This window comes from Mustela putorius, unplaced genomic scaffold (assembly GCF_011764305.1).
Source record: "Mustela putorius furo isolate JIRA1106 unplaced genomic scaffold, ASM1176430v1.1 tig00003834_pilon_pilon_pilon, whole genome shotgun sequence".
NCBI lineage: Eukaryota > Metazoa > Chordata > Mammalia > Carnivora > Mustelidae > Mustela > Mustela putorius.
Genome location: NW_025421987.1, coordinates 28,963,699 through 29,035,787, shown reverse-complemented (window position 1 = coordinate 29,035,787; position 72,089 = coordinate 28,963,699). Strand labels below are relative to the sequence as shown.

The window sequence follows — 72,089 nt, the reverse complement described above, 5'->3', positions numbered from 1 at the left end:
CATTGACAAGTCCTTGAAATAGAGTGATATTCCTCCAGGAAGTCAGCTTCCTTGATGTTAATACTTTGCTTAGGACAAGAGGCAATCTCAGCCCAACCCTCAGGATCCTGTGAGTCTACTTTAACATATAAAAATTCCTTTGGAAACTTCCTTGATAATATGTTGGCAATCATCCCTCAAGCATATAACCTACTGATATACATCTGAAGACTCTCTTGACTGAGTTTTTACTAAACAGTAATAAATGATCTCTTCCTAACACTAGCTGTGCCCCCAAGGGTCCTGGAAACCTTGTTTCCAAAATACCTGGGGCTGACCCTAACCCTCTCCCAACTTGAAAATATATAATCAGCCTCATAACTTGAGTGCAGCTCCTTCTGCCCTCGGGCCCTGTCTCCATGCTTTAATAAACCATCTTTTTGCAACAAAGAGGTCTCAGGACTTCTTTCTTGGCCATGCATTCCAAACCCCAACATCTTTCCTACATCAAAATGACTAGAGACTTTTTCACAGAAAAAGGACTAAAAAAAATTTTAGTATTGTTAAAATGATAGTGGTTACTCTTGGTGTGAGGAATGTGTGAGGGCCAAAAGGGTTGGTTCCATATACTTTGCATATTTATCACAACTTTTCTATTCTCATATCTACATTGAAAATACAACCTTGTGTAACTTGTGTTTAAAAATTGGGGCACCTGGGTGGCTCAGTGGGTTAAAGCCTGCCTTTCTGATCAGGTCATAATCCCAGGGTCCTGGGATCAAGCCCAGCATTGCATCCCATCGGGGACTCTGGGGGGCTCTCCTCTCAGCAGGGAGCCTGCTTTCTCCTCTCTCTCTGCCTGCTTCTCTGCCTACTTGTGATCTCTGTCTGTCAAATAAATAAATAAAATCTTAAAAAAAAAAATAGAGTCTGCCCAGGTTTCTTTTTTCTTTTCTTTTCTTTTTCTTTTTTTTTTTTTTTTAACACACACATACATAAACACAAAGAAAGATAGTACCTGAAGAGGCATTGAAGACTGGCTTGTTAAGAAAAGATGAACAAGTGTCTTAGCTCAAGAGGCTATAACAAACTACTGCAGACTGGGATGGCTTTGACAGCAGACATTTGTTTCTCACAGTTCTGGAGGCTTGGAAGTCTGAATTCAGGATGTTACCATGTTGTGATTCTAAAGGGGGACTTCTTCCTGGCTTGCAGACAGCTGCCTTCTTGTATCTTCAAATGGTGGGGGAGGGGACAAGAGTAGAAGAGAAATCTGGTATTTTATTTATAAGGACATTAATTCCATCATGAGAACTCTACCCTCATGACTTCATCTCAACTTAGTTACCTCCTAAATGCCCCTTCTTCTAATATCGTCATACTGGGGCTTCAACATAAATCATGGGGCAACATTAAACATTCAGTCCACATCAGAGAGGGTCAATCCTGAAGGCAGGGATAGAATTTGCAAGGATATTAAGTGAAAGGTAAAGAGAATGTCGTAAGGTAATGCTGTTTTCATGCCTCCCTAGTTTCAAATCATAAAATGCTCCACATGGTATAATATAACCCCCATCCACAATCTCATCATGACATCCTTAGAAGAGAAGAAGTGGTAAATGCCCCAAATATCCTGGAATGTAAAATATAATATGATAATTAAATCAGCTCTATAAAATGGAAAACACAAGTCATTGGGCCATCAAACTAGAAACAAACAAACAAACAAAAAAAGGTAAACTATATACTCTTATACATATATTCTTCTCCAGTTTCTGTGCCAACCTGGACCCCTTTCATGTATTTTTATTCTTTTTTGGGGTGGGGGGGGCGGTGGGACATGAAGTAAAGAAATACAATGAAAGAGACTAGAAGTTCAAAATTTTATTAAATGGATATTTTGAATAAAAGGTATTGTAAAACTTTTCTCTTGGTATTTTTTGTTAAGTTTTCAGGATTCCTTATGTATACCATGGGAGTTCCTTATTTTTCTTTGGAGTTGTTTTATAACAAAAAAAACATTATAAACCAAAACTATATTCCATCTTCACAAGTCTTCTAGAGTTCCTGATGGAAAAGTCTAGCAAAGGATAGATCAGTAGGTCTTGGTAACCTTAGTTACAGTAGGAACTGCCTTTCTGAGTCTTGTAATTCAAGGTTTAATTCAACAACTTCAATTATTTTTTCTTGTGGAATACTGATAGTTCACAAGCAGGATCAAGATTTCAACTACTAAAAGTCATTCTACCAACATTTGTAAACACTTACTTTATGCAAGACACTCTCCTACAATAAGAATACAAAACAATAAAACATTGTCCCGTTCTCCAAAAAGTCATTCTTCACTAGGGAAGGAGACTAAATGGGTAATTGCGGGAGAGTGAGAAATTGTGTGATAGACATTAGCCTCTGTTTTCCTACAATAAGCTGTACTAGTGAGCTCCACAGGTCAATGAAATAAGTAAACCCAGGCAAAGAAATATTAGTAGTAAATTATAATTAAATCAAGATGTTGACCACCACATTTTTTCTTGAGTATTAATTTTGACAAACATAATTTTACATATTGATTGCAAATTTATATTTTTATAAGAAATTATTCCTAGTTCATAAATGGAATTATCTCGACAAATTTCAGTATTCATTAAAGAACGTGTTGTTCCACCAAGACCATTGACCATTCAAACTTCTCTCACAAAAAACAGAATTGTAAAATGCTTTTCCTGACTGACAGGTTTCCATAAAATTTATATGGAACCCAAATAGTATACCTTTTGGCTTCAGTCTCAGCCCCTGCCTCTTTTCTTGTTTTCTTTCATTTTTTAAGATGTTATTTACTTATTTGAAAAAGAGAGAACAAGAGAGAGCACAAGTGGCAGGGAGGAGCAGAGAGAGAGAAAGGAGAGGAAAAAGCAGGCTCCCCATTGAGTGGGGAGCCCAAACAGAACACCCAACAGTGGGCTTGATCCCTGGACCCTGGGATCATGGCCAGAGGGGAAGATAGATGCTTAAATGACTGACCCACTCAGGTACCCCTCCTTCCCCTTTTTCTATTAGAAATTCAGCTTTACCAAATAAATTGTAATTCTTGTCATTTTAGTGAAAACATTTGTGGTAAAGGAGAACCACCACATTTCATGGATCACAGTATTTCACTAAGAAAAAATATTATATTTAAATATGAATCTTTTCCCAAAATACTTGTCTTAGTTACCAATCACTGTGTCTCTCTGTTCATCTGATTTGCCATGTAGCGGAGCATAGCTCAATCTTACTCATCTCTTTTCTTCCTCCTTTTCCTTTTAAAATATCTCTTCATCCTGAAATACAGGACACAGAACATAGGATAGTCACTTATCAACCTTAGGGAAAGCTTATTAAATATCTTTTCAAATATCATCTATTAGGACGCTAACTTCTATTCATACCATTACACAAAGTTAAGGCCTAATTTAATCAAACTCTCTAAATACATATGTCTATATAGTCCCATAACTCTACATTATTAGAAGAAAGGAATAATAATAACAGCTAATGTTTAATGAATATTTACTATGTGCCAGGCACTGTTCTAATGGTTTTATATATAAATAATATCATTTAGCTCTCAAACTAATCTTGTGATCTATATAGTATCTCCACATTTAATGTTCACATGTAGTAAATCAGAAAGCTGAAGTATAGATGTTAAGTATTGTGCTGAGTTCACTCAACTAAAGTAGTGAAGCTGCGACTTTAACCAGAAGTTTGGGTTCCAAAGCCCAAGGAATCACTCTGTCATAGTGACTCTGCTAGGAGCTGAACCCTCAGCTCTATTCTAGTTTAGTAGGAGACACTAGAAAAAAATTACATAGACTCACAAGGAAAATGTTTACTTCTGTGTAAGAAAAAGGACTTCAAAGGGTGGCTCTGCATCTTTGCACGGAGAAAGTAGATGTTGAACTAGATGAGCAGTCTGGTTAAATAAGAACCGGGGAAAAAAAAATTCACAAGGTTTCTTATAATCTATAATATTTGACATAAAAAGATATGTTCTTTTTCATTATCTTTATGCCATTTAACTGTTATGGGCTAGCTTCCAATTAGGGCGAGGACAGTGTTTTTAAATTCTTTTCTGTGTTCCAAAATTTTAAACATAATTCTTCACAAATGAAAATGTAAGTATCAAGTAAGAAAAGACAGATTACAAAAATGGAGTAAGGAGAAAAGAAAGTAAACATCAGTATGACTGGTGTTTGTGCACTGTTGTGTTTAAACCATCCCTCCCAAAACCTTTATAATTTGTCCCAGTTTGGATAAAAATAATCTTTCAAAGTGCATCTTTCTCCTACTTTTTCTTTTCCAGATGCTCACTTCTGTACAATTCACCAACTACATTTTTTTTTTTTTTACTATGACATGAGCTGGAAAAATAAAATAGGATGAGATTAAGACTAAACAATCCTACTACTTAGACAGTTGATAGAAGATTCACTGAGGACAAAGGGAAATGTAACTAGACAAAATCAGATTTTGAGAATTTCCCTATTCATTGTAATTATACACAGTTCTTTTAAAACACAATGCTTACATATACATAACTTTTTTCATTTTACAACATGAATCCCCACATACATTTCTGATTTATTCTTCAGGAGAAACTTACAAAATGCTCTTCGAGGACATCAAGGAAAAACTGAATAAAAGGAGAGCTATTCAGCGGCAACCACAAAAATCATAAAAGGGTATATTTTCCTCAAATTAATATAAATATTAAATGCTACTTCAGACAACTATTCTAAGTATGTCTTCTCTTTTAGCCTTTGCTTGACCAGATATTGCTGCATAGCCATAACCTACCCAAAAGCAATTAGGAAAAGAGATTATTTATAATGAAATGCAATCTATCTTTACCTTAAAAAATTTCCCTGTTATTAATTTGTCTATGAACTCATGTAACAATATTTATTGAATAACTGTTTTCTATCAATCATTATATTTAGAAACTAGACATAGGTTGAGACTCTAGTGAACTATAAACTCATGACCCCTGGTTTAGAAAACCAGGGCTGACCACTATCAACAAAAGAAGGAGGTAAAGTTAAAAATTATTTATTGTTTGAACTTCTGGAAGAAAAAAAAATTTCTTTTAAGATTGTATTTATTTATTTGACAGAGAGAGACAGTGAAAGAGGGAACACAAGCAGGGAGAATGGGAGGGGAGAAGCAGGCTTCCTGCCCAGCCCGGAGCCCAATACTGGGCTGGATCGCAAGGCCCTGGGATCATGACCTGAGTTGAAGACAGACGCTTAAGGACTGAGTCCCGTGCCGGCGCCCCTGGAAGAAAATTTTTATAAATCTGAGACAAAGTTATCTTTACACACTTCATTCTTCATAATTGCATAAAAATAACTTCAAACATTATTATTGTTATTATTCTCTGTAATTATGTAATAATCATGATACCTCGTTTCTAACTCTCCAGAGAGATGAGGGGAAAAAAATCCAGTGGGAAGATGATGAGAGAGATTAGACCAAATGGTCTTGATAAATTTTCTATTGTAATTTTAAACAAAGCCCTAGACACCATCTGACTAATTGCAGATATTTCTGGAAAGCTTGAAGGTCTCCAAATAATTAGATTGGGAAGAGGGAGGAAATCAGTTAGGAAGCTGCTCTCTCTCTGGACACTGCTACCGACTTGCAAGTGCCCTGCAGACTGGAGTGATGCTGGGAGAGCAAGGACCAGGCAGCCATCTCAGAGGCTAATTGGGTCTCAGATGCAATGGTGTATCTGTCCAATTGGGGAAAACATTTTGGCCCTGTGAAGCATTTCAAGCTAAAGTTCATACAGAAAAGAAAGAGGAAGCTTGAAATTAAATTTAAAATGTATTTGTTATAAGCTGAGCAAACAACAGTGCTCTTACCAAAATGCTCTGTCATTCTTCATCAGTAACTGTTACATTCAAGTTCCTTCACTAAAGAACAAAACATGTCCAGGGGAATAGTAAATCCTTATTTGCTTCATTAAGTCTGCTGAAAACAAAACAAAACCAATGCTGATAAAGGGAGCCTATGAAGATAGGACTATCATCATTATTCTCATCCAACAAAACATTCTGATATAGTAAAAAGAAAGTTGATAGAAATGCTTTTTAAGTGTAAGTGAGAGATAATGATAAATATCCACATCGGCAGTAGGCAGGATATTCTAGCTACAAGATCTGAAGGGAAGAAAAAAGTTCTTCCTTCCCAACACTCTTCATTTCTTTATTTAAAATGCTGAAATTCTTGCATAGATCCATTTCTTCCTAATAAAAATATTGATACTGGCTTTTATAATACCATAGCAGAGTGATATAGAATTCTGGCTTTTATGCTCAATAGTTTCAGTACATACTCTTATAGCCTATATTCTAGAGTCTTTGCTTCCAAGAACTGACATAACAAACTACCACAGCTCAGAAATTTATTCTTTTATAGTACTGGAGGCTAGAAGTCCAAAATTAAGGCTGGAAAGGGACATTCCCTTTGTGGACTCTGGAGGAAATCCCTTCCTTACCTCCTCCTAGCTTCAGGTGGTGGCTAACAATCTTCGGCACCCTGTGGTTGGCAGGTGCATTGCCTCTGTGGTCTCATGGCCTTCTCCCTTCCACATGTATCTTTGTGCCTCCAAGTCTCCCTCTCTTATAAGTCATTGGGTTTTGGCCCACTCTCGCCCAGGATAACCCCATCTTAACTTGATTACATGTGCAGAGGCCCTAATACTAAATAAGGGCACATTCAAGTCACCTGGGGTTAGGATTTGGGCATATCTTTCAGGAGAACCAATTTGACCCTTAACAATATGTTAAATGCAACTCTGGAGTCTCTGAAACTAAAAGACAGGAACAGATGAGGGAAAGGGCTATCAGAGCAATTGCTATCTATTCAATTTTTTAAAAATGTAATCATGAGGTTATAAGGAAGGAAATATTTCCATACAGTCATGCAGAACAAGAACAGACATGCAACACTGTCATTGTTGATATCTTACATATAAGAAAAGTAAAGAGGAGTATATACAGCCAGGTCAAGCAGCAAGGCTCCAGCAGGTTATGAAATGTTATACCTAGGCTCTGGAAATAACGGTAGGGGATGATACTGGGGAGAAGGAAAGAGGTCTGTTGTGCTCATTTCATAGAAAGGGAAACTGAGGAACAGAGAGGTTACATAAGCTGTCCTAGCAGCAAATAAGTGGCAGGGTTGGAATTCAAATTCTTTCAGTCTGACTCCGGAGTTCTTACAAACTGTTTTTCTTCTTGAAGAGTAGGTTCCAAGGAAATTCTTCTAGTTTCAAGTGGCAATACAATATCAGCTATTCCTTATAAGCAAATATACCCAACTGGCTTTGCCTAGACCTTCCCTGGGCATTTAATTACTCAGGAAAGCTTTGAATAAACTATGGTCATTGAAGTTCAATATTTCAGTTCCTAGGTATTTTCTAACCTTTTTGTACCAGGGACAGAGCTGATGAAAACCATCAGGACGTAACTATCTGGACACAATTCTACTCTACATAAGCCAACTTATATGTGTATCTTCCAAAGTCCCACAATCCACAGACCACTGTGCTTTGCCCAAGCTATCCACTTCTCTTATAAGGATTCATCACCCTTTTTCTCCCAACCATGTTGACTAACTCCTGCTTAAATTCCTAACTGCATCTAAAGTCTTACTCCCACATAGATTTGTTTCCTGTCCCCTTCCCCAACACGTATGACTGAGTACAATTCTCTTCCCTTATGACTGTTTGGGATCAATGGTAGTGGACATTCTTTTTTTTTTTTTTTTTTTTTTTTTTTTTTTTTTTTTTTAAAGATTTTATTTATTTACTTGAGAGAGAGACTGTGAGAGAGAGCATGAACAAGGAGAAGGTCAGAGAGAGAAGCAGACTCCCCATGGAGCTGGGAGTCCGATGCGGGACTCGATCCCGGGACTCCAGGATCATGACCTGAGCCGAAGGCAGTCGTCCAACCAACTGAGCCACCCAGGCGTCCCGGTAGTGGACATTCTTATCTTAATTCACACCTTCCTTCTTTTTTTTTTTTAAGATTTTATTTATTTCTTTGACAGAGATCACAAGTGGGTAGAGAGGCAGGCAGAGAGAGAGATAGAGAGATAGAGAGGAGGAAGCAGGCTCCCCACCAAGTGGATAGCCCAATGCAGGGCTTGATCCCAGGACCCTGGGATCATGACCTGAGCCGAAGGCAGAGGCTTTAACCCACTGAGCCACCCAGGCACCCCAGCACACCTTCCTTCTTCTTAACAGAATCTGAAAATTACCATCTTCACTCATAAATACAGGTACTAAGAGGAGGCTACCTACCTCCAGCATGAGGGATGAACCTGGCTTCCTTCAAGCCTTAGTTAAAATTTCAGTGTATCAGTGAGCTATTCCCAACCACAAATTTCAGTAGTTTAAGACAACCACAGTTTGTTATTGATCATGATTATGTGGGTTGGCTAGTCTAATCTTCTTGTCTGTGCCAGCTCAGCTGGAGCTGGATAGTCTAGAATGATCTCAGTTGGATGGCCTTCAGCCTCAGCTGGGACCTTAGCTAAAATGGTTTGGAAAGCTGAAAGCTTTATTTCTACTTGGACTCTCATCCTCCAACAGGCAAAACTAGGCTTTTTCACTTGGTGGTAGAGGGTTCCCTAGCTACAAGAGAGGGCAAACACCAATGCACAAGCATTTTCAAGCCTTTGCTTTGTTTATAATTTTTAATGCCTGTTAGCAAATCACATAACTAACCCTATATTTAAGATACAGGGACAGAAAGTCTATTTCTTGGGCACCAAAGTTTGCATTGCAACGAGGTGAGTGTGCAGGAGTGAGAAGAGCAACAACCTACTTCATCAATAAGAATTATAGCAATCACTCTGTTTTAAATTGTGGCTTAGCCCCATCCAGACTATCCTGATCCCCCTTGATCTGCTCTGCTTTTTCTTGTTTCCACAGTGTATGTCACATTCTAATATACCTTGATATTTACTTGTTAGGTCCATCGTTTTTGTTCTCTCTCCTTTAAAATATATGTTCCTAAGATAGAAATCTTTGTTTGTTCACTAATTAGTCCACCCAGGAGAGGTCCTGACACTTAACAGGACTTAATAAATATTATCTGAATGAATGAGTGAAAGCATCATCAACAATCTGAGGCCAAAGGGAGTCTCATATTCAGCCAGAGAAAGTAATTCAAAGGGAATGCAAATAGAAAAATCCCCAGCAGTGGGGAGAGTCCAGCTTGGAATGATTCCCTGAAGAATCCATTAAATTATTCTGAGAAATAAATTCCATTTGAAAACATGTAAACAAATACACAAAACAGGGGGCCTCAATGGCTCAGTGAGTTAAAGCCTCTGCCTTTTGGCTCAGGACATGATCCCAGGGTCCCGGGATGGGACAACCTCCTTCACCCTCCCACCCCCGCATAGGGCTCTCTGCTCAGCAGGGAGTCTGTTTCCCTTCCTTTCTCTCTGCCTGACTCTCTGCCTGCTTGTGATCTCTGTCTGTCAAATAAATAAATAAAATCTTTAAAAACAACAACAACAAAAAAATACACAAAACAAAATAACACCAATCATAACCTGAAAATCTGACACCAATTCATGACAGCATTAGTCAAATTATAACTTTCCTGTCTCTTTAGAGTGAGAAGGGTAAGTGAGTGGAAAAGAGAAGAGGCAACCAACTCTTCTCCAACCAACCCATTAGTCAATGGCTAACCTACAACAGAACTGAGCTGACCTAAGGGAAGTAGCTGGAATTCAGGTGAAGTGTAGTTTCAATTATCACACGAAATGAATAAGAACTATGAATTGCTGACCAGAAAGTTTTAATTGTCCACCAGTGATAGAGAAATCACGGAACCGCTCTGAAATTTTATCCAGGGGAAGGAAAAATACTTAAAAGAACAGTGTGTGGAGGGTGAATTAAAAGTTTTATGATTACATCCCATAAGCCATACTTGTCAAACATAAATGTTTACATAGTTCTTCCCTTAGTGAGAGATATAGTTGCAAAATGACTAACTTTTTAGTCACTGGAATCCCTTCTGCATGGAGGAAAGGGTTGCTTATCAAAGATAGGAAAGAAGAGAGCTAACATCTATTGAATACATGCAAGGGAATAGAAGCAGTCCAAGAATTATTTCATAAAGTATTTCCCAAAAGCTATAAGCTAAGTATTATTACCATCATTTTATATATGAGGAATTGAAGCACAGAAAAACTAATGCTTAGTTCAGACAGCTAGGAAGTGGCAGAGCTTGGCTTGAATCTGGGTTCTTGCTGACATTAAATGCCATACTCTTCTATTATAAGTCACAGCCTTCCACACTGAAGCAGATTCAAATATAAATCCTCTACTCAATTAGTTTATAATCTTGCAATATCATAAGACCCTGGAGAGGATCCATAAATCACTACCATACAAGGTCCTAAGTGCTTTAGGAGAAGCACTGGGAAGTCAGAAGAGGAAGAAGTTACTTCCAGCTGAGGATCAGGGAAAACTTCCCAGAGGAAATGGAATTTAATTTCACCTCATAATTACTGACAGAATGAATGCACTGGTTGGTTTTCCTTCCTTTCTTTCCTATCTTTGGGAATACTGAATCATATTTACATTTTGTCAAGTGTTTAAATAATCAACTAAACTAAAAGTAACTTAGACCCTCTCTCTTCTTTTCTCCTTCCTAAATTTATCTTCTTTTCCTTCACCAAACAAAATCTAAGTGAAAAGAATAGATGGTAAACTCCACCCACCATGTATATATATGACATATTCACTCTTAAAGCAGTTTTGTTTCCTACTTACTACTGAAATGATCTAAAAATGAGTATAAGTGCCTAAATCATTATAAATTTTATTAATTATTGTTTACATATGTTTTGACAATTATAATTTCTAGCATTTTCCTCATTCTAAACTTAAGTTGTTTATAATGCTAAATTGGCATATTAATTATATCCTTTCAAGCTAGAGGAAAGAGCAAACATGTAATAAACATCACTGTACGTATCATAAACTATGATACTTCAAGTCCAAATGTCAAAAAGGTAGAGTTAAACATGAAGATCGAAGTTATTGAAAATTACAGAAGAGACACTTTATTTTGCTTAAAAATACATATTTAAAAACATAAATACAATAATCCTTTTCACAATTATATAGTCTAGCATTATAAATTAATATATAAAGATAATGGTACAAATTTATGGCACATTATAAATGGCTATTTGTAACTTGTATAACTTTTCATTAACCAAGAATTTCAGAGTCCACTGTGGGATAACAGACCAAATCTGTTCTATGTGTATTGATCAAACACAGAATCCAAAATTCTGTTTAACCAACCTAATTCTCCTTAAGAGACTAATGCATCTGGGTCTTAAATTGAAACCAGACTTAACAATGAGAACCAAATGAGTCCAACACTTTAACTTTGGCTAATTTGGACACAGTCACAAAATTTGACTTATAAATAACATAAACGAAGATTTACTTCTGCAACCAGATTAACAATTGAATAGAAAGAAATAAGGGAAGTATCTGTTAGTATTTACCAGACCCTGTGTATGATCATTTTGTTAAAACAGTGCATGGGAGAGCTGGACTTCAACATAGTCTAGGGGCACCTGGGTGGCTCAGTCAGCTAAGTGTCTGCTTTCTGCTCAGGTCATGATCCCAGGGTGCTGGAACTGAACCTCATGCTGGACTCTCTGCTCATCGAGGAATCTGTGCCTCCCTCTCCCTCTGCTTCTCTGCTGCTGGTGTGCTCATGGCCTCTCTGTCAAATAAATAAATAAAAAACCTTAAAAAAATGAACACACTTAGTCTATTCCCAGAGTCACTCACTTGGCCACTATACTATGGGTATTATACTAATTTTCTACCAATAAAAAAGTATTGATCCCACAATATTCCAAAACTTTGAAATTGCTACTTTACCATGTGTAACACAGCTTGAAATTATAGAAAATGACAGAGGAGTTTGAGCCTGGATCCCTTTAAAAACCCCAATATAAATTTAAGAGCACTTCACTTGAAAAAGAAAAAGAAGAGGAAGAAGAAGAAGAAGGAGAAGAAGAAGAAGAAGAAGAAGAAGAAGAAGAAGAAGAAGGAGGAGGAGGAGGAGGAGGAGGAGGAGGAGGAGGAGGAGGAGGAGGAGGAGAAGGAGAAGGAGAAGGAGAAGGAGAAGGAGAAGGAGAAGGAGAAGAAGGAGAAGAAGAAGAAGAAGAAAGCATTTGTAATAGTTCAACTTTGAACATATTGCCTTAATCCATCTAGTAATGAAACCAGGCTTTCCCCCTCTAATTTCCCTTTTCTTTTTCTTGTTGTGTTCTCACAATTAGTAATGTAAGACTGAGATGCATGCAATGTACAGGGTTTACAAAAACACATCACCCCACTGTACCAAACAACTCCAACTTCAGCAAAGGTTGACCTTCAAATCTCCTCAGTATCCCATTCATGGTTCCTGGTGACTTCTCTTTCCTTCTCTGCCACCACTTCAAGAGGTTCATCTTTTACCTACTAAGACATCTACAAGGATCCCTTGGGTTGCACAAGCCACAATGACAACTCAATAAAGCTATTATCCTGGTTGTGTACTGGTTGTAGAGTGGCCAACACTGCTGGTAGAGTAGTAGTTGCTGTCAAATTCTGCTTGATTTAACTCATCAACACCCAGTGTTGGACACCTCTAGGAAACCCCAAAAGTATTGCTATCATTGTCCCCAAATGGACTTTTGTAGTAATTTCTCTTTGTTGCAGACCCAGGAATACAATTGCTGGACCATAGTTTATATAATTTGGCCAATAACTAACCAGAAGCGCTGCATCATTCCTGCATGAAATTTCATGAAAATTCTTACCAGCTATTATTATTCTTAGAGTGGTTCCCTAGCATAAGATCTACATTTAGGGATTTTCCCTTTATTTTTCCTTTATTAATTTCCTCAATATAGCAATATTGGTATTTTGCAGAATTTTCTTATCTTAATCTGCACCTTTAAAAATAATCATGATATCCTCTGGCTTTTTGGCCACCATTCTTCATGTACCTGTTACGGCACCTTTGTGCTTTTAGATGTTGTCTTTTCTAGTACATCCTCCAAGAGCGTTCCACAGTGGGTCTCCATATGCTAATTATTCTGAGGTCTGATTGGATATAAAACCCTTGGTTCTACATGTAACTACGGTGTTAAGAAGGAAAATATTTTTTCCTTGGTAGCTTCCATTCTCCTTGGAAACATTTTCAATTTACCTTTGATAGAATATATCTAGGTGATAATAATAGCTAATACTAAAATATTGATTATGAAAAGGCACTATTCTAAAGGCTTTACATATATTTACTCATTTACTTCTACTATTTTTTTCTAAGACAGTAAGATAGACATTTTATTATCCTCATCTTATTGATGGGTAAACTGAGGTATAGAAAGTTCATTTTATGCAGCTTCTCAAATAAGAGATCAGTTGTCTTTTTTTTAAATCTAGGATATTAATATTTTTTATTTCTTCAAATATATCTTTCCTTTGTCCCCTGCATAACCATCACCACCTTTCTTCTGAGATTATTATTAGCTGGATATCAGCACTTTAATTTTTATTTATTTATTTCTATTTTCCAAATCTCTTAGTTTGTTGTTATATTTTCTTTTTTTTTTTTTTGTTACCTTCTGAGAGTGTTCAATCTGATCTTCCAACAAATGAATTCTTTCTTCAGCTGAACCTTTTGGATTATTTATCTTATTTCTTCTATTTTTTTTTATTTCAAGTCATAATTTTCATGTTTACTGTTTCCACTTGTTTTTTTTAATGACTTATCCCACATTTAATTATCACCTTCCTTATCACTGAGTATTTCAGTTTAAACTTATTTTAAATTCTTAGTCCATCTGTTCTAAGAATTCTGTTTCATATGATATTAGTTTATCTCCTTTCTTCTATGAGTTGTTTTTGCTGGTATCTACATTTTTCCTTTCTGAGTTCATGACACTGTCTGATAATATGAATTAGGGAATGACCTAACTTATATTCCTCCTGATGAATCTAAGCAAAAATGAAAAAGTAAGAATAAGTGGGGGCCTCAACATGCCAAAGAACCTCTTTCAGTCACTTCTGTCTGCTGTCACTCCATACTTGACAAATCTTTTGAATCATTTTTCAAGATGGCACAGTCTCCTTAAAATAAAACCCACCAGCCCTACCATTTAAAAGGAGCTTGGGAAGGAAAGTAAAATCCTGGCAGCTGACATCTGTTCCATTAGCCTCTCAGCAGCAGAATTTTTGCAGACCCTAATATTATGCCCTTGGCACTGCTATGTCCAGGCTGTTGCTATGCATTCCCGTGCAGATGATGAGACAAAAACAGTTCCAAGTAACATACAGAAGAACAAGACTCAAGAGAACTGAAAACCTCTTTCCTAAAGTTTCTCCCCACAGCTCAGGGGTTTGTCATAGCTTTCCCATCATTTTCAGATCCCGGCTTCTCTTTGCTTCTATAGTTTCTCTGGGAGCTTGGGGAAGGGAAGAGCAGACTGTGCTAATTCACTCTCTTCAGGGACCAAATGCCACATTTCTTATTTTTCTGCCTCTTTTATTTGGGAATGGGAGAGAGGAAAGAACAATTCAGTCAGTCTCACCTAGATTTAGACAAATGGCTGATCAGGTTTATTTCCAAACACCAAAGCACTGGTTCCCCCTTTTTGTGTTTCAGCCATCCAGCTTCCCTACAATCTAATCAGTCAGAATCACCTTTCCAGCTACCACAAGGTATGTTTCCATAACCTTTAAGCCCCTCTTTCTCTAGTCATGGAAACTTTCAGAGCCTAGAGGTTAATATATACATAAAGTCCTTGAGTTAACATATACATAAAGTCCAGAAACTCAGATCCAGAAATTCCCATTTTTCAAGTTATTTTGGGCCTTACTTTGAATCTGACATTTTCAACTGGTTCTTAAAATTCAAGCCTCCATAGCTTATTCAATACACAACACGGTGCTCTGATATCTTAAAGATTAAACAAAAAAACTCACAAAATCTTCCAAATGCTTTAGATTGCTTCTGATAAGCACAAAAGGAAATTCTCACATTTTAAATTTGTTTTGGGAAACTACAAAAGTCTCACCACAACCTTGGCTATTTCAAGTTGAAGTTCATGATAATCTAAAATTCAGAATTTCTTCCTTCAAAACATTCTGACTGTTAATGAATTACTCAGGTATCGTACCTTCTGTGCCTTTCTGTTCAAAAGGAGAAAAGCTGTTCTTTTCATTTGGAGCAGAGTCTGTGGTTACGGACCAACTAATTAACTTGTCTGATATGGAAGCGATGATGTAATTTTCACTTCTAGCTTTTCTCTTCCATATGGACAGGGTTGCCGCTCATAAACACTGCGACTGCTGTTGGGCACAAGCTTGTTCTAAGAGCTTGCTTTAAACTCATTTCTATACCTACCATTAAGCTTCCTTAGCAACAGAGAAAATTTTTAAAAGCCAGCCAAACTAAGTTACCAAGTGAAATTTCCACATACTCTTATTTATGAAAGGCAGGATTATCCTTTAGTAATTTTCTGAACTTCCTTCCAGCCTTAAATATTTTAATAGACTACCACTGTTACTTAATAAAGCAGACCATGGGATGGGAAGGATACTGCAGCTGGTCATGAGAAAACCATAAGGGAAAATAAACCTTCAAAAAATTCCAGCTTCCATAGGAGAGTTATGAGGGCAGGGGGCTCTTACTCTGCCATTTTAGTTAGAAGCTTATTTCTCTCTTGCAAAAGGACAATTCTTGTTGTTTTACTGATTAGATATTACTCTTCATCAAAGTACAGAATCAAATGAAAATGAAAGCTACTTAGCTAATTGGTTAAAAAAATAAAAACCATAACAAAAAACATCTAAGCATTTTGCAAAGAAAAAGAAAAAGCCAGCAGCACACTTATTGATCCAAAAGAAATTTGTCTAAGCCAGATATGAATAGACACATATACTTCATCTAAAAAAAATATATTGGCAATTACATTAATATTGATAAAAATAATAAATTGCCTTCCAAAGAGGAAAGCATAGACTACAAAAAAGACATCTGTGATATATTGCTCAAGTACTCAAAATTTAGATCCAGGACATAAGGGATGTTGGCTGATTTATAAAATGCCTTACTGCCTTGGGTTCGAGTGCCAGTAAGTATTTTAGATCATCAATACCACCATCCTTAATATATGCTTCTTAGAACATTTAAATAGCTGATGCAGTATTTCATTTATGACCATCCTGAATAGGGTTTCTTTATGCAGTCTTTAGACCTGGAGAAGGCAAGAAGACTGGTCAAGTGATTAAATGCACCCTGGAAATTGGCAGTATTTCTCACACTGCCTCTACCTGTAGTGTAACCTGCCATGAAATCTCCGGACCTAGAACAGACCTTAAAGATGTCTAATCTAGCCCCTTCAGGGACAAGTACTCTCCTCTGGAAATAGTTCTACGGCTTTGCTCATACCTTCTATATCATACTTGGAAGAAAATAATAACCCACATTATTAAGTCTTATGATACGTCAAGCATTGCTCTAAACGTTTTACATGAATTAGTACATCCAATGCTCAACATAGGCCATTGAGGAAGGTACCATTTCTGTTCTCATTTTTTAAGATGAAAAATTTGATTTCTAAACGTTTTAAGTTACTTTTCCAAACTTACACTGAATCTTCAAAGTCTGCACTTTAACATTTGAGCTCTACATTGATGTCATTTTGAACTCTATTTCTAAGAATTAAGCTCCTTGTGGGCACAGACATTTTTGTTTACATTTGAAATACTCTCCAGAACGTAATACAGTTTTGGGTAGGCATACAAAAATACTGGATAATGAATTAATTCTGTAGAAGGTGAATGCGCTAGACATTCTCTGCCCCACCAGATCTTTCTACCATTTTCCACTCTGCTCTGGGCCTCTAGGAGGCTGACTTCCCTAGCTTGTTTCACTCAGGTACCCTTGCCCTCTGGCTTCTGCTTGGGTCTGGCCAGTAGTGAGGACAGCAGGAGATTGAGGGATGGGAGGAGAGAGATCTGAGTTATCTTCTCTGGCTCCATCACTTTGGCACAACAGTGATTCTGTGGCTCCCTAGAAAGCCACAGTGTCTGCTAGGGTGGGGCAGCCACAACCACAGTCATCACTCTTTGTGGGTCCCAGTAGCTGCTCCCTCCCCGGCCCTTCAGATAATGCAGTTCCTGTTAGCCCAAAGGTGAATCTTTATCCCTTTTTGATTTCCCTTAACCTTTCCCACAACTTTATAATGAGGATCTTTGTTAAATTCCTTTTAATTACTCTGTTTGTGCATGCCATCTGTTTCTGCCAGCCACCTGACTGATAAATAAGAACAAAGCTTAGAAAAATTAAGCAATTTGCCAATGAGTACCATTTATATCTCCCTTAGCAGATAGTAACGTTATTAAGCCCTTCCTATACAATGGGCACTATTCTACATGTTAACAGCCACTTGGAAATAGAGTTAGGATGCTCTTTAAGAAATATATCCCATTCTATGTTCATATATTGCCTGTTTTCATTGTAATTGGTATGAACTTCGGCAAGTCACTTAATTGTCCGTACCTCACCTGCTCATCTGTAGAAGAGGGATAATGATACCTACTTCATAGATTTGTTACTGAGCGCCTGGCTCATGGTAAGTACTCAGTCAATTCCTATTAGAATCTGGTGCTCTGAACTTGGAGTTGTTACCATTTTTCAAAGAATTTGAGCCTTTTGGAAACAAAAGAACAAATAAAGCAGTATCATTCAATCTACTCTCAATTTCATTCAGATTTTCCAGGGCTAGACTGACTTGTCAACTGTGCATATTGCTTAGATGTTTTAAGGAGTGCTAAGGCATTTTCATATAGACCTCCAAAATATATAAATATAAATCTGCTACCCATAGGACACATATAACATAGTCTAAAGTCCAATATAGAAAACATTAAACTAAACTAACACTTAATACGTTAACATGGTAACTTACAGTAAATGCTGTGGATAAAGAGAAATGAACCATCTTGATTGTATTGACCAAAAATTATAGAATATTGGCAATTAAGTGGTCTTTGGAAATTATTAGGACACATTCTTTTATTCTAGTGATAAGAAAACTGAGGTTCAGAAAGACAAAACCAGTTATAAAAAGAGTTGCACCCAAGCCAGTGACTAATTAGGTCTCAGAATCAGACCTCTTAACTCCTAAACAAATAGGGGTTCTTACCCTAAAAATGTTGACCTCTTCAAGTTCCTTATATAAATATTAGTATCAATGTTTTAAATCTACATCTTTTTATATCTTCTGCCACCCAAATATTCATATTTTCATCTAGGTAAACAGTTTCATAGAATAATATTTGGTGTTATAGTGAGTAGGATTCCTGAGAATATCTAAAATATAAGACCAATGGGGCACCTGGCTGGTTCAGTTGGTTAAGTGTCTCTCGATCTCAGCTCAGGTCTTGAGCTTAGGGCTCATGTATTCAAGCCCTGCATTGGGCTCCATGCTGGGTGTGGAACCTACTTAAAAAATAAAATAAAATATAAGAAATGTACCCAGGGCACAAAGACAGCTTCCATTTAAAAAATTAAATAAGAATCCCTATCTTTTGGGATTTCATAGGCCAGTATTTTTTTTTTTCAATTGAGTTATGCACCTATTAGAATGGTCTAACTCTGGAACACTGACAACACCAAATGTTGCCGAGGATGTGGAGCAACAGGAATTCATTCATTGCTGGGGTGAATGTAAGACGGTATAGTTATTTTATAAGATAATGTAGCAGTTTATTGCAAAACTAAGCATATTCTTACCATACAATCCACCAGTAGTGCTCCTTGGTATTTACCCAAGAGAATTAAAAATTTATGTTCACACAAAAACCTGCATGTGATGTTTATAGCAGCTTTATTTATGATCGCCAAAATTTGGAAGCAAACAAAATAATCCTCAATAGGTAAATGGATAAATAAACTATGGTACATATAGACAATGGAATATTATTTAAAACCAAAAAAAAAAAAAAAAAGCCACTGAGCCATGAAAAGATGTGAAGGAAACTTAAATGCATCTTACTGAAGTGAAAGAAGCCAATTTGAAAAGGCTATATATTGTCTAATTCTAACTACATGATATTCTGGAAAAGGCAAAATCATGGAGGCAATAAAATGATTGTCAGTTAATAATAATAAAATGATTAATAATAAAATAATAATTAATAGTATTAATAATAATAACAAAATGATCAATCAGTTCTCTGATTTCCATCAGAGAATTGGAAATGGGGAAGGGTGGGAAGGATGAACTGGTGGAGAATAGAGGATTTTTAAGGCAATGAAAATACTCTGTATGATTCTGTCATTATAGCTACATGTTATTATGCATTTGTTCAAACCCATAGAATCACCAACACTGAGAATGTACCATAATGTAAACATATGGGTAATTAGTGTATTTGGGTAATTAGGAGGTATCAGTGCAGGTTCATCAATTCTAACAAAGGTACCATCCTGGTGGGGCATATAGATAATGGAGGAGGCTATATATTTGTAGGTTCAGGAGGTATATTAGAAATCTCTATACATTACTATCAATTTTTCTGTGAACCTAAAACTGTCCTAAAAAAAATAAAATCTTAATAAAAATGTAACAAAAAATTAAGCCAATAACAAATCATCACTAATCTTTATTTTTCAACTATATATATGCATATATATGTGTGTGTGTGATACCTAATCCATAAAACAGTAGAAATTATCCATTTGTAAGCTGCTAAAGTGGCAGAGTGAAAAAATAGCCCCACCCCCATCCTTTCAGCAGCTAGGATTTTTATGTTTTATAAAAGTCATTTACAACTTCTTCTATCAAATAGGAGCATAATAATATCAGAGTAAGACAATTATTCCCTGCTTCACATCACAGGATAGAACCATTTCTAGGACCAGCTATTGGAAATTACAACTATATAACATTGATATAAAACATTAAGTGCATAATTATATATCACCATGAACTAAAAATCTTAGGGTGACTTTGATTAACCGAGCTCACGCCTCACATTTAAATGCAAGTATTTGAGGGATACTGTTGTCGTTCAGCTCTCTAGTTTCCTCTGTCCTGGAATAAAATAGATAGCTCTGCTTCAGGCCCCTTCACTTTTTCCCTAGAGACAAAACTACACAAAATTCCAGAGATTTCATCCCAGAGACAATCTTTTCCTGTTGAACAGCTATTTTTTTTTGCTATTACTAACTGTTTCTTAGGAATTGGAAAAAAAAATACCTTTAGTTATTGCCTTCTTATGATCTAGCCATCTGAGATCATCCTGCTTTATTTACTTAGTTTTAACCAAAATGCGATTCCCTGTCAACAAACTTTGTTAATTCTGCAGTTCACAGGGGAATAGAATTTGCTATGAATTTCCATTATTTTTCTTTTTTTTTTTTCCAATTTATGTTCTTGTGTGGCCAGAGAGTGCATTCTTATCACAATTGGCTCCAAACGCTTTTTTGTTCTCTCAAATCTTCATCTTCCCAGAGCATATGCTTACAGATATTTATCATCGAAAGTTCTATAATCAAGGATTACAACAAGAGATGATAAACAAGAAACAGCCTTGGGTAGAGGTGCCATGGAAAACTACTCTCCTATCCTGAGCATGGGTAAATGATACTTTCAACGGGGAGCCTGCTTCTCCCTCTCCTGCTTCCCTGTGCTTGTGTTCCCTCTCTCACTATCTCTCTCTGTCATTTAAAAAAATAAATAAATAAGAATAAAGTTCTACCTAATCTACATTTTCGACTTCATTTCCTACCACTCTTATATTAATTCATCCACTTCTCTGTTTTCTGGCCCCCTTGTTCCCATAGAGTAGCAAGTATACCTCTGCCTAAAGGCTTTGTATCTATTCTCTCTTCCACTTAGAACACACTTTTCCCCTAAAGCAATGATATTTACTCCCTTACGTTATTTGGACTTAGAAATTCATCTTAGATAATGCTATCTAGGAATAGCACCTGTTTCATATTTCTTTGAAGATTGTATTATCTCCCATTACATTATATTACCTTAATTGTTGATTGATCTCATTCTTACAACGTCATAAGATCAGGAAGGGCACAGACTTTGTTGATTTATTTTTCACTATATTTTCTGTTTCTGGAGTAGTGCTTGGTAGTTCATATTCTGTATTTGTTGACTGACAGAGTGAATAAATTATTTTTACCAATCTTTCAGTTTAAATATTCATTTGCATTGTTCAAAACTGGATTGCTTCCTCTTTTGCCCCATTCTCTCGATAGTTTTGGGAAAGAAACTACCAATTATATCCATATTTAAGGAATAATTTCTAGATATATAACAAGTCAATGAACTAAAAGTTTCTTAATCTCCCAGATTTCAACAGAGCATTTCAGTGCTTCCTCACATCACTAAGGTGAGTCTTCATGTTCATTAAGCTCTTAGATGGAAGAGTTATGTGAAAATTCAGAGGAAGACAGTAATATGTGACTCCATTTTCTTTCAGCAATCTTTATGTTCTGTCTTATGGCCAAAAGCAGTGGGGTTCTGGCAATCTATTTTCTTATGGACTTGACTGACTCAGTGTTACCCCCCAGAAGTCATATGATATTATGACCTAAGAAGCAGCAACTTCAAAAATCAGACAAACCTGAGTTCACCTCTCCTATTCTGTTACCGTGTGATTTTGATTCTATTACTTACCCTTTTCAAGTTGCAGCTTCTCTAAAGATAATATTAGAATTTGTCAAAGGGTTAGTGAGAAGATTAAAGAGAATATGTGTAAAGTGAGAGACACAGAGTAGGCACTTAAGACACATTTTTTTTGTTGTTGTTACAAGCTGAAAAACCCCCATTATGCATGGTCCAGGTCCATAGTGTTTAAACTGTAAATTACATATCCCTTGAGTCTGTGGAGGAATCTAATTGTTTGGATGTGGGTGGGTGGTGGTAGTGGGTAACAAGGGGATGTGAGGGAAGATGGCTGCTGAGAGAGAACCCATGCATGACACCCTCAGTCAGAGCAATTCCAATGTTAATGTGTTTTGTTTGTATTTTGAAATCCCTGATTTTTTTTTAAAAGCAGTCTCTAATCCCAATGTGGGGCTTGAACTCATGACTCTGAGATCAAGAGTTGCATGTTCTACTGACTAAGCCAGCTAGGCACCCCTGTATTTTGAAATTCTGAATGTAATTTTCTTTCTTTTCACGAAGAAAAGGTTTGGATTTTGTATCTGATTATATAAAAATACATAATCATTTAAAAACTCTTTAATCATGTATAAAAGCATACCTATGGTTAATTCATTGAGAGAGATTCAGTGGAATGCAAACAGGGAAGTAGTGTTACTCTTTCTACCTACATCTTTAAATCTCTCCTATTGACTTTATTCCTCCTATATCTGAATGAGATTTCAGGCAGATCCTATAACTCTCCTAGACATTTTCATAAACTAACAAGTGATCTCAATATTCAGAGACTTAAAAAGCCTATACAGTTGCCTATGAACAAAATTTCAGCATCTTATTCAATATAAAACTTCAGCCTTTCCTTCCAGAGATTGCTTCAACAAAATTCTCAATTTCACATATTTTATAAGTCCCTTTGTCCCTTATATTCTGGAACACATGCCCAGCTTTCTGATGGTTTTCTGAAACAAAAACACTTACTTGAGGAGTTGGGAGAAAACAACGTCCCCTAATTTGAAAAGAGGGGCAAGACCTTAGTAATCAGATAAAAGAAAAACCCTTTCTCCAATACTCAAATCCTTTATGCAGCTTAGAAGTGGGTGACCAGCTAATGTTGGCAAGGACTTTAAGGATGGTCCTGCACTATTTTTTCCTATTTATTTGTACACGACTTAACTTTTTCTTAGCTTTAGTTCCTCAGCTATAACTATGAGATATCAGTCCCCTGAAATTTCACCACTTGGAATTAGCCACCACCAAAATGTTGGAAACATTTCCAAAATGAAGATCATAGCAAACATACATTATTATCATTGATACTGTCCCTTTTCTTTCATACCTCTGTCTTTCTCTTCCCTGCTCACCTGAATAACCAGTATTGACAACCTGTGTAAGTCCTTCTGCAACTTATAATACATAACAATGAGTTCTTTGTTATTTGTTTTAGTAAAAGTGATAACCTTATGTTTATCATTCATTTGGTTATTGGTCTTGTGCTTTTATCGTTTAATATTATATCTTAAAAATCTCTCCCAAGTCAACTGTGCCAGAAAAAGAATTTATATTTTCCTTACCTGCATTATTCTGTTATGAATTTATGTAATATATGCACTCATTCTCTTTTTGTTGGACATCCACTTTGTTGTCAGTTTTCATATATCCCAGTGGCTTATTTTTCCATAGAATAGATTCCCAGCTGAGGCAATACTGAGTTGAAAGGTATGTGATTTTCAATTTTAATATCTGTTGCTGGATTTGTTTATAAGGCTATAATAAATAACATTTCTACTTGCAAAGTATGAGCCTACCTTTTATCCTATGATTTACAAAGAGAGTTACCTCTTCTTATAATTTGGTTCAGCCCTATAAGCACAAGGAACATGTTATTTTTTAAAACAAGCAGTCAGGACTACCAGTGGGGGCTAAGCCTCAGTCAATATGTTCATTGGTTCTCTGGATTTACTCGTTTGTAAACTACCTATTTATTTGTGATATGCTTTGTTCATCTTTCAATTTTTTCTCATCATTTTTGTATCAATTTGTAAGAGCTTATTTTATTCTAACATTGTTGTCTTATATATACTATGAATTTTCCCCTCAATCATTTATTATAGACTTTGCTTAGATAGATTTTGCCATAAACATGTGTCTCAACTTTCATATAAAATGCCTATAGAATTTTTTGTTTTTGCTTTGCCCAGCAGAGATTTTTGTCTATATTATATAAGCCTTCTAAGTTCCTCAATTATATATAGGTCTACATAGTCTTTAAATGTTTATATTTAAATATGTAATTCAGCTATTGCTTTTCATTTTGTCAAAATAAAATTCAGATTTATTTTCCTTCTGGAAGATTACCAACTGTGTTTGAACTATTATTAAGTAAAACTATTATTTCCCAAATGAAAAAAAAATACCTTTATGATAGCTTATATTTCTGGGTTCTCTATTTTAATTCATGACTTATTTTTCTCTATTCTAATGACAACACTGTACTGTTTTTATTGCTATGTCTTTATGAAGACATATAAAAGCATGTCTCTCCTCACTATTTTTCATTTTAATAACCTCTTAGCTGTTTTGAGATAATGTATTCTTTCATACCTAATTTTTTTAAATGTTATCCATCTTGAAAATATCATGTTATTGGAAGAAAAGATTTCACCAAAAATATTTGAAAAAGCCACTCCAGGTGAATGGAGAAGTGGTAATCTTAAAAAAATAAGCCAATGGTTTCTGCCCTGGGTCTAATGACCAGTCAGCAGAAAGAATACTTGAGAACTACTGGTGCATTCCTTCGTTTTAACTGAAGGAAAACTTATCCTTGTGTTCATCAGTGCAAGTAACTGTTCGGCCTGATACTCACTTTATCTGCTAGAATTGCTTTCAGATATTTAAGACGTTTTGGAACAATTAATTGCAAATGAGCATGCAGTCTGAGAAAGTATTTGGAGAACCTAATTTTTGTTTACTTCTAGTCCCAAGGCTTTCATTAAATCTGTGTGTGTGTGTGTGTGTGTGTGTGCGCGCGTGTACGTGTGTGTGTGTATGGTGTGTGTGGTAGATGAGGGGCGAAGTGAGGAGTCGGTGGATCAGAAGGGAAACCAAAGACTGAAGCAGAGGAAAGAACAGTAAGTAGGATTTAGTATGAAAATTGCTTTCATTTCCCTCCTCTATTTGCATGCATTAAATAATTCCATAAATTTTATTTCCGTAAATATAACTGACATTCCACATTTACCTTTGATCTTAGTTCCGCTAGCTCCTAAACATGTCCCTAAGCACTACAGAAGTCATCCATGAAGAGAAGCACTAAATGCTGCTCTTTGACATTTTGTTGTTTTAGGAGTCTAATTCCTTGGCAACAACATCAAGACAAATAAAGTCATTCAGCTTTTAATCACGGATGATATAAATCATCATGTCAGTTAACTCTAGGGTCCATAAATCTCTAAAAATGTGGATTTATGACATAGGGAGGCAATTTACCAGTATTGGCTTTTTCAATTTGATTAGAATGATGGGCTATGATAGAACAGATTTTTGCAATTCTGCTTGCAACCATACCAAAAACCAAGGCTCTCAAGCTCACAGTCTGTTGGTGTATTAAGTATCAGCTTCACGTTTTCCCTGTTCAGACTAATTGCTTCTTTAATCTGTGATTGCTGACACACATGTGCAGTTGTGCAAGTTAATAAGAAAGAAGATGATTCCGATACTTTTCAGTTTCATTATATTCTGTTTTTAATTGTCTTCACTGCTAAGGCGCCATTATTTTATTTGATGGTTTAATAAGCAGGAAATCCAACAATAAAATTTTAGTGTTTAAGATAGCTATGGGTAAACATTCAAAGTGCAATATACCCAAATAGACCCAAGGCCAAATGGATTCATTTAAAATATGGATAATGTTGTGAAGAGTGGTAGAGTTTTACCCCCACAGGAGTTTGCTCTGGTTTGTCTTGCTTAGCTTTTCAGACCACCTATCAGTAAACTTTAAAAATCTGTTCTTTCAAGTTTCCATCCACTTACCCTAATCTCGTAGCAAGCACACACGCACGCACGCACGCTGAGTCAAGTGCCCTGCAGCTGACTGATATGCTGATGCATTTTTAGAATGGAACAGAGTGAAGCTAAACCAGTGCAGTGGCTAAAATAAGAAACCAATTTAACTCCATTGTAAAGACAGTCACCCAAATCATCTCCCCCAAATAATTCAAAATGTTGGCCTGCAATACTGAAAACACATATTTGTTCTTTTTTTGGCATGCATTTTTTTTCTAATGTACATCTCAGTCTTTCCCTCCTACTCACTGAGGATCTCATCATCCTCTTGTTCTAGAGGTTTCTGAGCTGTTATTATAGCCACACTTTCACATGATGCCTCTGTTAAGTTTGGTTCAGCATTTCCATTATAAAACCCATAAGCTTCCAGAACAGACTTATTATAACTGTCTACGTGGGAAAAAAAATTGCTCCCAGCTGAAACTTAGTATATATTACATTCACTTTCAGTCCAGAAGGCACTTGTCTTCTTTAACATATTATAAAATAACATTTCATACCATCGCTTTTACTTTCTTTAGTTTCTTCTGTCACTATGATAACATGAAAGAATAAAGCAGGGAAGCAAAAACCATGCATCTCACGTTTTGCCCCTTTTCTCCAAGACATTGCTCCTTTCCCATTTCCAGCCTAACATTAAAGTGTCAGGTTTCAGCAGAGTATCTCTGAAGGTCCCTTTCACCAGATCAGTTCTGGCTACTGTTAGACTGTTGGATTATAGGGATTTGGTTAATCAGGGGACCTTACAGGAGGGTTTTTATTTACCCACACGCAGGAGCAATCATAAATTAAAATAGGTAAAATATAAAACACTAGAAACATTCTAAAAATAACTTCAGCATAAAACATTAAAAAATACTATGCCAATTCAAGCAACCTCATTTTTGTATTAAGTATAATTTACATGAGGTTTGTTGAAATTATTTCTCTATCTGATTTTGGGGAAAAAGAGGAAAAGGAGAAGGGAAGTATAAGCAAGCTTCTAAAATGAGAATTTAACTACTGAGTAAGGTTACAATTTTCTTCCTTTAATAATAGCAGTTAGGTAAACATTATTTTTAACCTGACTTGAACCTGAGAAAATTTTTCTACTGGTTAAGTAAACATTTGGATTCCTAGTATGTCTTCATAATTAACAATATATCAATGTAATCAATGTTAATTAAACTCCCGCTCCTGTGACTAGTTCTAAGGAGGAAATACATCACCTCTAGTAGATACCTGTAGGAGAGAAGGTGTGAAGGAAGACCTGCTCAGACAAGAGGTTAATGGGGAGCCAGGGGGCAGTTGGAAAAACTGTAAACTGATAATCCCCGATCTAGACCTAAATTGCTACACTTGGCACCTATCTTTTTCTGGCTCCACTCTGATAGCCATTCCTATTTCTATGACTCCCCACTGAAGAGATGATTTGTAGAGGGCTAGTGCAGGTACTTCATGATCCAGGGACCACTTCTAACTCTGCATCTGCCAAAAGCCACTTTCCTCCTGAGGCAAAAGATGCCGTGTCCATTGATACTCACTTCTTTGTTCAACACTTTGGCCAAGGGAAGGAGTTCTGTATCTGTAACCAAGGCTAATGCAGAAGCCAGTGCGCAAGAGAAGCTGATATTAGCATTCTGCTGTGATAGGCAAGTTGATTCAAACAAGTTTCAACACAAAAGGCGGGCATCTTCAGCATCCTGCAGGAAAATAAAATGGAGAGAACGAATACTTCACTGTAGATAAAAAAGAAGCTATTTGAATATCCATTTCTTCTTGCAGACTATCAGATGATATAGAAATCTATCGAGAAGCTTCTTTGAGAACCCATTTCAGGCCCAGCACGTGCCAAGAGTTGAGGAGCAAGAGGAAGATAACCTGTGTGCCCTGCAACAGTTAACACCCTCCCATGTGGAACCATAAAATGTCTTGAGTCTCAAGTCAGATGATGCTTTATAATCATTTACATGCTACAGATTTGCTATTAGATGCTAATAAATAACTGCTGAAATAAAAAGCAACATATTTGAATTTTTAAGGAGGACTGCTAATCCCTAAAATAATAGATCAGGTTGACACTTTCTATATAATATGGCATATAATTTGCTTTCACAGAAAGAAAATGAGCTTTGAAGCCAGGAAGACCTATCTCTGGTAATGTACTAGGTATGTCAACTTGGCAAGCAACTTTGAAATTTTCGGGGTTAAGCTTCCTCATCTACATAAGTGGGAAGGAGTTTCTTCTGCCGATAGATGTTTTACAGATAATTAAATGGGTTAACATACCCCAAAGACCCAGGATGATAGTTGGCACTCCCTGTACTTGCTTCTGAAAACAGAAGATGAAGCCTCTCCACTCAGCTTATCCTTGCACTGTGGTGATAAGAAAGACAAGCAGGTATGCCTGGGTGGCTCAGCTCCTTAAGCGGCTGCCTTCGGCTCAAGTCATGATCCCAGCGTCCTGGGATAGAGTCCCGCATCAGGCTCCTTGTTCAGTAGACAGCCTGCTTCTCCCTCTGCCACTCTGTCTGCCTGTGCTCTCCCTCTCTCTCTCTCTAAATAAATAAATAAATAAATAAATAAAGACAAGCAAACCAAAGAGTATTGTCTTTATTTTCATTTGCTCAGAGGAAGGGAAAGCATTGTCTTAAATGTAACTTCTAAGACACCAAAGTATTGTGTTTTGAGTCTTTTGTTGAAAATGAAAACTGACCAAAGATGAGTCCCTAGTATCTGAAGAGAAGATTATACTATACTTTTAAAAGTCAGAACTCATTAGAAGCCACACACTCCAGGAAATTTACACTTCACACTTGTTACTCATTTTTATCTTGCTCAATCCTGACTTCAAAAAAAAAAAAAAATCCTCTGTGAACTTAACTTAAAATTTGAGGACTTTATCATGTTAAGTTCCCTAAAGCACAAATCATGGTCCTTCTTTATCTCTTATAACTGCAGAGTGACATCAAGCTTAAACTCTAAGTTACCTTTAGATTTCCATCAAGAACCAAGCAGAAATAGTGGTGGATACGGAGCTGGCCGATTGCACCTGTGAAATGATCAACCCGCACTCCAATTTACTCTCATTCCCCTTCTCCTCAGGCTTTACCAATCATTTGGCCCTTAATGGGTCTCTTTTGCTGTTTATCACTCTCTATCCCCATCAATTTTCATTGCTCTCTACAGCTTCTTTATCACTTTTTGTTGTCAAGAACATAACTACTTTTGGATCAGATGTTTGCCATAAATTCCTGAAATAGACATCTAGCTCATAAAGAATAGAAATGAATAGGCTAGTTTTAAATGTCACCGGTAGATAGTTCATCTCAGTAGGCGTGATTGTTAATACTTTCACATCTCGAGTTCAAAATTGAAATTTTTCCAGTGCCCTAGGCATAATTATTTTCCTCCAAATGACTTGGAAGCCAGTATTACAGCATCCACCTACACATTATATTTGACCAAAACACTGACATAAAGCAGAATCACAAAAATATATTTACGGACGCTCCTCAGTGTTGGCAGCCTTGATTTCTTAGGAAATATCATCTTATTCAGATGGAATAAAATTTGATACTATTGGCAATTACTGACTTCTGCTTTAGATTAATGTCTACATGTGCAAAAAAAAAAAAGGAGTTTTGTGATTCCAAATGTTGAAAAAAATGGCAATGACACTGAAACTTTATATACCACATTTCAGCTGACAGCACAATTTAGGGTTGAGTTACACACCCTTAAAATGAAAGCTTCCAGTAGAAATGCTGACAGGCCCTTTACTTATAGGGAAGTATTTGCCTCTAGAATAATAGCAATATATTATATTTAAATGGATCCTTTTATAAAGCACTTTAAAAACTGTCAACCTGTACCTCCCCTTCCTATACACATGTATCTCTCATGAAAGTCAATAGAAAAGCTATATATCTATTATTTATTTAGTTAGTTATTATGTATTTATTACATTTATGAGATTCACCCATCATTTATTAGCCTCTGGGCACCTTTGCAAGTTTCAGAGCTAAAAAAAATAAGAAGGCAGGCTGTGTCATTATGATTTGCAAGTTATTCTAGACATCATGAAAACAAGACATATTGCTTCCGGCCTTATTATCTTAGAAGTTCAACACACCTTCAAAAACATACATTCATCAGAAAAGAAGCACTTAGACTGATGTCGCTCAGAATTATTTCATATGTTACAAAAAGGAAGCAAAAGTAATACCAAATCAAAGATATTTTGTATATTTTTTAATATTTATGTGTTCTCAAGTGTTGTTACATAGAAGTTGATATAATTGGGATGTTATGAAGAAGTCTATACTATTAACTTATTAAATTTTCTATATATTTTTCTCAAAAGAATTCACATTGCATCACTATTATGCACTTGGCCTTGGATAGGTATAAAACTTCAATCTTAAATTGAGTATTGAGCTAAAGTCTCTAATAGGACTAATAGCCAGAAAGAGTGCTCCAGCTCAAAGACATTTGATAATACAATTAAATTTAGAGTTTATCTAAGAATGTTTTCTTCATATCAAATATTTTGATCCTAATAGATAGATTAATAGATTACATGGTTTAAAAAGAAAAAAAAAATGACCCCCCCTCCCCAAGATACTCCCTTTTACCTCTGTTCACTTAAAATCTCTAGGTCCATCCAGGAGAGATTCCAGATCTGATTTCCACTTCGGTCTCCTCCTAATTCTTTCATTAAGAAAGTACTAGTGTCAGGATGTGGAGAGATTGAAATGGCAAGATCCAAAAAAAGGTTATAATTCCATGCCCCCAATATTTACATCAATGTAGTAAGTGACCTTGTGTTAGTTAGACATAGTTAGCATCCTAATGTCTTCGGCAGGAGAGTAACCTCCTTTAGCTGACAATAAGTATGTTTAAGTTTGAGATTTTGGAATAACAATGTCCTATAAATACAAGGTACACGCACAGTATAAAAATCCTCTATGTGTTCTTCTGTCTTTACTGGTGGAACCCATTGATCAGGACCTAAAACACATTTGTTTTTCTATTGCAACCTCACACTCAGTCGAAAAAAGCTTGTCCTTATCTCTGATTGCCTAGCTCTAAACCAACCACTATATATTAAACTAAGCCTGGAAAAAATGTCCTGCACTCCTGATCACTAGCCAATCAAGATCTAAATATAACTCCCCAGGAGTAGAGAGCAAAGCATTAATTTGCTATATTTTGGAAAGTTCTTAGCAACTCCCTGGTTCAATTTCTTTAGCTTCAAGTACAGAGAAACTCCTCCAGTGCAAGATGATGAAATGCATTTGCAACTAAACCTAGCCCAGAACACTTGTAGAAAAAGATTAGACATTTGGTTTTCAGATGGTGGAAAGATAGATAAGTGAGGCAATTATGTAATGTAAAATGAAATAATCTTTAGGAAACCAATGTTTATATTTTTCCCAGATTTTCCCAGAAAATCACATTTCTAACTGGAAACAAATGTGAAGTCATATTTAAATTTAATATCTAAAGATGTATGCATCTGTACAAGGTATTTTGATTACTTGCTTGTGATTTGTTAGAATGATAGCCCAAGGGCTATACCATAGTTTGTATTTATCTCTGAATTTGATTACTTTCAGAATAATTTTATAAATAGTAATATTAAACACTTCAAAGCACTGAAAACATGCCAGATACAAAGAGAGAGAGATGATCCTCGCACCCGCTATCCCTACCCAAACTTAAAAATTAGTTTCTGATGAGGGAGTTTTCTGTTCAGGAACAGAACCTTTCTGTTCTCAGACAGGAACTTCACCCCTTTCTTCTCACGTAGTATGTACACCTTCAACCCTCAATGCCAAACCTGATTTATGAAGGCTGCAGGCATGGGGAGGTGTGTTGATATTAGTGGAGAGATTTACATTTCCTCTTCTTTCTTCCCTTTTAAAACATTCTCTTACCTTCTCATGTCAGTCATGCAGGCACCTTTTTGACAAGGGACTTGAAGGGAAGTGACAAGTATGAGAGTAGAAGATGCTGGATCAAAAAAAGACTGAAGTTTTATGAGTACTTCCTGCAATTGCAGATGTTCATTTAAAAATAGAAGTGCATTAATTATTGTAAGACTATTTAAGGTATTTGCATTTTATTTCTCAAAAAAAAAAAATAGTAAGTGAAGGCAGAAGGCAAGGTGGGAAGAAGTCAAAGTTGATAAAGAACGGTTGTCCGGGGATTTTATCTCTTAAGGGACCTTATATTGCACAACAAGTGGTCAAGGGGAATTTCATCCTATTATCTTACAAGTGCAGGAAGCTTTGCATTGCAGCCTCATAGGGTGCTCTCAGTTGGTCTACTGCTATTCCCCAGTTATTTTTACAAGCCAAAGATACTGTTACTCTGGTTTTCAATAGTTGATTACTGCTGTAGACAAAATGGATTCTTTGGGGGAAAAAATGGTAAGGGGCCCAATAGCCCTTCTAATTCTCTTAGACAAGTTTTGTCAAATGCTTCACTTTAGAAGATCATTAAGTCTTTCTGAATTTTCATTTCTATTATAGCTGTTGGATGATTGCCTAATTCCTGCTAAATTGAGAACCTCTGTCCCATTCTTTTTTATGTGAATGTGGACTATTCCTTTTTTTTCTTTAGAGGGGACAGTGAGAAGGGAGGAGCAGAGGGAATTTCAAGCAGTTTCACTGGGCCCCACATGGAGCTTGATCTAAGGACGTTAAGATGATGACCTGAGCTGAAATTAAGATTAGGCCGCTTAACCCACTGAGCCACCCAGGTTCCCCAGGAGTATCAACTTTTTAATCTAAGCTGATTAAAAAGAGATGGCTCTCATTTCTGTTATATGTGTATGTGCCACATTCCTCATTATGCCAAAGCACTCTGGAAGCTCTTCACTGCCAGATCCCATCAGTCCTACTTGGAATATGTTTATCATTTTACATACCATACAGTGTTTTATTGCTACTGTTTATTTACTTATCTGTCTTCCCTGCAAGAATATGAGACCAGGGCAAGAGAGAATATATCAGTCTTGCTTATTATTTTATTGCCATTGCCAAACAGAAGACTTGGCACAGGGTGTCATTCAATTAATTTTTCCTGCACAAATGAATAATGGATTTGTCTTTGTTAACATGGTTGTCTTTGTTATGTACCAACTGTAACAGATCAACAGAGTTTACAAGAAAAATAAGTTGTCCACAATGAACCACCAAACATTGTTTAAAAAAGTAGATGGAACTCTGCATTTGTGAATCTGAATTATCACTTGTGAGGTTAAAATTCTATAAATTTCATTCACTGGCAAATACAATTGGAAAGCTAACAGCCAGAGTTTGAAGAAGATTTTATTAATCACGACATTCTGTTAGAGCAAGCCTCTTCTGAAACCAAAGCCAATAAATTATAGACATAGCTAATAAGGTCAGGAAGCTTCTAGAACCAAAATCCTGAGAATATTCTCTAAAGCTACAAATTACTTTTAACCAGCTTAAGTAACTGCTTTATAAATGGATAGTCCCCTATAAATAGTTATTCCAAAATAGATGTTTGCCTTGTCCCTCTGGAAACACTAACTGTGAATTCCCTCTTGCCTTTTCATACCCTCCCCTAAAGAACTCAAGTCCCCTTTATATTTTATACAACAATGTATGTGAAATAGTTAGAGTAAAAACCCAGGCTGTTGTAACCAGCAAGGAGTGTTACATACTATTACACTGCGAGATCTATAGATTGCCTGTTATTTTAAATGTTATTTAAATTATATTCCCAAGGAGATAAATTTCAGCTTTTAACTCTCCATCTTCTGAAAGAGGCAGAATTTAACGCTCCTCACTGCCTCCACATGCTGAGAAAACAAAGATGTGAAGCAATGGTCAGAAAGGACAGGAATAAAAGCAGAAATTCATAAGGACTATACAAGCAAAGTTAGTCTAAGATAATTGTTCTCAGTGTGAGGTTCCCAGACCAGCAGAGTTAACCTCAACAGGGAACTTGATGGAAATGCAAGTCCTTGGGTCTCATTCCAAATCTACTGAATCTGAAAGCCTGTGGGTGGGGCCGTCAATTTTTAGCTGAACAAGACACCAGGGTGATTTTAATGCATGCTGAAGCTTGAGAACTTATCTTCTAAGGTGATAAATAAGAAAAACAAGTTTTTTTCCAAAACTACATTGGCGACATCAAGTGACCTGCCCACATAATTCATTAGGATTCTATTAATAACAGAACTTAGTAGAACTGCAAATGCGCTAATTAGATATAAGAAAGTGTCCATATTAGGGCAATTGTGGGTAGAAAACACATGTAAACACATACAACAGAAAGAATGTCAAAGGAAATTACCTTATCAAGGATCACTTGACACTGATATTATAATTGCATTAATCTTTTTTTTTTTAAGATTTTATTTATTTATTTATTTGACAGACAGAGATCACAAGTAGGCAGAGAGGCAGGCAGAGAGAGAGGAGGAAGCAGGCTCCCTGCTGAGCAGAGAGGCGAATGCTGCGGGGCTCGATTCCAGGACCCTGGGATCATGACCTGAGCCGAAAGCAGAGGCTTTAACCCACTGAGCCACCCAGGCGCCCCTGCATTAATCTTTTTAAACTAAATACTTTTTACTGATATTGGTGTAAGAAAATTTTATTGACAATGCACAAAAGTTACTGACCAGAAAAAAGTTGAACATTATATGTATACTAATTAATAAATCCCATTAATTAAAAGATATATTTCAAAAGGAAAGGGAAAAAACAAGGTACACTCTTTATACTACATTTAACTGTGAAAGGATTAATATTACGAACATAAAAAGAACTCCTACAAATCTTTTTAAAAAATAAAAACATGGACAAAACAAATGAAGTTCATTTGGCCAAAAAATACACAAAGAAATAATTACACTTTTAATTAGGAAAGTTAGAAACACAATAAGATACCACTTCCCCCTATTCATTGGCTAAAATTAAGAAGATTATCAATATCATGTCTTGAAGGAGAAGACATTAAGGAGAAATACATTAAAAGATCTCTTTATATATTGCAGATATGAATGTGATGGTTGCAAATTGTCTTATAAACAAGTTGAGATTATCTTTACAAACAAATGATAACAAACTATGGTCCTTTTATGATATTTGAAAACAATATGTCCTTTAGTCATGTAAAGATGTTCAAGAGAATGATGAACACAAAATTTAGTATAGTGGTCATCTCTATGAGGAAGCTGAGGGATATTGAGGAGGACACAGGCAGCAACCTCTTCGACTTCAGCCGCAGCAACTTCTTCCTAAATACCTCACCAAAGACAAGGGAAGCAAGGGCAAAAATGGACTATTGGAACTTCAACAAGATATAAATCTTTTGCGCAGCAAAGGAAACAATCAACAAAACCAAAAGACAACTGACAGAATGGGAGAAGATATTTGCAAATGACATTATCAGATAAAGGGCTAATTAATATCCAAAATCTATAAAGAACTTACGAAACTCAATACCCAAAGAACAAATAATCCAATCAAGAAATGGGCAGAAGACATGAACAGACATTTCTGCAAAGAAGACATCCAAATGGCCAACAAACACATGAAAAAGTGTTCGAAATCATTCACCATCAGGGAAATACAAATCAAAACCACAGTGAGATACCACCTCACACCCCTCAGAATGGCTAAAATTAACAAGTCAGAAAACAACAGGTGTTGGCAAGGATATGGAGAAAGGGGAGCCCTCCTACACTGTTGGTGGGAATGCAAGCTGGTGCAGCCACTCTGAAAAACACTATGGAGGTTCCTCAAAAAGTTGAAATAGAGCTACCAGGGTTAAAGCCTCTGCCTTTGGCTCAGGTCATGGTCCCAGGGTCCTGGGATCAAGCCCCACATTGGGCTCTCTGCTCAGCAGAGAGCCTTCTTCCTCCTCTCTCTCTGCCTGCCTCTCTGCCTACTTGTGGTCTCTGTCAAATAAATAAATAAAATATGAAAAGAAAAAGAAAAGAAAAGAAAAGAAAATAGAGCTACCCTACGACCCAACAATTGCACTACTGGGTATTTACTCTAAAGATACAAATATAGTGGACCAGATGGACACATGCACCCAAATGTTTATAGCAGCAATGTCCACAATAGCCAAACCATGGAAAGTATATATATGCAATGGAATACTATGCAGCCATCAAACAACCTGAAACCTTGCCTTTTGCAACAACGTGGATGGAACTAGAGGGTATTATGCTAAGAGAAATAAGTCAATCAGAGAAAGACAGTTATCATATGATGTCTCTGATATTAAAAATTTGAGAGGCAAGGTCGGGGGTCATGGGGGGTATGGAGGAAAAAAAATTTAACAAGATGAGATTGGGAGGGACACAAACCATAAGAGACCATTAAATTCATGAAACAAACTGAGTGTTGCTGGGGAGTGGGGATAGGGACAGGGTGGCTAGGTTATGGACATTGGGGAGGGTATGTGTGTTGGTGAGTGCTATGAAATGTGTAAGCCTGATGATTCACAGACTTATACCCCTGGGGCAAATAATACATTATATGTGAATTTAAAAAAAAAAAGGAAGCTGAGAGATAGTGGAGAAACACAGTTTTTGTGAATTAATTGTTCTTTTAATATATTCAGTTGAATACTCATTATGTTACTTAAAAACAAGAAAAGATATTTAATATAAAAAGAAGATAATGCATGCAAGAAAGATGATGGTGTGTAATGAACTAAAGATTATGATTAAACTGACTGTAGATTTCTGAGGTTCTTAATAAATGAGAAATAAGGAAAAAAGTAGTAGGAAGGAGGGAAGGAAGGAATGAGGAAAGGAAAAAAGACAGGAGAAGGAAGGAAGGAGAAAAGAAATGAGAAAATAGTTTGTTCTGAATTTTTTTAACCACCTAGGGTCAGGATTTTCTAATTCCTTAAGAAAAGTTGGAAGGTGAACATGTTGGGCCGGGGACGGAGGGGGGTGGGCAAAGGTACATAAAAAAGCTCTGTACCCTCTCAAATTCATTGTGAACTTAAAACCACTCTAAGAAACTATCTTTAAAAATAAAAATAAAGGGGCTCCTGGGTGGCTCAAATGATTGTACATCTGCCTTTGGCTCAAGTCATGATCTCAAAGTCCTGGGAGGGAGCCCCAAATCAAATCAGGTTCCAAACTCAGCAGGGAGTCTGCCTCTCCCTCTCCCTCTGCCTCTCTCCTTTCCCCTCTGCCTCTCTCCCTTCTCATGCTCTCTTTCTGTGTCTCTCAGTCTCAAATGAATAAAATCTTAGTAAAATAAAATAAAGGTAAAAAAGCCACAAAAAATTTCACTATTTTTTATCAGTCCATATTAAATCTAGTCTGTGTTAAGTCTAAAATAAACTGCATATCATTTATGGTATGGATAAAGGCATTATTAAATATATTCCTGACTAGATTGAATTTCTATTTTGACCAAGTATTAATGAGAAATGAATCCTCTACTGAGAAAGAGCAAACCGATCCCCTTCTATAGGCCATGAGTTAAGAGTCTGGAGAACAGTGACAAAAAGAAGAGAAAGTATGTTGAGGTAGATTTACCATCAAGCTACTACTAATGCTTCAGCTTTAAGACTCCTCATGTGAACAGGTCATTAACAATTGTGGTCAGATGTCACCGTGAGCCCTACAAAACTAGGGTATTTTAACCAGAGTCCATTAGCACAGCTAGTTCTTTCCACTCTGAATTTCCCTCCTGTTGGGAGAGTTTGGAGAGCCATGACACTGTGAAAATCCAGTGAAAGAGAATTTTGGGTGCATATTCAGTGTATCTAGTGTAATATATTTTTGTGATTTCATAGTCCTTTCAATTCTTATTAAGTTGTTGCTAGCTACCCCAGTTTAGGAGTATTCTGGGAATACTCCTATTACCTCCTATATTGATTCCCTTGCATCTTGACATAGAGCTATAGGAATGTTTCCCCCAGTGCCCTGCACCAGGAATAAGTGGTAAGTAGGGAAGAAAGAAGGTTTGAAAGGTGATGTGTCAGAAGCCAATCTATGGGAAATTCTTGCAGTCATTGGAGAGTAAAAGTATAAAAAGAGGATTCAGTTCTCATTAATACCTAGTCAAAATGGAAGTTTCATCCTATCAGAAATATATTTAAGTGCATCATATACAAGTATAAATGTATAACACTTTTTTAATGAGAATCACATAAAATAGAATGTATTTCCATATGTTCCTTTGAGATCACAAACCTGTAATAACATTATAAACTATAAACATACCTGTATGTGAAATTACATATTTATGTACCCCAATATCAATAAAAATTAATCATGATAGAAGAAAGAGTAAATTGTCCTTCTATAGATAGAGAAGTGATATTATTAAATCATGGACATATAAAATGCCAAAGAGAAGGCAGCCAAAATATGTGGGGGAAAAGGATTAAAAACTTGTGGCAGAGAATTAATTAAGAAAAATGTTAGGTTGTTTGGGAGTTCGTGATGTTTGTGGTATGTCTAAGCTTTTGAAAATCTTTAATTTGGTTTATTTCTGTTCTCATCTTAAATAATTTTATTTACTTTTTGACCTAGGTTTCCGTTCATAAATTCAATTATTTTAAAAAAGAGAGCCAACCACAATGTATAAGTTTCACCTCTTTTAAAATCTGGATAAACCTTCAAAGTACAAGTAGCATAATCTTTCTACTCATCCCAACCTAAAACACCCAACCATTCCTTCTTCCTCTGCTTTCCTTGGCTCTGAATGTGTTGGGAGGCAAGACATATTGATAAAGACACCTGATAACCAAGACACCTGATAAAGGCCACTTCTTTTTTCTTTACTGACAAAAGTTTAGGAAAAGATATAAGAAAAAATGAGATGGAAGAAAAGAATAAATATACCCTAGTATGTAACAAGTATGTAACAAGTATGTAACAAGTATTACATTAATGACTATATAAAATGAATGTTTTCTGATCATATTGTTCACAAAATAAGAGACTATGAAAACCAGAATAGATGATTAAAGACCATGTGGTCCAAACCTCCATTATTGTGAGGCTAGCCAGTCTTTATAGCTGGAGACAATGAGGGACTTCCCCCATCTCTTTGAACTAGAGAAAGTAAGTTAGCCCTGTAAGTGATATTCTGTGCATCCCAATTTCCCATGATGAATTTAATCTATTTTCCCCATAGAAGTGTCATTAAAAATGACATGCATATACTCTATACCAATCTTCACTTAGAGCTGCATTCTGGATAAAAGGTATATTAAATAGATATTCTAGATGTTTTCTTAATAGACACTCAACCATTATGCATGACTTGACTTTTTATGGGAAAATGAATTCTGAGTTGCAAACAATAGATTTACAAAAGACCTTTTGAAACAAAACCTTTTCCTCAATCAGAATTTGAAGTGTCTTATTGTGCTTCTTACCTCCTCTCTTTGTACCTCAATTTCCTTGTCAGTAATACAGAAGCAGTAATCTAACTTGTCTCCCAGGGAGAAGGTGAAAAATGAGTGGGATAATTAAGACCTAAAATCTAAGAACCGGTTCTATTTTTTCTGAGTGCTCAAGGCCACACATGTGTATGTGTGAGTAAAATCTTAGGAAGAAGTAGTATCTTTTGGTTAATATCAGGCCCTGAGAACACAGTTTTTTGTTTTGTTTTGTTTTTAATGTAAAAAGCTCATTGGTCACTGAAACTTGGGATTTTGTTTCTAATTCTGGCTTCCTCTCTCACTTTGCTTTGGTTCAAAGAGATGGGGAAAGGCCTTCCATGTCTCCAGTCCAATATTTGGACCACATGGTCTTTAATCATCTATTCTGGTTTTCATGGTCTCTTATTTTGTAAGCAATGTGACCAGAAAACACTCATTTTAAAAAGATACTAAAGAGGGTGCCTGGGTGGCTCAGTGGTTTAAGCCTCTGCCTTCGGCTCAGGTCATGATCTCAGGATCCTGGGATCGAGGCCCGCATTGGGCCCTCTGCTCAACGGGGAGCCTGATTCCCCCCTCTCTCTGTCTGCCTCTCTGCCTATTTGTGACCTTTCTCTCTGTCAAATAAATAAATAAATGAAAGCTTTCTGCTAAGTTCAGGAACACGACAAGGATGTCCGTTATCACCACTGCTGTTCAACATAGTACTAGAAGTCCTAGCTTCAGCAATCAGACAACAAAAAGAAATTAAAGGCATCCAAATCAGCAAAGAAGATTTTCTTTGCAGATGATATGATACTCTTTGCAGATGATATGATACTATATGTAGAAAACCCAAAAGGCTCCACTCCGAAACTGCTAGAACTTGTACAGGAATTCAGTAAAGTGTCAGGATATAAAGTCAATGCACAGAAATCAGTTGCATTTCTTTACACTAACAACAAGACAGAAGAAAGAGAAATTAAAGAGTCAGTCAAATTTATAATTGCACCCAAAACCATAAGATACCTAGGAATAAACCTAACCAAAGAGGCAAAGAATCTATACTCAGAAAACTATAAAGTACTCATGAAAGAAATTGAGGAAGACACAAAGAAATGAAAAAATGTTCCATGCTTCTGGACTGGAAGAACAAATATTGTGAAAATGTCTGTTCTACCTAAAACAATTTACACATTTAATGCAATCCCTATCAAAATACCATCCATTTTTTTTCAAAGAAATAGAACAAACAATCCTAGGGGCACCTGGGTGGCTCAGTGGGTTGGGCCTCTGCCTTCGGCTCAGGTCATGATCCCAGGATCCTGGGATCGAGCCCCACATTGGGCTTTCTGCTCTGCAGGGAGCCTGCTTCCTCCTCTCTCTCTGCCTGCCTCTCTGCCTGCTTGTGATCTCTGTCGGATAAATGAAGAAAAAGTCTTTAAAAAAAAAATTTATATGGAACTAGAAAAGACCTCAAATAGCCAAAGGAATATTGAAAAAGAAAGCCAAAGTTGGTGGCATCACAATTCCAGAATTCAAGCTCTATTACAAAGCTATCATCATCAAGACAGTATGGTACTGGCACAAAAACAGACACATAGATCTATGGAACAGAATAGAGAGCCCAGAAATGGACCTTCAACTCTGTGGTTAATCTTCAACAAAGCAGAAAAGAATACCCAACGGAAAAAGACAGCCTTTTCAACAAATGGTGCTGGGAGAATTGGACAGCCACATGCAGAAAAATGAAATTGGACTATTTCCTTACACCACACACATAAATAGACTCAAAACGGATGAAGGACCTCAACGTGAGAAAGGAATCCATCAAAATCCTTGAGGAGAACACAGGTAGCAACCTCTTTGACCTCAACTGCAGCAACTTCTTCCTAGGAACATCGCCAAAGAGAACAGAACCAAGGGCAAAAATGAACTATTGGGATTTCATCAAGATCAAAAGCTTTTGCACAGCAAAGGAAACAGTTAACAAAACCAAAAGACAACTGACAGAATGGGAAATATTTGCAAACGACATATTAGATTAAGGGCTAGTATCCAAAATCTATAAAGAACGTACCAAACTCAATACCCAAAGAACAAATAATCCAATCAAGAAATGGGCAGAGGACATGACCAGACATTTCTTCAAAGAAGACATCCAGATGGCCAACAAACACATGAAAAAATGCTCCACATCACTCGGCAACAGGGAAATACACATCAAAAGCACAATGAGATACCACCTCACACCAGTCAGAATGGCTAAAATTAACAAGTCAAGAAATGACAGATGCTGGCGAGGATGTGGAGAGAGGGGAACCCTCCTACACTGTTGGTGGGAATGCAAGCTGATGCAAACACTCTGGAAAACAGTGTGGAGGTTCCTCAAAAAACTGAAAATAGAACTACCCTATGACCCAGCGATTGCACTACTGGGTATATATCCTAAAGATACAAATGTGGTGCTCCGAAGGGGCACATGCACCCAAATGTTTATAGCAGCAATGTCCACAATAGCCAAACTATGGAAAGAACCTAGATGTCCATTAATAGATGAATGGATAAAGAAGATGTGGTATATATATATATATATATATATATATATATATATATATATATAATGCAGCCATCAAAAGAAATGAAATCTTGCCATTTGCAACGACATGGATGGAACTAGAGGGTATTATGCTTAGCGAAATAAGTGAATCAGAGAAAGACAACTATCATATGATCTCCCGATATGAAGAAGTGGAGCTGCTATGTGGGGGGATTTGGGGGTAGGAAAAGAAAAAGTGAAAGAAGATGGGATTGGGAGGGAGACAAACCATAAGTGACTCTTAATCTCACAAAACAGACTGAGGGTTACTGGGGGGAGGGGGGACGGGAGAGGGTGGTGGGGATATGGACATTAGGGAGGGTATGTGCTATGATGGGTGCTGTGAAATGTGTAAACGTGGTGATTCACAGACCTGTACCCCTGGGGATAAAAATACGTTATATGTTTATCAAAAATAAATAAATAAATCTTAATAAATAAATAAATAAATAAAATCTTTAAGGGAAAAAAAAGGTGCTAAAGAACAATGTTGTTTTTGCCAATCTCAAAGTTAGAGAAAGTTAGAGAAACCATCCTTGGAAAAAAGTTACTCGTATTTATAGGGAGATCACTCAAAGATCCATCTTGAAAGTTCGAGAAGTAAAAGAAAATGCCATTTCAGATGTCACCTATTATATGACTCATGACATTACTAACTGTTGAAAATAAGAGGTAGGTAATTAGGTAATTGAAGAGCAAAATAAATACTTAGCAATTTTTTATTGATATTATCTACTTCATAAATAGAGTCAACCTTAAAATTTGCTGTAAAATTGTCACGTTTTCAAAATTTAAGTAAATATGATAACATTTACAGGAAAATTAAGCCTAATGCAATGAAAAAAGATGAAATAAAAATTTTAAAAAGGTTTAAAGAAGGCTCATACTTTTGAGGCATGAACACTTGAATTTGGAATATAGTTATTTTACTGCTATCTGTATGAGTGTTTCATTTTTAGCCAAGGCAAGGAAAATTAAAAATACCCAGGCAGTACGTATATCATAAATGTAACTACTGTTTATTTTAAATCATTTCATTCCCTTTTATGCTTTTTTTTTTTAAAGCAGCTGTTGCCATTGCTACATGTATCAACCCCTTGCTCCAACATTTGCAACAAAATCCAGAAACCACAAGCTGCAGTATATCTATCTATCTACTCAACTTGGCAGCCATGAAGAGAAATCAAATGAAAGGCATTTTATGTTAAAGGGGTAAAAAAATTTCCATCTACATTTCCATTTATATTTAGCTGTATTGAGTTTACAGGCGCAAGTTTTGGGATGAAATAGGGGCAAAGTTTTCTGAAGTTTTAATCCATAGGATTTCAGAAAACCATCAAAGCTGTGGTCCTATCATGCTTTGTCTACAGAAAATTGTCCACTGTCATTTTAGATGAATTTTGAAAAGGCAGCTTATGCCCACACCCTTGTGAGAACTTTTCTCCACCACCCTTGGCTAGGCAAAGGACAGTGTATGATGATGCTTCATTACTTCTCCAATCCCAGGAGAAAGGTTTTCTAATATGCTTAGTGATCAACTTCCAGAATTTTTAGAGAGGAAGGGAGAGGGAGACTCAATAGAAGCAAATGGGTAGATATCTGCTAGCCCACCAGATATTATTTTGAATGTCAAAGTAACAATTATTACTTTCGGGATGCTTGGGTGGCTCAGTCAGTTAAGCGTCTGATTCGGTTTAGGTCATGATCCCACTTCAGGATCCTTCCTCAGTTCAGAGCCCACTTCTCCCTCTGCCTGCTATTCCCCCTGCTTGTGCTCTCTCTCTCTCTCTGACAAATAAATAAAATCTTTAAAAAAAACTACAATTACTATTTTCTAATCAAATCGTTTTAGCAAACATAATTTTCCAACATTTAGAGAAAGGAGTGTGCAAATACCTATTTATCTATATAAACCCCACCTTCAGTTTTCATATTACAGTTATTATGAAATGGGGTAGAAGACAGATTTTATCTTGGGCATAAGACCCATGTTCTGCAGCTCTCTTGGAGACCTGGGTACAGGTGGCATAGCTGTCCCCCTTCCTCTGCACACAGACTTTCCCCATCCTGTAGAGCAGGCCTCACTCATTTAGGAAATACAGATCCAAGAATCCTGTATCCACAGAAGAAAGAATGTCTCTTCTTTGCCAAGATGACTGGTTCTAATTAATATTTAAACAGTAAATTCATAGTTCTAATTTAGAATTGTTACAACTGGGGTGCCTGGGTGGGTCAGTTGGTTAAATGTCTGCCTTCAGATCAGGTAGTCCTGGGATCCTTGCTCAGTGGGGATCCCTGCTTTTCCCTCTGCCTTCAGCACTCCCTGCTTGTTCTCTCTCTCTCTGTCTCAGACAAATAAATAAAATCTTAAACAAACAAAATTGTTACAACTACTTATTTACCAGACTACCCACTATATCACATCTGGCAGTAAATAGTTTTTCAGCAAATGTTTGTTGTTGAATAAGTGTTTGAATAGAGTTTATAATTAGGAGATAAACTGACCTTTTCCTACCAGATAAATTTTATAAATAATTGTTTAAATGTAGTAAACATGGGGCACCTGGGTGGCTCAAGTCATGATCTCAAGGTCCTAGCATTGAGCCCCACATTGGACTCCCTGCTAAGTGGGGGAGTCTGTTTCTCCTTGTGCCTCTCCCTCTGCCTCCTCTCCCCTGCTTATGCTCTGCCTCTATCACTCTTTCTCTCTCTCAAATATTTTTTTAAAAAGTGGTATATATGAGTGTCAATGTGTTCATGACATAAGATGGTATTCTACAGCTAGAGGTGAGAAATGAGATAACATATGCCTTTAAAAGGAGGTACTCATTGAATGTTAGTTTTCCTTGTTCCACTATATTACAGTGTATATATATATATATATATATATATATATATATTTCCCATTAAAATAAACCATCCTATGATCCTATGTACTTTAAGTTCCATGAAGGCTGGAGCAATATCCAGATTGATCTTTTTGTTTTGTTTCCCTGTGACCATGATATGCAACAAATATTTGTCAAATAAATAAAATATGAATGAGTGAATGAATGAATATCCTAATGTTATTGGAAAATGTTATTGAAAAGTAATCTGTATTTGTTTATTTGGCAATCTCTTTATATATGGTATTAAAAACTCCTTTAAGAAAAACCATTTGCTTATAACTACCAGAACAGAAGAAAATAAATAATTTATGGAGATATATATATATAATATATATATATATATATATATATACAAAATAGAATTTTATATATAGAATTACCTGTTTTAAACATTCCAGGGCAAGAAGAAACAGCCAACTGACCTATTCCTAGATTCAGGAGCTATCTAGTGGGTTAAAGATTCTCATGATAACCTTAAGCTCTCTACTCTTCTCCAGGAAGCGTCCAGAACTGATTAAAAGGAAATGGGAGGCTGGGCCAACATAGCAAGTTGCAGAGCTCTGTACCAGGCTCTCCCCTTTACTCAGTCTCATTCATTGCTCAACAGCTGGTTGCTGGTGGTGGCAAAGATCAAGTCCATTGTGCTCAGAGAAGACTCCCTTAGTATTACCGTTTGTAAGCCAAAAAAGAATTCAAGAGTTCTATGTCAAACATGTTAAAGGAGTCTTGTACTTGATTTTCTCCACTAAATCAAAGAAGTATAAAGAGAAATATCCAGCTTAATATATATATCATACCTAATTTTATGTTGACAAACATGAAGAACAATGAAGTAGTACAAATAGGATAAACTATGTTTAAACTATGTTTCTAACCTGGAATAGTCAAATGAAAAATGTTATATCCCTGGAAAGAACTAATGTGTGGATTCTGAGACAGCAGTATTAGTCAATATCAACAGCAAAACCTTTGCACAGACATCTCCTACAGATCCTACTGGGTACCACAGTGGCTGGGGGCCAGCACAAGAATAGGGACGAGACGCAGAGATTGGGAGGTACAAATTTCAGTGTGAGGAGTGTTTTTCACTATGTGGATAATGTGTGCCTAGTAAGGACAAGAATGGAATTCAAACTCACTTAAGCCATTTTCTTCACAGTATTCTCCAACTCTCTTTTTCCTTGGAGCAAGAATCTTAAGAGATTCTTTCTTTAACAAAATGGTGAAGTTCTCCTTTTGCACAACTTAAAAAAAAAAAAAAAACAAACCTCTTGAGTACTCAACTCACTCTACAAATTCAAGATCAATTCCTGACACCTCTGTGTATACAGCTTGGCAATTCAATGACTTTATTTCTGTCAACATAAACTTCATTTCCTGAAAAAAAGAATACATCACTGCCACTAAAAATCGAACCCCAGTTTTGGGGAAGTTTCACCTGAGCTCCCGACCCCACTTCCTTGTTCCTGGCTATCTTTGCCAGAAGCCGAGAGAGATTCCCACATGCAGGAGGACCGGCCTTGTGTCCAGGGCTTAGCGGAGTACAGTCAAACTCTGTGTCCTCATCAACCCAGCCGCAGCTTTCAAAGCATGTGTCCCTTTGCCCTCCTGCCTGATATTCAGCCCGGCAGCCTAGAAAATCAGTTAAACTTTTCAGTCACAGCACCCCCTGCGACAAACGTGTGGAGCACCACATGACTTCTTCAACCAGCTGGTTTTTCTGGCATTTGAATAAAAGTAAAAATAGAAAACAAAGAGGAAGAAGAAAAGTGACAAGCTGAAACCTGCTAAGAGAAAGAGGACAAGGTACAAAAAATTGGCTTCGGGTTGCTGGGGAGGGGGTGGGGTATGATGGGCTGATGCTGCCATCTCGCGGCTGCCTGATACTTGGGGAAAACTAAATCTCCAAGCAGAGTGATGAATTGACTTTTGAAGTGTTAGGGGAAAAAAAAAAAAAAAAAACAGAGGACTTCAAAGAATGGGCCAGGACTGTGATGAGGACAAATGGTACTGGTATCTTGTTTGTTTGATAAACGGGACGGATAAGAAAAACCTTACCAGAGCTGCCTTGCTGCCTTAACAGCTATGTCCTCACCTTTTCTATTTGAGACTTCAATAGAATCTTCCTATTTTCAAACACTGACTTTCCCTCACTCTAGAGTTGCCAGATTTAGGAGGAAACAAGAGATTTTGATAGTTTAATTTGAATTTTAGACCAAAAGACTATTTTAGAATTAAGTCTGTCCTATGCAATATTTTGAACATACACATACTGAAAAGAAAATAATCTTTTATTTGAAATCTAAATTTAACTAGTCATCTCACATTTTATCTGACAACCCTACCTTACCCCCAAGTAAAGGCAATATTTAACCAAAATTTTAGATGATACATTTCTACTAGGACTTACCTGAATGACAAAATATATTACTTATATCATCTTTGCTACTATTTTTTGCAATTATTATAGGTGTGGGTCTGCTAAATCCTATAAAAAGAATAATTAATAAAGTATCTTCAGCATTGAATTGAATTAAGTTCATATTGATCTTTCATCCTGAATTCGCATTCATTCTGTAACATATCTCTGAGCTGGGAATTGGTAAAAAGCAACACAAGGTTTAAAGATCTAGTCATTAAAATAGACCCCAAACTAATAACCACGCAGTGATTAGAAATGTGTATAAATTTGTTAACATGACCTTACTGTTATTCGTCCAGAGCTTATGTGTAGGTGAACAAAGAATTATGAAACGTGACTGAAAAGGAGCCATGCCTCAGACTCCATGCACCAGGGAAACAAGAGTCTAAAAAAAGACCTAAGTGTTTGAGCAGCTTTATTTTTCACCTTTAACATACTTGACCATTTGACAGTCAAATTTTGCTTTTTAGATTTTGACTTTTGATGAGAATGTTTCCCTTATTTCACTTTGCTGAAGGACAAGGTTTAAATGTCCCACTGAACAATGATAGCTTGTCAACAACTACACAGATGCTGTGAGCTGAATGATCTTTTGTATTTAGGACAACCTATTCAATTGATGGATGAGGCCAAATCTTCCAGAATTTACTGCAAATATATTTTGGATGTTGTACAATCGTGGCCATTTTTCTGCTTGTGTCGGTCATCAATAATAATGGAAAGGCTTCCTAAAATGAGAAACAATAATCTCATTTGGTGTTGAAATAGCCACAGACCCAAAGAGTACTTCTGAGTAAATGATCAACACTATTCACTGCCCTTTGGCTGCTTGCTTTAATTCACTTCAAGCTGGCAGAGACTTCCTCTGGCTTCCTTGTTTTGTTTTGTTTTTTTATCACTTCGTGTAGGAGCTAAGACAGAAAATGAGAGCCATCCTATCTCCAGCCCTCACACACCCCCTACATGACACCACATTCATATCTCTTCTTTGTTCATTAATGATAGACAAATAACCAACTTTCTGTCGCTTAATTTTGTTCATCAAAGTGGGCTGAAATCTAACCTGCCTTGTCTAAATTAAAGAGCCTCATAATAGTAGGCAAATTACTTTGAAATTCCTGGAGTAGAACACATTCATTAGGGTTTAAACTCGTCCAATTATTAAAGGATGTCTTGGTCTCAGAATTGAGTGCACTTAGAAGTTATACACGCTGGAACCTGGGCAGCTAAGTGCATTATGCATGTAATGGTATTTCTATACAGGCTTACATTGCTTAACATAAAAGGTGTAGTCCTCCATAGGGTATCAATTCAGATCAATTTTCTATTTCTTTTTCTATTGATTAATAATGTAAATTACGAAGTATATTATTTTTATTTCTATTCCTCCTTCAATTGTCAGTGATTACCAATACATACCCTGACCCTATCTCCTTTGCCCCTGGTCAAATAGCTAATAAAAAAATAAGCCAAGAATATAAAATAGTATTTGGGGGGGAAACCCTTTTACATTAATCCTTTATTTTATAAGAATTATTATCCTTCAATATCAATTTGTCTATTTGGGATTTTTTTTCAAATACCAACATACTTCATCAACTAAATTATTTTTAGGTTACAGAAGCTATATCAGTCTTATCTAGTCAATAGAATCATTTTATAATTAGAAAAATCTATAAAATAGAAAATATAAGATTGAGATTTACCCTATAAATCTCACAGAATTTGTGTCAAATGAGACAGCAAGGATTATGGAAAAGAATATATGGCCAGGAGACAGTGCTCTATGGGTCTCTATGTGAATGTGCATATCTTGTCAGCAGAGTTACTAATAACTTTTATCCCAGATATCTTTTCCAAAATGTCTTTTAAGACATTCTTTTTGACAGTGAAAAGCAGCCTTGGAAGATATAGATGGTGTCACCCTCCTGGGCAGCAGGGAGTTTTCTTTGCTGCCCACTCTAAGAACAGTAATAAAACACAGTGAGGTGGCCCTCCAGGCAAGTGTTGGGCTGGTTTGCTTGCAGCCCCTTTAAAGACTGGGATTTCTCAGCTGTGATACAAAAACACTGTGTGCACAGCATCTACCTAGATCTGTGTCTGAGTGATTCCCTTGCGATCTGGTAGGGGGGAAGGGTATCAATGTAAACATGAAGCCTATGCTGCCTGTTTAGCCAAGAATAACCAAGGCCTTTGTCTCTAACACAGAAATCATCTCTTTCGAGCATTCATGAGTCTATGGTAGGCTAACCCTTAGCTTGTAAGTAGGGTGCTTTTTCAGACCCTTGGGGTTCTTGACATAAATACATTAATGTGAGCTTTTTCAAATTACTTGTAGATCTTTACAATTCTGAGATAGTATTATTACACTGGAGAATTACCTTACAAGCTGATAACGTGTTTATCTGTGTGCGTATCCGCGTTTACGTGTATCGTGGATAGGGAAAAATAGCTGAGTCTGTATCTCTCAAAGGTAATTTTGCTAATATGGAGACCACTGTAGCATGCATAAATCCAGCTAGCATCTTAACACTTTAGTCCTACCATGTCTGCAGAATTCACAAAATTCCTGGAGTGGGAACACAGTGTAGCAGTTGGGAATACATAGTGTGAAGTCAGTTTGTGCTGTCTCAGTTCTATCACTTACTGGCTGTGTGATCTCAGACGAGTTACTTAACCCTTCTCTGTGGTTAGTAACATATACCTCATAGTGTTGTTGGTAAAACCTGACAGTCAGTAATTATGTTATTTTTACCTGCATAAGTCAATCTAATCAAATAATTCATCTCTGTTTGATTTCACTGAGTCACAAAGATTTGAGGTAGACTATACATTGGATAAATCTGGCTTCATACCTTAATATTTTATGAAATTCAATGATTTTATTTACTTTTTAAAATTTTGTATTTTTTAACCATTGCTGTCTTTCACACCTTCTTTGTGGGTTAACATCAACATGATCTGATGTGTCATTTCCTCAAAACACCTTCATACTCAGCATAATAAAATCAGCATTAAAAGTTCTTAACAATTGTGGTGCCTGGGTGGCCCCGTCAGTTAAAGCATCTGACTTGATTTCTGCTCAGGTCATGATTTTGGGGTTGTGAGATTAAGTCCCAAGGGGGCTCTGTGTTCCGTGGGGAGTCTGCTTAGAATTCTCTCTCTCCCTTTTCTTCATCCCCTCACGCTGCTCTCTCCCTCAAAAAAAAAAAAAAAAAAAAAAAATTCTTAAGAATCATTAACAGTTCTCTCCTTATATAGCTTTTTATTTGCCACAAAATCTTATTTGTCATAAAATCTTTGCTTCTTACTACCTGTATTAAGTATTATATATACACATATTTTTTTCAGATAAGGATTTGTTGGCATTTAGTACCTATTTCGTCTTCTACCAAAATCTGAAAGTCACATTCCAAAGATACCTCAAATTAACCTAAGTCTTGAAAAAGCAATGATTATATACAATGTTTTTTTAAAAGTAATGATTATAGGGCGCCTGGGTGGCTCAGTGGGTTAAGCCGCTGCCTTCGGCTCAGGTCATGATCTCAGGGTCCTGGGATCGAGCCCCGCATCGGGCTCTCTGCTCAGCGGGGAGCCTGCTTCCCTCTCTCTCTCTGCCTGCTTCTCTGTCTACTGTGATCTCTCTCTGTCAAATAAATAAATAAAACCTTAAAAAAAATTATAAAAAAAAAAAGTAATGATTATAATGGGGAGAAACAGAGTTTTAGAATCTACTATGCTATAATCAATGTCTTAGACTCATAATATTGATTTTATTTTTTCCTGTGGGAATTTTAGTATTAAAAGTTGTATTCATTGCATGATAAATTTCTTGATTAAAGCTGTAAATAAAAGCCTAGCCAATTCTTTGCCTTTCAGTCCACATTTGTGAGTTTTATAAACTTAGCATATATTCTCATACTAGACAAAGCATACCTAAATTAAGATGCTTTTTGCAAAAAAAAAAAAGAAAATCACAAAATAGAAATAAATCACAGTATAGTATACAACTATCACCAGTTAAAAAAATAAAATACATGGTAACTAGTAGCCATACCTCATAAACTCAAAAAAGTAGCTGAGCATATTTATGTCTCCCATACAATCTTTCTTCTTTACCTTCATGATCACTGTATTTCCCAGTATCCTTCAAGGTTACTTCAATTTCCCTGTCCAAGGGCAATTGCACTATTTAAGTGTGTGCTAATTATTGTCTTTGTAAAGATAGTTAAAACGAGGATCATAGCCAGTGACAGTCTCCATACTCCCAAGAAAACCCAATATATTTTCATCAGTGACAAAGAATCATAAGGAAAAATTTTTAGTGAAACATTTTAGTCTATAACTTACAAAAACTAAATAAAGGGGCACCTGGGTGGCTCAGTGGGTTAAAGCCTCTGCCTTCGGCTCAGGTCATGATCCCAGGGTCCTGGGATTGAGCCCTATATCCGGCTCTCTGCTCAGCAGCGAGCCTGCTTCCTCCTCTCTCTCTGCCTGCCTCTCTGCCTACTTGTGATCTCTGTCTGTCAAATAAATAAATAAAATTAAAAAAAAAAACTAAGTAGATTTTACATAGTGATATTCTCTTATTCTCTCTTTTTCCACTGTGTACTGCCTACCTTGTACCTACTAATTTCTGACATGTGACAAGTAGTGTGGATGAATTGCTACCTGCCTAAGCGTTGCCAAGAACAGCAGCCTAAGTAGCCATTCCAGGAATGCAGAGGGAAGAAAAGTGGTTAAAATTCAAAATATGGTCCTATAAAATCTGAAAAGCTCTGTGCTCCAATTACATGACATACTCATTCAGCAGGCTCTCTGGGCTGAAACAAACTGAGATAAGGACCCTCTGTTGTCCTCTACTCTTTCTTCAACTTAAGGAACTGCAGAAGCTTTAAGTTTTGAGTTTCGTTTGTCATTTTTCCCAAACACATGAGCAGGCTCTTCTCTGGTCATTGGCAGATTTGATTCACCATCCAAACTGTTTTTACCATCATGTGTTGATTTATGTGCTTATTTCTTTTCTTCAGAATCTGTAAAAACAGTGAAGGCAAAATGGGAAGAATTGTGCATAGACAAGTGTGGAATCAAGCTAAGCCATTAAACAGAGCTATGGGGCAGAAGTGTCTGTTTTGAAATAGAGACTCCTGAGCCCATGGCCATTCTAAGCACTCACTTGTGCGTTCCAGCTAAGGGCATATTAATATGCACTGCCTTCCTACAGCCAGCAATGCAGCTGGGAGAAAAACAAATCATCCATTACTGCAAAAATGACAAATGAAGCATTTCGAAGTTTTATTCTTAAAATGTCCCTTCAGAACAGAATGTTGAAAATCTTCACCCTCCTCAATTCCTAAGGAGGGAGACTGAGGCATGGAGAGGTTAAGTGAGTTGCCCAAGGTCACCCAGGAAGTCAGTGAATTAACCAGAAATAGTACCCAGGACTCCTGCCTCCTACACCACAGTTCTAACCGCTGGGCCATGTTTCCTGATGTCAGTGTAGCGTTAGACCACAGTGGTTTGCCAGCAACATCAAATAGCATTTTGCCAGAGTAATTTACCTCTTTCGGAATTAAATAATAATATCATTTTACCTTAATCTATCACCTTTAGTCCCAGAGGAGCCTAAAGTGCTAAGTGCTTTAGTTATGAGTTTTAGCAGCTTACATATAAATCACTTCACACACCATTAAAATGCAGCTGTCCTTGGAGTCAATGTTGCAGCTGTTAAACATAAGTATCCCAACTGTTAAACATTTATTGAGCACCAACGATGTGCTAAATGTCGGAAAGAATGCAAAATTTGAATTTAGGGAGTTTACAGGCATGAAGAAAGAGAGGAAAACTACTTAAAATGTTGATAACATATAAATAGAAATCAGACTATTACTGGAACACACTTCTGTTTCTCGTGATAATTATCAAGGGGTTGGAAAAATTGCCTTTGGTTGTAAAAAGGATTTTTAGATAAGTGCTCTAAAAATATGAAAGCAAAAGTTTACACCACAACAATGTTCGAGACTCATCCCAAAGTAGTCCACTAATCTTTACCTGATTCCTCGCATTCCATTTTCATCCTTCCTTGTGTTCGCAGGCACTTACAATGAAAATTTCAAATAGCCAAGTACAAGAAGTTTAATATAACCTGAGCTGATTTTTCCATGGAGATCCATTATGTAACTATAAAGCATTTCTTCTCTCGAGAAGGGGAGTCGAGGTGGGAAGTGGATCCAGAAGAGAATAAAGTAGACTTGGGCATACAGGAAATAATGACATGATTAGTGGAAAAAATACTAATTTTGTGACAAATGGTTAAAATAGAGTTACAAGTGGTTTCTTTTTTCCTTTTTTTCCAAACACAGCTCCCACACCACACACTTTACAATATGACATGTCATAATAAACTCAATGAACCTAGTAAATGTGCAAGAGAAATTACCAAGCGGCTTAATTTTTTTTTTTTTTTTTTTTTTTTTTTTTTTTTTTTGCTTTAAAACAAGCAAACAAACAAACATGAAAAGTAAAGGGGAAGTAAAGGACAGTTCAAAGGAAGAGGAAATTCCAGATGAGGAGTGAGTTTCTATTTTATCTGTCTGCTATTCTACTCAAGTCTGCTTGAGAACATACTTTGGTTGCTCATATGTGGTTTTGGTACTTTGTGCCAAATGGTTGCTGTCAAAATGAGCAAATTGATCAGGTCTTCAGGGAGGAAAAGACACAGAAACACTTAAAGGAACCTAGTGGACATGTTGCAGACATGAAAACAAATAGATCACATTGTCCAAAACACAGAATTTGGGAATAGGAGCAAGAAAGCTCTTTCATTCCTCCACAGTGGGTGATACTATCAAAAAGGAACAAAAAACTCTGCTTTATCTTGTTGTCCTTGTTGGTTCTCAAACACCTGATAGCTTACATCAGGAAGTTTTACATAAATAGCTAATAAAACCTCCCAGGAGAAGGTAATCTGAAAGAAAGAAGGACAGGTTAAAAGATATTAAGTTTCATTTTTTTCAAGCACCTGTTGTACTGTGAGTTAATATAAGGTCTACTCTGGATTAATAAATAGTTTAAAATAATATGGAAATATTTTAAATTAAAATATACTTTTTAGGGGTACCTGGGTGGCTCAGTCAGTTAAGCTTCTGCCTTCAGCTCAGGTCAGGATCCCATGGTACTGGGAATCCTTGCTCAGCAGGGAGTCTGCTACTCCCTCACTCCCTCTTCCTCTGCCCCTCCCCCTTTGCCTCCCCCTCCACTGGTGCTCTCTCACTCTCTCTCGAATGAATAAAGAAAATCTTTAAAATATATCTATACTTTCCAGATCTTAATTTTGCAATGTATACATAGGGTGAAAGTGTACATGTATAATGTAGCTGTATTGGAGAAAACCTGGTTTAGCAGAGCAAAAGCGAAGACTCAGAAATATAAGTTGGCAACATTCTCAACATGATTCTACCATAACACATAACTGCTAAAAAGACAAGTCTTAGTTCGTAGTCACTCATGCATTCACTCAACATCGTTTGTCAAGGCTCTACTTTGTGCCAGACCTAAGGGGAATCCTGTAATGAATAACAACACATTGTTCTTATCTCAAAGAGCTTAGCATTTAGTAGGGAAAAGGGCTGTAAACTAAATAATAAATGAATGACTGAATAGATAAAATCGAGGTACAATGTCATATGTGCCAAAATAAAGGTGTACATATAAAGTGATATTTAAGAACAGACGTAGACAGAGAGGAGATGTCCAAATTCTAAAGAATGAATAGGATTCTACCAGGAAAAGAAGCTCAGGGTTGGGAGGGGTGGAGTATCCAAAAATAAGGGAGACAATTCTTCCAAATCACTTGGTGTAAGTCCAACTCCCTGGGCAAATGAACTGTGTCCACAAGAGACCTCTCTATTGACAGGGAAGTTTCCCTGTATGAACAACTGGAGTCAATGGAATTACTGAGTCTTCAAGAGATAAAAGAAGAAGAAAAACATCTGTGTTCTCCTTAGATATTTAAAGATTTTCATGTTAAAAAAGAGAGAGCGGGAGAGAGAGAGAGAGAACAGTTTGTCCTGTTCAGCTTCAAAGAACAGAATAAAGAAAAATCTTGGAAAGAAATTAGAGCGAAGCAAGCAAATTTGGCTTAATACACAGACAGACTTATGATAACTAGAGCTGTTCCCAAAAACAGTGGGTCATCACCACGACTGGAGGTGTTGAGACCGAATGAATTATTGATAGTGATGTTGCAGAGTAAATTTAACCTTCGTGTGGTGAGCCGACATCTACGATTCTTATCTCTTCTGGGAGTCTATGAAAAGTAATGTAAAACCAGCCTGAATTGTGGCAGACTTAGTTTTCTTTAAAAGTATACCATTGTCTTGATTCAGGCTACTATAGCAAAAATACCATAGACTGGGTAGCTTGTAAACAACAGAAATTAATTCCTCACTTTCTGGGAGCTGGAAGTCCAAGGTTGAGTTGTAAGCATGTTTGGTTCTTGTGAGAACAATTTTCCAGGTTGTAGACTGTTGGTTTTTCCTTGTATCTTTACATGGTGGAGAGCCAAAAGAGGAAGCATGTTCTCTGATGGCATTTATAAGGACACCAGTTCCATTTATGAGATCTCCACCCTCATTACCTCATCTAACCCTAATTATCTTCCAAAGGCCTCACTTCCTAATAACTTCACGTTGGGGGGCAGGGTTTCAACATATGAATTTAAGGGGAACAAATTCTTCAGTCTGTAACAATTGTGCATGTTATATTAGGTTTCTTATTTTCTATTGAGACCCAGAGCTGAGGATAATGGATCACACATGTAAACACAGTTTCTCCACAGATATTCTAAGAGGCAAGCAAAATCATCTCAGCAACCCTTAGCCTCTAGCCCACTTCTGCCCTATGTAAGAAAGATAAGAAATCAAGAAAGATTGATCAGAGAGGAGAGGATAACAGGAGTAATTAATAGAAGTAAAAGGACTGTGTATCCTTCATACAAGCAGAAGGATGATACATCTTTTCTCAAATTCTAAGCTAAGGGAGAGGGACAATAAGCTTCCCTTTAAAATAGAAACTGAGAATCAATCACACGTAAGGTATATTGACCTCCAGACTTAGTATTTTTGGAACTTTGGAACTCTGAGTTGGATGCCACCTATTATAGCCTGAATGTTTATGTCCCCCCAAATTCATATGTTGAAATCCTAACCTCCAGTGTCATGATTAGAAGGCAGAACCTTTGGGAAAAGATTACATCACAGTAGTAGAGCCTTCATGATTAAGATGAGTGCCCTTTTACAAGACCCCAGAGAGCTTCCTTGCCCTTTCTGCCATATGAGGCCATAGCAAGAAGACAGATATTTATGAACCAGATACCAGATCTGCCAGCACCCTGATGTGGGACTTCCTTATCTCCAGAATTAGGAGACATAAATACCTGTTCTTTATAAGCCAATAGTTTATGATGTTCTTTTATAGCAAACTGAATGAACAAAGACAACCCCATAGGACCATGAACATACGCAATGAAAGAGGCATTCGGAAAACTAGGCATATGTCCCTTGGAATAAGGGAAGCATGAAGACTAGTGTGTCATTCTTGTCTGAAAACAAGGAGAGAAAAGAGCTCTGTGAATGATATATATTTCCAGAGTTTGGTAGAACAAGCATATATAATTTCCTAAAAGCCAGGTAGACACTGCCAAAGATAACTGGGATAGATCCTTTATGAAAGGATTCTACCCTTGAGGGTGTCTTGTTGGCATGAGAGGACACCAGAGGGAATCTCTGGACCAGAGCTGAGAGGTATTTTTATGTTCCAAGATAGGGGTCTGCAGCATGGATGTAAGAGACTGAGAATGGGGAGTGCTTACGAATCCCCAAAACTCTCCCCGAGAGAGAGATCTGCCTGGTAGAAACCATGAAATGAATGAAATGAACAATCAAGAGTTATAAACAGAGCCAGAAAAGCAATATTTCGTCTTCTCCTCTCCAGCCAGAGGAGTCTGAAACAGAAGAGCAAAAGGGAGGAGTCCACATAAAAAAAAATTGAGAACAGAAGTCATATCCCTGCTCTCACACTGGTCTGGGAAGCCCTCACGAGCCTCTACCTGGGGAGAGGCAGAGCTTGCAACTGCACGGTGGACAGAATTTCTTTCTTTCTTTCTTTCTTTCTTTCTTTCTTTCTTTCTTTCTTTCTTTCTCTCTTTCTTTCTTTCTTTCTTTCTTTCTTTCTTTCTTTCTTTCTTTCTTTTTAAGATGGAACTGGACTACTTATATCTGAAAAGGATAGTGTTCCTCATGACCGAAAAGCTATGTCACCTGCCTAAGATATAATCAGTATATGGGGAATGAGATTCAACACAACTTGTTGAAGGCAAGAGTGGAGAAATGAAAACTGTTTCCTGAATGCAGAAAAGCCATTTTTTTTTAAAAAAACTAGCAAAATAAATATCCCATCAAAAGCTGCTCGATGCATTTCATTTATTCAAAACATCCCTCATTCACTTATTTGTTCAGAATATCCTTGTAACTTCCATTATTACCCACCAGATTTTACAGAAAATTTAAGTAAACTCAAAATTAGGGTTTATAATATATTAAAAGAAAAGCATAAATGTTTGCATTTTGAAGTTCCTTGCAAATGAGATACCATACAGCAATTATGGAAATCAGGTTTAGGGAAGAGAAATGAGGGACAAAAAATAGGGCAGGATAAGTAAGTTTTTGTTCTGATCTCCCTTCACTCTGCTTTGCCATGAAAAGCAGCAGGATGAATTCCTTTCTTGGAAATGTTGACTGGGGTTATTGGTTATTGTGAGCACATTCCCCGCAATCACTGTGAAGGTTGCCTAACCGCAGTAGGAGCCAGTACAAGTTTATGCTACAATCCTGTAGTACACATGATGACTTGATAATATACAGCTCATTCAGGGCTGTTTCCTAGAACTTTTTTATTGGGTATCACAAAATCCACACTGTGCATACAATTTAGATCTATCAAAGCAGAAGAGAACATATTATGCTCACTGTTATGAGGAACAGTTTCAATCAGTATCTTCCCTCCAACCCGGTATTAATGGCCTCCTACAGCCCTGAGCTGAGAAGAATGCAATAATCACATCAGGGTGTAGAGTAAGAGTATCACACACAATTAGTAGCATGAACCATGAACAAGGAGAAGCGAGAGGTGGCCAGTGGGCCGCATATTTGTCATCTCTGAGTTAAAACTTATTTTTCCTTTCACTATAGCTACTGATAGCAAGGTAAAAGCAGCCTGTCCATTCATGTTAAAATGGAAAAAAGCCATGGTTTGACCACCGATAGGAGGAGCCATTTCACAATATCCAAAATGGCATACTACTTTTGATCTCAATTTTTTTGTCTAGCTATTCATCCAACGTCAGCAGCAGAAAATAAGCAAATGAAGACTTAGTTATTGCAAGCTCACAGGTCCATAGGATGGGCAGACAAATGTCCAAAAAGCCACCACTAATTTCAGCTTTCTTGAGAACACACACACACACACACACACACACACACGTCAATATGGTTATTCACAGTAGTTATGTTCTATAAACTCACTGTGGACACTGAGGTAGCAAATAGCAAACAATCAGTGCTAGGGGAAGTACAGGTTTTCATCAACTAACTAATAAACAGCCTTATTTCATGTGTGTGTTTCCATTTAAAGATATCTTATTTAATATATATTGTTATTCGTTAACATTGAGCTCACACTCAACAGCACTAGAGCTAATGTGTGAATGAAGCTCATCTAATACATATTCTCTGTAAGGCACATCATACCTTCTCACACTTGCCAATGCTAGACAGCACTTCTGGACTATGCTTGAGGGCATTTTAACTAGCGAAACCACCAACAAAAAAAAAAACATTAAAGAAGCCAAAAACATAGCACTAATTGGACATTGAAAAGAAAACTTGTTAACAGTAGGAGAGCAGAAAATGCATGCTGGGTGCCTCAGTTTTTCTAGAGACTCTGTACATGTGCACAAATGATCAGAAAAACACCATGAGTATTGGTTTTGGAATTACCAAAAAATTTTAAAAAATAAGTGAATTCGCAAATACAAAATTGGTGAATAATGAAGATAGACTCTGTATGTATGTAACTATAAATAGTAGAATGTGTTTTTTAATTAGAAACAAAGATGCAATCTGTAATTGACCTCGGGCATTTGCATTTAATTAAACAATTAGGATTAACACAAATAAAATATTTAAAGAAAATATAAGCTGGATATATAAGGAAACTATGTTCAACAATTAACATGCTAATAAGGAGCTCCTGGGTGACTCAGACTGTTAAATGTCCAACTCTTGATCTCACCCCAGATCTTGATCTCACACTGATGAATTCAAGTGCCGAGTTAGGCACTGTGCTAGGCATGGAATCTACTTTAAAAAAATGCTAATAAAAATATTCAGCGTTTAGAAGATATAAAGCTGACATATCTTTAAATAGTGGGAATATTTCTCAGTTCTCCAGTCTTGCACAGAACCCACAAAGTGTCTCACAGAGATGGAGGAGATAGGATACTCCTGGTAAGGTTTCAACATGAACAAACATTTGGAAGTAAGCATGATGCCCTGAGGGACCCCCCATAGTGTTCCAGAACCAGCAGAACTTGGAGGTGGAAATGGAAAAGAGAGAAGGACTGAGCTCACAGGACCATACAGAGCAGCAGCCTGAGGGCTTCATTCTGTAGTCAGAAATACACGCCAACCCAATTTCCATGCTCTGATCTCAGGCTCAGGCTCCTCCAGAGTAATGTTTTGCCTTTTATGTGTATGTATGTGTATTTAGCTAAATTAAGCATGGGGCACTCTGCACAGGAGAGCACTTGACAAATCTGTTTCTTAGTTACCCCTTCACTCCTGCCTCATACAAAGGAAGTGAATGATTATAGTCTCTCTCCCTTTCCCGGCAGTGCACAGTGTGAGAGTACTGTTCCTTCTTACTGCCACTCCCTCTCCCCAAGATAAAGGAGAGAAAATGACTTGAGCCATAACAAATATTAGCACAGGTACATTACTAAGCATGCCCAAGGGAGTGGAGACTGACTAAATCCACAATGTGGCTTTCAGAGTTGTGATATAGTCAGCAGTGTCCACAAGGACTTTATTCTAAAGGTTTCCTGGGCATTTGCCCTGATTAAACTCTGCCTTAATTTGAAATGAGGGGATTCAATACTCAGCAATTAATATCACACCATGTTTAAATATCTTTCATTAGATGTACTATTTTAAACCACCTTAATGTATAGCTGTTATGGTTGCTACAAAATGTCCTATTTACTAAAAGAGAGTAAGCAGGCAGATGTTTCTGGGGGAAAGTGACAGACTCAGGCAAACCTCTTGTTACAGGAGTCAGCTACATTTCTGTAAATGTCCAGATAATTAATATTTTAGGGTTTGCCTGAGAGTCTTCTCTTTCATAACTACTCAATTCTGCCATGAGACAGCACTCACAGATAATGCATAAATGAATGAGCATGGTTGTGTTCCAATAAACCTTATTTATCGGCATAAATATTTGAATTTTAAATACTTTTCACATCTTATGAAATATTGTTCCTCTCTTGAATTTTTTCAACTGTTTCAAATTGTAACGGCCACTATTAAATTTGCTGGACGTACAAAACACATGCGGCCCAATAGGCTGTAGTTTACTGATCTCTGCTCTGAGGTAAAAGAGGATAAACAACTTTCAGAGGCTAGGAAAGAGAGCCTGGGGCAGGCTAGTGTATAATCATGAATCCAGGTAAGAGGACAATGTTCTGAGTGTCTGAATGGCTTAAGCGCTGCTCCTGAAGTTACAATCTTCAGGGACTCGAGTCACCAGCTTGGGCCGCTTTAGTAGTCTGGAAGATTATTCCAAAATAGAACCAAAGTAACTGGTTCTACCAAAGAGCTAATGCTGCCTTTTAAACCAGTACCATTCAGGCTCATAATCTTAATTCTGGCCTGCTTGTCCCAGCCTCCTGGATTTCATTAAACTAGTCTCCCTGGCCTCTGACAGGCTTTGCCTCACTGAAATTATCTTTTGGAAAAGACGATCACTTGGGCGGGGGTAGGGAGCAGTGACAAGAGGTTGGTCCTGGACTCCTGGATACCTGGTCATCACTAGAATGATGATCTAAAGAGTGGACAGAGATTTACATAATAAGAATTCTAACAATAAAGATAGTTAAAACTGCAAAAAAAGATGACTTTCACATATGGCTTTGCATATGCTGCTTGGTTTTGCGAAGATAATCTCTGAACCAGTATATTCCAACTCAGGTGCTAAATGTAGTCTCTTTCTTCAAGATATGTGGCGAAGCTGGTCTTGGCCTCATGTAATAATGGCCCATCTCACCACAGTCACGCGAGTGACTAATGAGTGTTAAGCCCTTAGTATGCACCAAGGATCTCACATAGGGTATTTGATGCATACTCTACAAGACCCTTGACACTGATGACCATTATTATGACTGCCCTGCAGGTGAGTAACATGAAGCCCATAAGAGTTACATGGCTTGTTCAAGCTAGCAAGCAATAGAAATAGAATTCTAATCTACTGCATAGGACGCAAACGCAGCTGGTCCCATTACGATTATGCTGATTCTTTAATGATTTATAACATGAAGACATTAGTATGTTATACCACTTGCTGAGGGTTTGGAGACTTAAATTTTCCAAAATCCAGCTGAAAACCAAAAGGTCTCTTAACAGCCTTGTCAATGCTCAGGAATTCAGTCTTAAGGATTCACCAAAAGGCAGGTCTATCAGCCATCACTCAGAGAACACTATGTTTATGAGAGACATCATTTAATCAGCTTGATTACCTGGTTTTCCAATCCCAAAGAACATATTACAAAAGAAGTCTACAAGGAGTTTGTAGAAAAGCAGATTGGATAGTTTAACAACAGGAAAACAAACAGTATTTTCTTTTATGACATAAGGATGCAAAATATATAGCTGTCTGGGACCATTTAATATACTGCCTTTACTCTCTTATATTGTGGTGTCATAGTTAATTTTCAAAATTAAAATGAATCATCGAGAAGTGCTCAATTTTTGCTCATCACATTCTGCTTATAAAAGCAAGAAAGTTTGTGAAACATTTTCTGGATTTTTTTAAAAAATCAAAACTCGTTTAAAATGTGAAAGAAAGTTTGATAGCTTAAAAAGATACATATCAGTTATAGACAAATCTTACTCTATTGCCTAGCAGCACATGGCATTCTTTACGTAAGTCCAAGTCTCAGGAGATAGTTTCCCTGGAGATATCCCAGGAGATGGTTACCCAGATACACACCCCAGGAGAGTCCTGTAGGGCTCTCTGTAAGGCCAATGAATATGCATGAGAAGCCTAAGAGCTGAGCCAAACAACTTCTCACCAAAGGATTAATCCTTAGAGGCAACATGCCAAAGGCAAGATGTAAAATCAGTGACCAGGAAATAGAGTTAAAGGCCAATTTCCAGGAAAGCATAAATCATTCCTTAAAGTTGAAGAGTTAAGGCAGAAGGGTGAATCTGACAATGGGAAATATTTTTTAAATGTCCCAGTGAAACGAGTGGGTAATAAGAAGAGGGTGATACACATGAGAGTATTTCACTTTTAGATGAAACCAGAATGATGCTTTATCCTGGTAACAAACTTCTCAGGTCAAACCAGCCTAGGAAATGCACTGGCAGCACTTCTAATCTGCTCTAGTATTTTGCTTGGCAGACTCCTGGACTCAGGACCTTCTTTTCCACTTCCTTATCTTGCAATAGGGTGACTAGAGGAGGAGATATCCCCGATTTATAGCTCAGCCTGGATCCCAGCTTTATTAACATGCATTTTCATGTTTTTGTCTCTATCCTAAGCTTCTGCCTCAACATACCTACAAAAATCCCTCGAGTTAAGGGCATAGCTAGTTGTGATACTATAAGCATTATAAGAAGAATGGGGATACCATGCATAGTTTATATTCCCCATATTAATTATTCTCTTAATTGCTCATAAAAATACCATTCCAGAAAATCAATATTTCAAACATGCAATCTGATTTCCCCATCATAACTAGAAACATGGCAAAAATCCATGGGAGGTAAAAACCAAGAATCTATTTAGCCAAATTCATTTTCTGTCTTGGTGGGTAAACATATTTTGATTACCATAAATTAAGGCACATGCCAATATTTTTAGGCCCCAGTTGAAAATCTCTAACGTTAATGAGGAAACATCAATAAATAACCTGACTATTTGCTCTTTTATCTTGAACTTATATTGCTGAGAGTTATTTGCTTTTATCAGAAAAAAAAAAAAGAATTACCAAATAGTCTTTCGCTTTATTTCCAATGGAATTTTTCTAATCACTTTTGTAGCCCTTTCCCATTTACTAGCCCTTTCTCTACCTCTGTGTTCTTATCTCCTGAAGTCCTAAAGGAATGGTCACTTCCACCTTGGCCATTAGCCTACTCCCCTGATCTTGGTTCAGATGCAAAGACAGGTAGAATTAAGCCTACATCTTATACCAACCTATGTGCTTGGTCCAGTTACTCATTTAGAAAGAGAGAGAGAGAAGGACATAAGCAAGCCACCAAGATATTGAAATTCACTGTTGGCTTTCACTAATTCACTATTCCATTTTGTGGGACAAATAAAATGTAAGTTTTGTGAAAACTAGGACCATGTCTGTCTTGTTCCTTGGTATTTCAACATTACCTACAATATGTGAAATAAATCAATAACTCAATAAGTATATGCTAAATAAAATGAATGAGTAAACCCTTCTAACACCATCCCCATCACCTGTTACTGCTCTAGGCATGTATATATAGATCTGATTAAACATAAAGGCTTCATCAGAAATATAAAGCTTCTCTTATTTTCTTCTTTTCTGTATAGATAGAATAATGGCAGAATCCTTTAAATGTTCTAAAATAATTAATAATATTTTTACTTCAAAATGAAAAACTTTAACACGGATAATAAAATTAGAGAAACAGTGATAGTTATATGTAACTACACAATGTTTACCAGCTAATTTCTTTGATAGACCTACCACCCAGTCTAACAAAGAAACAGGATAGCATAAAGAGCAAGCATAGTGGCTCTAAGTCAGACTGCCTTGAGTCATACCCACTTCTGCCACCAATTGATATTAGACAACTAAATAAGAATCTCTGACTCTTGTTTTATTTATTTGAATACTGGGGTAATAGCAGCACTTACCTCATAGCATTGTATGACGTTAAATCATTGTGCCTATAATTTGCCTTTTGTCTCTTAGCCCAGATCTATTCTTCTAACCTCTGATCACTGATGCTGAGAAGGGTTGCTATAAACTACATCTCTCAGACTCCTTTGCTAGTTAGTTTCTACCAGCAGGAGTGACAAATGGTAGACTGAGAAGTAAAAGGAATAAGAATGGACTTCTTCCTGTTTTTTGCTGTTTTTGTCAGCAATATTATTACCAGTTTGTCTGAGTTTCCAGCTTATTTCAAAACACTTGCCCTTTTAGAGATATAAGCAATAGTCTGTCTATGCCATTGTTGCAGAGAATGAAACATAGGCTGTATGAGGCTGTTTCTAAAATTCATAAGATGTTGAAGGCAGACAAGTGACCCTCTCATCAAAAGTCTGCGTACCCTCCTGTGATTTACCATATTCTAGTAAACTCTATTTCTGTTGTCCTTCCAGCTGTCGGAGCAGAACTCACATAACTGCTTCATATGGTTATTATTTCAACTCTCCAAAACCTATATAACCAATGTCCTAAATTTCCCCTACCTGAATGCTTACTGTGGTTATTATTTTTCTGACTGGACCATGATCTGCAGTAAGTGGATATTTGTGAACTACTTGGAATGCCCATCACAATGACACATAGTTTCGAAATTTTAGCATTATTAGCATATTTCTGTATTACTTATTAGGACAATGAGAGCACCTGATCCCTAGTTTCCATGGTCAGGAGAAAAGTAGCTGAATTGGGGAGGAAAAAGTGAACATGATTTTCTCAGCAAACCCTGTGAGTGAAACACTACTTTAGAAAGAAAATAATATGTAGTAGGCATAAGATAAATATTTGCTAAAGAGAAAAGGTGAATATACATTCCCTTCAACTCTTTAGTGTAGTGCTTCTCTATAGTGAAGAAACTTTTTTTTTTTTCATTTCTAGCCCATCACAGACTATTACATGTTTCCCTGAATAGGATCAAAATGCAATTTGTGTCACTCATGAATCAGCATATGAGTTCGATATTCCAAACTGTTTTACACCCTGCTCAACAAAACGAATCCACCAGCGTTGGGCTTGGATGCTGTGGCAACATGATATTGCCAAAATAATCTCTAAATTCTTACTCTCAATTTGTACACTTATCTTAAGTGGATTGGCTTCCAACACTTTTAAATTGTTCAGAACACACTTTGAGTAGCACTGCTTTATAGTGATGTGGTGCTATCCGTTCCTTTTGCTAGAAAATTCTCATTGAGGGAGAGGTTTGGTTCTTCCCTCATGGGACAGTGAATTCCCTTTAATTACAGAATTTTATAAATACCCAGAGAGAAGACAAACTTGAAATATATTGGAGAACATGTGAACGGCGAATCACTTAAGTTGTCATTTTAGAAAAAAAGGCACAGGACACCTCTTACTTAGATCTTAGGTTGGGGATTGAAAAGTGCCTCATCTTGGGGTGCCAGTTAGTTAAGAGTCCAATTCTTGGTTTCAAACCAAGTCGTGACCTTGGGGGTCATGAAATTGAGCTTCATGTCAGACTCCATGCTCAGCACATGGTCTGCTTGAGATTCTCTTTCCCTCTGCCTCTCCTGCTCATATTCTCTCTCTCTCTTTGTAAAGTATTTTTTTTAAGTGCCTCTTCTCAACTGCCTTTTCACAAAATGGAACTAGCCATACCTTATACTTTCTAATCTTCAATACTTCTAACATAGGATATCTTACACTGTAATACTCCCTTCTTGATCTCCACCTATGTCACCTTCCAAGCTCAAACCCAAAGTCATTTATTTCATGAAGTCCTCTTTGATCCCCTAATAATACTTTATTTACCCCCGCATACCTAACACATACTTCCTAGTATATTTTTAAATTTTAATTCATGGCTTATCTTCTTAAAAACTATTAGCTCCTTGAGAAAAAGACTGTTTCCTATAAAACCTTGTGTCCTTTTAAGAAACCACATGTGAAGCTCTACATAAAGGTATTTTCTAAATGCTATTTTCTAGGTAAAAAGAATACAGTGAGATGTCCATGTTCATAGAGGATGGCACTAGGCAAAGAAGCATAAATTTAACTAAGAAAGTGCTAAATTTGAGTGCACCATACTGTTTTTGTTTTGTTTAGTTTTTAAACCAAGCCATGGTGAGATCAAAGCTTATAGAATATTTAGAAACCCTTGGGTAAAAAGATTTTATGAATCTAGAGTACAATGAAATATTTCCAGTTAGGGAAAAAAGAATCATGAGTTAAAAAATTATTAGCAGTCTGAATAATATGAAGAACAATAGTTTTATTTTTAAAGTATAATAAAGTTTAAAACTAACTTTTTTATTAGGTAATAAAGTAAAATGATTTGTCTATATGGAAAACAATTATCACTAAATTCCAGAATTCATGTAAAGTTTTTTTTCTTTAAACATTTGGGATATTTCAATAGTTTCAGCCAAAAATAGGAGATAAGAATTGCCTATTTCTCTACCTATAAAGAAAGGATTTTCTCAACAAGACACAGTACAGTTCAGTCTTTATCTAAATTATTTAAAATCCCTTAATATTAACTAATGATTTATTTTTGTGATGCAAATATGTCTAAGGAATAGGAGAAATAGTTCAATTCAGAAAATCTGGTTACATATATGTATTTAGTTGTAGTTGTGTAATTTACCAGTTTTAAAATTCTTTGCATATCTCTAAGTTCATCTGAAAAAGAGATTTTTTAATATATGATCTCTATGTTTTTTACATCATTAGAAAGAAAAGTGTTCTGAAATTTCTAAGATGAGAAGCCTCAGTGATTGTTGAGCTACACTAAGGGGCAATCTGAGATTTCCTCAGTTCTTGTACTAAGTCAAATCTTTCGAACTTTTAAAGGTGATAGAAAATGACTCAAGCTAACAATTTCTAAAAATCTGCCTGGCTGCTGGCATGTTTGGCAGAATTATTTTAACCCTAACCTTATCAGAACCCTCTTTTTTTTTTTTTTAATTTCTTTTGAGCGTAACAGTATTCATTGTTTTTGCACCACAGCCAGTGCTCCATGCAATATGTGCCCGCCTTAATACCCACCACCTGGATCCCCCAACCTCCCACCCCCGCCCCTTCAAAAACCTCGGGTTGTTTTTCAGAGTCCATAGTCTCTCGTGGTTCACCTCCCCTTCTAATTTCCCTCAACTCCCTTCTCCTCTCTATCTCCCCATGTCCTCCATGCTATTTGTTATGCTCCACAAATAAGTGAAACCATATGATAATTGACTCTCTCTGCTTGACTTATTTCACTCAGCATAATCTCTTCCAGTCCCAGCCATGCTGATACAAAAGTTGGATATGCATCCTTTCTGATGGAGGCATAATACTCCATAGTGTATATGGACCACATCTTCCTTATCCATCCATCCATTGAAGGGCATCTTGGTTCTTTCCACAGTTTGGCGACCATGACCATTGCTGCTATAAACATTGGGGTACAGATGGCCCTTCTTTTCACTACATCTGTATCTTTGGGGTAAATACCCAATAGTGCAATTGCAGGGTCATAGGGAAGCTCTATTTTTAATTTCTTGAGGAATCTCCACACTGTTTTCCAAAGTGGCTGCACCAACTTGCATTCCCACCAACAGTGTAAGAGGGTTCCCCTTTCTCCACATCCTCTTCAACACACGTTGTTTCCTGTCTTGCTAATTTTGGCCATTCTAACTGGTGTAAGGTGGTATCTCAATGTGGTTTTGATTTGAATCTCCCTGATGGCTAGTGATGATGAGCATTTTTTCATGTGTCTGATAGCCATTTGTATGTCTTCATTGGAGAAGTGTCTGTTCATGTCTTGTGCCCATTTTTTGACATGATCATCTGTTATGTGTGTGTTGAGTTTGAGAAGTTCTTTATAGATCCTGGATATCAACCTTTGTCTGTACTATCATTTGCAAATATCTTCTCCCATTCCATGGGTTGCCTCTTTGTTTTGTTGACTGTTTTCTTTGCTGTGCAGAAGCTTTTGATCTTGATGAAGTCCCAAAAGTTTATTTTTGCTTTTTTGCTCTTGTTTTTAACACTAATAATAAAAGAATGGCTCAGTAATAGAGAAGTAAAAGCTATATGAATATTTGAAACAGCACATGCAAAACAGTTTAATAGAGATACATGCAATGCACATTGGTAGCTCAAAGGAGGGGAAACTTTCTTTAGCTTTAGGGGAGGGTCTCAGAACAAAAGGATATAGTTGACAAAGTTCAGATGAATAGAAATGTCCCAGACAGTTGCAGAGTGATAGTAATGAGGTATGAAACAGTATGAAACAGCAGGATTAGGGAACATCAAGGAAAAATTAGAGGGCTATTATGCTACTCAGTAATTTGGGGCTCTATGGTAGGCAATAGGAAACCCCTAGGCAAAGGAATAATATGATCATTGCCTCTTAGTAAGATCACTCCCACTGAAATATACAGAGTCATGCCAGCTAAAGGTAAAATCAGTGCTTTGGAGAGTCTTGTTATAATCAAAGCCTGCACCAGAGATGGGGAAGAGAGTGAAAGGAAGGGACTAATTTGAAATATTCAGGAGGAAGAATGGCCACATAACACTTACATTATATGGGATGGAATTATTTATTTATTTTGCACTTTACTTAGGCACTGTATTTGTTCCTAGGGATACAGCCAACTTGAACAGACATAGAACACATAGCCTAACAGGTAAGACAAAACTTAAAACAAAGTTTTCCAGTAAGAGGCAAGTGCTATGATGGGTAACAGGGGTTACTATGGGAACAAAGCATAGGGTCTCCAAACCCACAAAGGAGATGAGGGAATGCTTTCCAGAGGATATAAAATCTAAACTGAGATCTAAGAAGAGAAGTAAAGGAGTTTGGAGGGGTGATTTTCAGGAAGAGAGGAGGGCATTTTAAAAAAGTCTTGACATAAGAAATGGTAAAATAAGAGAAAACCTGAAGGAAATATGTAGAGAGATGAGAAGAGGCAAGCAAAGGCCAGAACATGGAAGGTCCTGAGGCAAAATTAAAGAGTTCTGCATTCATCTTAAGGGCAATGATGACCCATTTTAATCACAGGAATAACATGTATGTCTGCATTTTAAGATAATCACCCTGGATGTGATACAGACAAGTTACAACTAGAAAGAGCCAGCCTGATGTTTTCTATGTCACTTTGTTTGGCTTATTTTTTTTTAAATATTTTCCCCCTACTAAACTATATAATTCATTAAGGTAGAGAAAGCATCTTATATGCATTACTGTATTTCTTTGCTGATATTCAATAATTTTTAATGACACAATAAACAAATGAATGAATAAATGAATGATAAAAATGATGTTATTACAGAATCCCACAAAGTTAATGTAGGGGTTTTAACAAGAGTAGAGATAGCAGACATAAAGATAACTGGACAAATCCAAGAGACATTTACAAGTAAAATTGACAAGTCATTGAGATTGATGGGAATGGGGACACCTGGGTGGCTCAGTCAGTTAGGTGCCTGCCTTTGGATTGGGTCATGATCCCAGCAACCTGGGACTGAGTCCCACATCAGGCTCCTTGCTCAGCAGGGAGCCTGCTTCTCCCTCTATCTACCACTCCCCAAGCTTGTACTCTCTCTCTTTCTCTGACAAATACATAAATAAAATCTTAAAAAGAAAGAAAGAAAGAAAGAAAGAAAGAAACAAAGTGAATGGAATAAAGTTCTGAAGAGGCAGGAATGATTTCTAGTTTCCTATTTGTAAAACTAGGATGACAGTGATGCCTCTGTCAAGTATCTTCACTTAACCATCTAACTTTCATTTTTCATAGTTCTTCTGCCCTCAGCTTCATGCTCATCACTATTTTTTCACAAATCATTCCTCAGACTTCCCTGAACAATTAGCCATTTTCATATTGGAATCAATTTCCCTTGAGCTCCTCAAAATCAGATTTAAAATTCACACTTTCAAAGATTTGAACAAAGAAAAAAAGTAGTGATAAAAAATTGGGAAATAGTTTAAAAGGTAGGCAAGAAGAGATCACATAGCCTAAGCCTAAATGTAAAACAAGAGGAAACTGAGTGATCATCATCATTAAAAATTATGGTTGAGGATGAATTATGAGTAAGATATTGGAAAGAGATAATTAAAGAACTGTATTCTTCTATTTCAAAGAGAGGACATTTTTGTCCCATATGCATATATGTCTAAAGCATATATAGCAATATAAGTGCCAAATGAGAGGTAATGAGAATAGGGTCTACCTGAGCCCAGTTGCTGGACATATTCCTATGTAGTGAGATTCAGGGAAAGTTGAAGAAGGGACTTGGGAAGCTCCAGATGTCCTAAATCTCTTCTCAATAGATCTTTGGATCCATGTTAATGACTATATCAATCCCTACCTAGCAGATTTTTCCATCAGAATAATATGATGTACCCCAAGTTCAAAGTTTTTGCTCCATTCTGCAACTGGCAATCTTCCTGAGCAGACATAGCTAATACCCAACAGCTGAATGTATTTGGACTGGTATTCAAAAATATTCATAGTGCCAAAAGTGAGAAGCACTAATATTCATACCACTCATCAAATGGGCAAATTAGTTATTTAATTTTCACAGTCCTCAGAATCTCTGTACCCTCATATGCTCTTTGCCAAAAAAGTGATATCAGGAAAGGTGAGATAAAGTCAGAACATGTCATCGGGCATATAGAAACTAGACTATTGGCATTAATATTGCTCTCTCAGTTTAGCGTGTTTACCTTAATGAAAATACCAGAATAGCAAGCAGTTTTCTTCCTGTCTCCTGAGGAAATAAAATGCAGTAGAATCCTACTGCATGGCCAAGTAAAGAGGAAGGATCATAGAGAAGACCAAATCTGGCTTTGAATCCCAGCTATTTTCTTACTTATTCATTGTGTAAATTTTAATTTAATATGATCTATACTCTTTGGATAGTCTAAGGTGTCATGGGAGCAATGAATGAGAGCGATAAAAGCATTACAAAAAAAAAAAAGATAAAAGAAAAAAAATAGAAATGACATGATGGGTGATGCAGTGGCCAAAAATGGGGATGTAAATGGAAGAAAAACAAGACACCTGAGAAACCATACATACATGTCCGCAGATCTTTTTTCCACATGAAACTGGGGTGTGTGTGTGTGTGTGTTGGTAGTGTGGTTGTTTTGCTTTTTTTTTTTTCTAGTATAAATGAATAAATAGCCAGCAGCCTTTTCTTCCTACCAAAGATATTCTCCAAGCAGTAAGGTAAAAATATAAAGAAGAAAAGAGAACTCAATATGTCTTTTATAGAAGCAAAAAATTACAGAAGCAGAGAGAAGGGAGGTGGCAAAAATGAATAAATCAAAAACTATCAAATGACATTAAGGGGGGACTGAGAAAAGAGGCTGCAAAGAAGTGGTGCTAGAGAAATTCAAATGGCCTAAAGTGAAACAGAATTTGAAATTCAAGCAATATAGGAATTGAACAGAAAAAAATGAATGCAGTAACTAGATGGAAGTGAGGGAGGGGTCTTATGTCTAGGTGTCTTGGTATATTCTTATTGTTACTTTTCAAGACAAACACTTTATGAAACTAAAGTGAATAAAGAAGCTTAATCAGACTAACTTTTGCTTATTAAAAGATGAAACTTTTTCAGATTAACTTGCATAACAGACTGCCAACCAATTCCTGTTACCATATGGCATCATGTGGTGTAGTTATAATATAGAGGTCTCTCACCCACATAATTCCCCAGAAAGTGGGTTTTTAGAGTAGAATG

At 36.7% G+C, this 72,089-nt stretch overlaps 1 long non-coding RNA gene across 1 annotated transcript; it reads right to left on the bottom strand.

Moving 5' to 3' along the window:
• Positions 1-47,516: 47,516 nt before the first annotated feature.
• LOC106003706 lies at positions 47,517-53,534 on the bottom strand. The gene is made up of 3 exons (XR_001176359.2): positions 53,153-53,534; positions 51,904-52,134; positions 47,517-47,829 (listed from the first exon to the last, which is right to left on the bottom strand). It is a non-coding gene; the product is annotated as an uncharacterized LOC106003706 (long non-coding RNA).
• Positions 53,535-72,089: the final 18,555 nt, after the last annotated feature.